The sequence below is a fragment of the Epinephelus moara genome, chromosome 10, assembly GCF_006386435.1.
Source record: "Epinephelus moara isolate mb chromosome 10, YSFRI_EMoa_1.0, whole genome shotgun sequence".
NCBI classification, from domain to species: Eukaryota; Metazoa; Chordata; class Actinopteri; order Perciformes; family Serranidae; genus Epinephelus; species Epinephelus moara.
In genome coordinates this window covers 30573813-30645162 of record NC_065515.1, presented here as the reverse complement: position 1 = coordinate 30645162, position 71350 = coordinate 30573813, and the positions used below count along the sequence as shown (strand labels likewise).

Genomic DNA, 71350 nt, shown 5'->3' with positions numbered 1-71350 from the left:
CTGTACTTAAGCACAACTTTGAGTGATTCAATTTTCTCCAACTTTTTACTTCATTATCTACATTTCAGAGGGAAATACTGTATTTTAAACACCACTATACATTTATCTGACAGCTGGAATTACTGGTTACTAAATTAAGAAATTAAGAGAAAACATTTGATAAGTTTATAGAATAAAAACTAAAACTACACAACAGTATGATTAAATGACCCAAATTAATCATTAATGCATCTACTCCATTTTATTTATTTATTATTATGGGTGCAACTTCCATTGAGACAGCGTAAGTAGCAGTCAGCACTGACTGCCTATGTTTGACCCATTGGCTAATCTTGGTGGCTAACCACCAGCAATGGCTCTTTTCGAAAGTAGTTAGCCTGTTTATGTTAGATATTTAAGTAATGTTAAATTAGCATTTTCTAATATGTCCTCATGGAGCTCTGGTACCTGTTGCACTGTCTGCAGCGCTAACATTACTACCAACCAGAGTAATCAAAATTTGAGGCTTCAACAAAAGTGTTGAACATGTAGCCAGAGCAAAAAGGGATTGTCTCTGGAACCAGCGGTACCATTTTCATTGCCTACCTACAGAGAGATATAGACTGCCATCCGTACTATATAATCTTAATACCAGATTAGATCCAGATTTTGAGAGGAAAGAAACACTATTTAGAATTTGCGGAAGAGAATGACACCTTGAATAACCAGTCTATCACTTAAGCAATATCATACAAGAGGGAGTGATGTTGTACTGTATATCGTCAGGGCTGTGATTCGGTCGTAGGCACGAGGCCGTGAATTACAGCCGTGACGATATACAGTACAACGTCACGACCTCGAGTGTGATATTGCTTTTATACAACAGTTAAACAACAGCTTAAACAGCAATGCTGAGTAAGGAAATGTTAACAAAAGGTGATGAAATAAATTATTTAAGTATGTTATGTAGCTCCACGAAAAAAAAAAACAGTTCCCCCAGTCTGTTGCCAGGCAACGAAGCACACACGCCATGAACTCACAAGCTTCTTTGTATTTACGTTGATCTGCAACTGTGTAACTTCGTCCAGTTCGGCTGATGAAACGTTGGCAAACCTGGATGTTGGCACAGCCGGATTCAGCTTCCACTCTCCCTCATCCTCATCAGTACCTCATCAGATGATCATTGACAATTCCTGACCGTGTTGGCTTAATTTTTGCTCCTCTCCAGTTTGTCGAGGTCGGCTGATGTTACCCAAACACACCTGGAGGTCTACACAGAGGAGTCCTGGCTTTCCTTTTCCTCGTCCTCTCCTGATGACCACTCATAATTTAATTCAAATGTAATTTTGGGGAAAATATCCATCTTCTTGGTGTAACGCTATAATGTCAGTTTGCGTCAATGTAGCGAGTGTGACAGTTGGTTAATTAACGGTTGTATTTATGGGCCTATTTATATATATACCTGTGAGCGGAGTGATTTTACTGTTACAAGTCCCAATGATGTTATACTCTATATCAGCACTCATGGAATGCCTCTCGTCCAATCAAATTACTCGGTCGGAACGAACTGTTGTATAATCTGCATTAGCACGTGATATTCCCGTCTTTCCCTGTTTGACTGCATTCACAACCCACATCAGAAAATTGTCCGTTATGAAATAAACTAAACAGCATAAATTGAATTATGGCTCGAGTAATCTAGGCTAATATTGTTTTACTGATTTGCTCTTTCATAAATAAGTTGTTTATTATACCACTACTTTATATTACTGATATTACTGTAGTCTGCCGCTAAATTTGGCATCATGTTTCACTCTGTGGAAATAGTAAAAATGTGTAAACTGTGTCATTAAGGCAGACAAGCAGAGCATTAGCTTCGAAAAATCACTTTTATTCACTTCACGTACTGAATTATGTTCAATGTGTGTTAATGTCTGTTTATGAATCATAAGAAATCATGATCTTTTAGAAGGAGTAGATGTTTACCATAAGCTAGCTTGGGCTCTGTTAAATTTAACAGTGAGAAATGGAGCAAGGCAAGCTAATGGCTAATGCACTTGGTTAAAAATGAAAACAGCAAATGATTTGAGATGGATGTCAAAGATGACAGAGGTATGACCATGTTATACCGTCAGAGGTGTAATAGATGGTATGTTCCACGTTTTATTTACCAATCCCTAGAAAAGAGGATTAGCTTGCCGTTATCACTGGAAAAAGACCGGTTCCGGTCCAGCGCCAGGTGTAGCACCCATAATTCATGCAAGGCATCATAGGGGCTGGGAATAAGGTGAATAAATATGATAAATATAACACTCTCAGTGGAAATTCTTCTGTGCTTTTACTTTTAATACCACTGTTTCTCTTACACTGTTCAGCTTGTTGGCAATGGGCCACTAGACCAGCACCTGCAAATGTGTGCTTACCTTTTTTCTGATCCAGACACGAGCTGAATTATCTGCAGAGGCCTCCCCCCTCCAAATCAAATGGATCAATTGATTAAAATCGGAACAAACACAGAATAAAGTAGTTTCATGTTACAAATCAGTGTTTCTCCTACGCTCTTGTAGTGGAGTTGCTGCTGACTACGGTGGCTCACACGAAAACATGAATGTCCCTATCTAGAGCCAGTGTTTGGTTTGTTTGTTCTGGGCTACTGTATACATGGTGGTGCAACATGGCGATCTCCTTGAAGATACCAATACATCTTCCACGTCTGCTCCATTTACGATAAATTCCTTTTGTAAAAAACTCTTACCAAGAGTATTTTAAAGAGGCTATATCAATCAGGGATGTAAAACTGAACAAGTGTACATAGTTTATGAAAAGTTTGAATGTCCAGTGTTTGGCCCACATAGTCAGTGTGTCAGTGAACATGACAAATAAGGAATGCCAGGAAAGGTAATGTTAAACAAAAGAGAGATACCTACACATTTCCCAGGTCATCATTACTGTAATAATCAAATCTAAAACAGTTTAGTTTTTGCACTGTTCACTTTACTGCAAAACTTTTGTATGTTTAAGAAGGATTTCAAGTAATGTAGGATAGGCTGTATATTTCAAACTAGCCCATGATTACTACCTAAAATAAAGGAATAATTGAAAAGAAAAAAGGTGTAGCATTGGGATTTTGGGGGATCCACGTTTTGCATCCAAATCATAAGAAAATAAACTCCTTAGACATGGTTTGGCATATCTGATTCCTCCAAGAAATCATATCACTAAATTGTTATGGCAAATATAAACCTGAATTTTGTTCAGAGGAAAAAATGTTTTGAGTGAATGAAATTCAAGTCACTGCAGACTTTTTCTGTATTAGTCAAGACCATGTTCGTTCTCTCACCTTAACTGTTAAGTGCTGAGAATGCCAAGGCATAACCATTAAAGTTAAATCATTCTGTAGTTGTTATGAGAGGATGTTGTATTGCAACATTGTATTATGTAGGTGAGAAACAAACGAAATGTATTGTCAGTGAACATTTTACTTCACCTTCATAGCAACTTGCCAGACATGTTAATTAACAACATTTTCCTCATTATGTGAATAAAACTGTAATCCAACACTACATCTTCAAAACAGATTTGCTGTTGCAAATTAGTTGTAGGCCTACATAACAGTTTTAAGGAGACAGCAATGTCTTGCCACAGTGATTGTTTCTGTGCCATATTAAAATAGTCCACTAAGATGTCGTCCTTTCCATTGCTTCATAATTTGCATGATAGAATGCTACTGACTTTCTCTTTTTAGAAACCACAATCATGCATGAAAGCACTACTCAATTTTCCTGGTATCTAATGTGACTGTTAAATTTTCTGATAAGTCCTGACAAGAACCACATCCTCTTCCAGAAAACAACAAAGACCTTTGACGGTAGAAGGCTTTGATGACTAAAATAAATTTCACCTAAATAAGAATTTCCTCATGTGGATAAAACTTCTTAGAAGTTTCATCATGCAATCCAAGAATGACAAATTACAACCACCAATCGCAGCCTAGTGAGGTCATACAGGGTGTGCATGTGTACAAATCCACGTACACCCTAAATACTCTAGAGACATGTTGACAATTAGTGAGTCCTATCTAGTAAGTAAGTACTCAAGTACTGTACTCAAGTACAAAGTCCAGTCACTTCAATATTTCCATTTTATGCAACTCCACTCTTGTCTGAAAGCTTTAACTACTTTTCAGATTACACCTTTTCATGCTCTTCCTGTCCAGTGAAAACCATGCATTGTCAAATTTTGCTGATCATTTCTTAAACTAAAGGCCTCTTGCATCAGCTATAAAAAATCATTGCCACAAGCTGAAACAGAGCTGTTTTCAGAGCTCAAGAAAAAGCTGATATTTTAGAGATAGCCTATGTGGCTCTCTCAGAAGAGTGATGCTACAACCATTTGATGATCTTGTAGAATATAATGCAGGGCCAAAATCACCCATTTAACATTGTTAACATTTTCAAACAAAAATCTCTAATCAGGAGTTGTGATGGATGAGTGCTATTTTAGAGTATATGACTGACACATTGGCACTATGACTTTTGTATGACAGTTTTTACAAATACTGTTTAACGACCTTTTCTATTTCATACTTACACTTTACAAAATCTATGAGCGTCAACAGTGATATTGCCTTCATAACAGTTAAATCACATTCAAGTTTTCCACTTTTTAATACATTTAAAATAATGAAATAGAGAGTACAGTACTTGACATTGATTGTTTACCAACAACAGCTCATGTTGCATTACTGAATGGGCTGACCAGACACAGGTCCAGGGGACCAAAGTGTCAGGGGGCCCCCTCGTCACCTGCAAAATGTCACTGAAATTAACACGTACTGACCAGGAACTGACTCAAAGAAACCATCAAGAGACACAAAACAATGATGAAGTGACATAAAACGACCAACAAAAAAAAAGAAAAAGAGACACAAATGACCACAAAGAAACATGTAACCACAAAAAGATGCATAACGACTACAAATAGATGCAGAACTACCAGAAAGTCAAATACCATCAACAAACACACATGTTTGGGTTAAGGCAACAAAAACACGTGGTTAGGTTTAGGGAAAAAAAAAAACAGGGTTTGGCTTTAGAATCTTACAGGACTCGAACAACACCCCTTCCAACCACCCCACTCAGACTTTCATCCCCTTAACTTTCGTCCTTGTCCTGCCACATTTCCCCCGACACCACCGGGCCCCAATAAACAATAATGGCAACCGGCCGCGTATTGTGGCGACGTTAAAGGACACCTCTTTTGGTTGGTTTCTGATGTCGCTAGTCACTGCCCAAGCCTCAGATTTCAACGACTTCGGAGTGAGACCGGGCTCCTAATATATATTATAATTACAGCCTAGATATGATACATTGTTGTAGATGAAACTTCCCAGAAGTATATAACAGGATTTAAAATGGGTGCAACCTTAAACATCTACAGCAGTAAAATACGACACACACATTAATGCAGCAGTGATATTAATCCAAAAGCATCATAAATAATAGTAAAATCCAAACAGGGAACATTGTCCTGCAGAATGAGTACTTTTACTGTTTTTCACAAACACGCACATTAACATATTTTCTTGCAATCATCTTACAAGACTTTGCTTCCACTTATGAGAGCTTGAAGAGACTGAATGTGACGGAAAGGGCTGCTAAATGTCCGCAAGACTAAAACACATACACACACATTCATCATCAAAGTTACATGCTGATTCTGGACACAAATTAAGCATTGATATGTTGAATGTGATCCCAATCAGTCTCTGGGTGTTCTAGGGCTGTCCTGCCAAATCCTGGATCCCTGTGGAGTCTGATTCCTGGAGCAAACACGTCACGTCATGTTATTTCATTTCAGTGGACTGGGAGAGATGCAATGAAAAACATGTGTTTTTTTCTTTGAAAGGGAAAAGTACTGGAAGGTTTTCTAGCCAGGAGTGCATCTACTGAATTGGTATAAATGTGAATCTCATGGCTGTCATTATAAGTTGTAGTCATTGCTTTTGTTTGCTGTCATTTACAATGCCAAAGTTTTTATTGCTGCTTGTTTGTTTGTTATGAGACAAATGTTTCCAAAGTATCATATCATATGTGGAATGCAGATAAGAATTAGTGAAAGGGCTGAGCAAATGTGACAGATATGCAAGGCGTGCCAAGGTGTGAGAGATTGAGACACCCTATTACTAACATGGGAACACTTTCAAGACACCAGATCAAATAACTGACATTTTACAAGTTAATTGTAATGCACTGTTAGTCACTATTAATGATGTGTGAGAAAGCAGAGGAACATCGATACCAAAGTCTGTGTGTGACAAGAAGTCAGACAGTGACAAATGACACCGGTAGCACTGATGAATGTGCTTTGGATGTGTGTGTGTGGGAGGGATTCTTCATCTTTTAACATTTTATTTTCTTCTTTTCTTACACGGGTAAATAAATAAATGAACAAATAAATCCTATATTTGGATCCCTATAAGATTCTGCAAGGGGCTTTCTAGTTCCGCAAAGAAGTGAATAACAAAAGTTGCATAATTTCCGATGAAAACAGAAGTGCAAGTCCTAGCATACGTTCTTACGTTTCAGTGGAAAAAAATCCTTTAATCCTTTAAAGGAAATGATGATTTATTATTATTCCATATACACACGAGCGATATTAGAGTTCAGAGTTTTTATATCAGCTAAAGTATTGTAATTCAAGTGAATAAGTATAAGAACTCAGGTAAAATAAATAAGCATGCCAATTAATGCAATACATATCAAATAAAATCCAGACCAGTAGGCAATAAAGCATCATCAAGCACATGTTAGGTACTTCTTAAAACCTTTATTAAAAAGAAATGGTTTAGAGGAGTTCTCTCTGCGGGCGGATCCCCAAAAATAAATTCTTACAATAATACAAGGGTTAATACAGGGTTATTGTTTGAAGAGAACACTGGCACTCACAGATAAATTTAAACAACCGGTTGACGCTCAGATTTCCCAGAATGTCACACTAATACTTTACAAATGTAACAGATGAATATGAGAGTGGTAGAAATCCTCTCATTTAACTCTCTGCAAGAAAATGTATCTCCCAAAAAGTCTATTAATCTTAACATACTATGAGCTATCATGAGACATGGACCACATCGAAGTAGTTCCTGTTGATGTCCCCCTTTAAAAAAATTCTGTTGAGTCAAACAGGGATGTTTTCCCGACATGTAACTGTGTAGGCTTCAGCAATCTGAATCAAGCAGGTATATTTTCAGACAAGTTACAAGTTATTTTAAAGTCAATGTTGTCTGTAAGCAAAAAGAGGAAATGTTGTGCTTGAAAGACTAACTACTTGATTTGTCTAAGTTGGACTGCTAAAGCCTCGTTTAAGGTTCAACTGAACATTAAAAACCATTCTTACACAGAACGAGTACTTGGTATTTTGTTGTCTATCATCTGCATCACAATTTCCCTTTCCCTATGTGGCCAATATCGACTGTAGGAATGATTATGGCAACGAATAACCCTTTTAATGTACACATTGCTGTGCCAGTAATGTTTTGTGACAGATTTAAAAAAAAATGTAAACCTATGAGTTCATAAAATCCCGACTGGGGCTGTAGTTATGATACTTACAACTCACGTGTTTCAGGTTTAAGTGATTGATTCTTATCAGGTTAAGTACAGATCCGAGAGTGGAGTTAGATAAACAAAGATCATCTCTAACATCTTTGGTATGTGATGTCATCAGATGCGTCTGCTTCTTCAGGCCCTCAGATGACCTTGTATGATGTATATCAGTGATGTGTCTGCACTGTTTCATACATGAGTAAGATGAGTAAGTGTGTGCTATGAGTGAGTATGTGTTGATGATATGAAATGACAGCATGTTCATGCGAACCCCGACAGTTTAACAGCTGTAGATGGAAAAGGCTTCTTACCCCCTGTGTGACCTTAAAAGGCTCTGTTACAGAGATACTTTAGGTAGTTTCTTTCTAAAGGACTCTTGTGATGTAGATGTTAATCAGAAATGGAAACAATCGGGTGCCAGGCACTCTCTTCGCTGAAAGTCACAGAGGCATGAGCATGAGGTTCAGGGCCTGGCAAGAGTGAAAGCAATAGAGCCAGATTTGTTCTTGCTTTCTTAGTTTATTTCCCACTTTCTGTCCTTCTTTCTTTCACTGGACTAAAATACATATGATGTTTCTTTCTCTTTATTAGCTTCTTTTAATTATTTCTTTTTGCCGTTTTTTGTTTCTTCTTTATTTTTCCTTTATTACCTATCTTGTATTTCATAGCACTGAATCAGTGTTTGCTCTTTTTTGAACATCAATTACTTCCTCACTTAAAGCTGGGGTATAGGAAGAAATCTGGAAAATTTGAAAATGCACCCTCCTCCTGCACCACCCAGTGCTGGGTGTCACAGCAGACCTGCCTGCTGTGACACGGCAGCACCAGGTTGAACTTTTGTAATGGCAGCAACAGAAAGTTTGCTGATCTGGCGAGGAGTTGGGGCTGTTCAGTCCCCCGGAGCTGGCGTTTGCACTGGCTGGATTTGGGTCGCTGCGGATGCTGACTGGGGGTCCCTCTTTGGAGCTGCTGCCTGCTCTCCTCCCGTTGAAGTGGTCTGTTGCACCAGGGAGTGAGGCAGAGGACACACTGTGACTCCAGGCTCTCACTAACGTTAGCTAAACATAATCTTGTAGCTGTGAACATTTGCCTGTGTTTTAGCAGGAGGCTAAACTATTTGCAACATTTTCTCTCCATTTCTGAATCACGTTGCCAATATTGACTGTGTTTTATTTCACGTGTTCTCAGACTCAATTTTAGACTCTCTTTTTGATAAGTCTGTCTTCCTTTTTTGGGTTGCTTTGCAGTATAGGTAGTTGTTGCCAATGCTGGAATAGCAGCTTTTTCTGCAGGATTCTGCCATTGAATCAGGCTTTCACCTAAAGGACGTGCATGCGCATCTGCATTTGTAGAACAGCCACTTGGAACGTCCTCTCTCTGAAATAGCCTGTGATCGGCCAAAGTCTCTTGTCACAGACTAGTTTTGCTAAGGCCTGAAAACAGAGCCAAGAGGAGGTGCAAAAGTCTAGTGTTCTCTCAGACTACTTGAATTATGGTATGCTCAGAGTTTATTATTGGATTTTTGCCTAATGATGCCAAAATACAAAGTGCCTTCCCCAGCTTTCGTGTTGATAAATGAGCGGTTTAAAAAAATAAATAAAAAATAACAATCAACCTGTACTGCCCTTGACTGAATTCTTTACAGTAATATTTAGAGGTTAGAATTAGTGGTACATTTCCATGATTTGGCAGATCAGAATCCAGTATGATATAATTTTCCGTTGCCAGGAATGAAGATGATTCATCAGGTCTTCTCTTTCTCTTACTTGCACAATGTTTCATTGTGTGTTTGGATTTACTTATTTTTTTTAGTCACCTGCCCTTCCCTTTCCTCCTTGCAGCGGCCTCTTTTAAATCCTATGGATTCACCTTAATTGCACATTGACTGTTAGGACCAGACTTTCTGACTTCTTTCTGCCCATTACAGGAATTTTTTAATGATCAGGTTCACAGTTAAAGTGGTGACTGGCCACAGAACAACTTCCGATACAGAGAAATACACTCAGACAACAAAAAATAAACTATTGATTCTAATAGGAATCTTGCTCGACCAACACCTCATAGGCCTTGGGCTTTTCTTTGCAACAGTCACAATGACTTAAACTATCACATGCTCATGACAGTATGAAAAAAATGTTATTAGTGTGCGTGTGCCAAGAGTCTAGTGAAACTGGCATCAATTTGAAAGTGACATCATTGAAAATGACAAATGGAGATCTTCCCTGAGGTGGAGTTGCCCTAACAGCAGCAAAACACTTCACATCATCATGGTAGAGAGACTCAGCGTTCAATGACAGGATAACACGTAAGCTTAACGAAACCTTCCACTATCATATGGGTGGATACAAGTTAGGCTAAATTGCAGCAGGCTGTAATAATCTCTTTTCCCTTAATTGCTTAAGCAATTTTCTTGAACACTGTTACAGTTCTCACCACATCATTTTCTTTTCTTTTTTTTTTTTTTTTACAAGACTTCATTTGTCCTGCAAAGAGTCATCCCTTATTGAAAACATTTAACTCACGTAGAGCTAAAATGATTGGTCGATTAATTGATTAGTCAATCAACAGACAATTGATTGGCAAACACACCAAATACTGTCTGGTTTAAGCTTCTCCAATGTGAGGATTGGCCACCTATTTTATGTCACTGTAAACTGAATATTTGGTTCTGAATTGTTGGTTGTACAAAGTACGTATGTTGAAGGTTTCACCTTGGGCTCTGGGAAGTTGTGGTGAGTATTTTTCAAATTTTTTGATATTTTTTAAACCAAAAGATTTGATTACATTTAATATTCCCTCAGTCCAGAGATGCTGTTGTGTGAAAAAAAATGTGCACAGCAACTACAAACATAACACACCCAAATCTCTGACCAAACTGTTGGCAGTTGAGTTGCGTTACGGGCAATGTAGGCTGCAGGTTTTGACAAGCAAGAAGAATGCATTAAAGGGGAACACCACCTAAATTAAGAATTTAAAAAATGGGGGCGCCCAGTGACTCAGTGGTTAGGGCGGACAGCATACAAAGGCACTGTCCTTGCGGCGGCGGCCATGGACTCGATTCCAGCCCATGGCCCTTTGCTGTATGTCATCCCCGTCATCCCCCCCCCCCCCCCCCCCACACACACACACACCCACATGCTTACCTCTGTCCTGTCAAATAAAGCCAAAAAATAACCTTAGGAAAAAAAAGACAAAAATGTTATGTTCATGGCTTAGGAGAGTTCAATTAATGTTCGTGAGCATGAGCTACTCTGTCTTATAGCCAGAAACCAGAGAAGTAACCCTTATAACCAAATTAGCTTTACTCTATTGTAGTGTTCTCATTTCTGAAACAAAAAAAAGGTACCCATATACTCAGAACATTCCCCTGGGTGCTCTCTGTGTCGTGTAAAATATCTTTCACCATTCATTGTCTATGGAGCAGCTTCAGACGCTGTACCCTACGATATCACAAATTAGAATTTTAGCACTCTAGTTTTTGGATTGGAGAGGAATGTACATGTTTACTAATATTTTTGGACTGTTAGCTCATAGGAATAACATGACTGAATTTTGAAAAAAATAGTGTAGTTTCTAGTAGTTTTTAAAAAAGGAGAGAAAAAATTATGTTGATGGTTCGGCTGTATTGATTCTGATCCTTTTCTTAAAGAGTACAATGCTAAATTGCTGGAGAATTCTTTTACCCCAGTGCGTCACTGGATTAGATATTTTGGGTTATACATTAGAATTATGTGTGAAAGCAACAACAAAAGGACACTGTAGATTTAAGAATGTAACATTTAAAACTTTGTTGTTAGAATCATGATTTCCTCTCATCAATTGTGCCAAAGCAACAGAGAAAAACTGTACTCATTTGCTGTGTTCACACTACAAGCAACACAGCAACGGGCTACAAGTCATTTTCAATAGGAACCAGTGACATGAAGCTACAAACGGACACTCGACACTTGGCCCTACAAATAAAAGTTGAGCTGGCCTCCACTTTTTTAGCACCCCAACAAGGCAGTGAAGCATCAAGAAATCATATGTTTTTGTTTCTAGCTGTGGAACAGTTTTATTTAGCTTAGTTAGCTGACATTATGTACGTTGCGGTGCACACAGGGATGTGAAATATGATGTTAAAATGGGACATTGATCAGAAGTATAGATATAACCAAATACAAACTCGAAATGGCATTCAGCTGAGTTGTTTTGTGCCAGGTAGCAGACACATACAAGCATGAATTTCGACAAATCCTTCTATGCAGCATTTGCAGCACTGGTTCAGCTGACCAGGAAACTCACAAAGTGAGCTCACAGGATGCTCTTCAGCAATCTGTGGTTTCTGATAAGCATTGCAACTCGTGGGAGAGAAATACAACAGTCAGAAAAAATATGAGTTGGATGGAGGAAGTAATTTCACATGAAGTGTGAAGAGAGAAGAGGAGGGAAAATAGAGCTGTTTATCAAGAATGGACAGACTCTCCATTCTTCCCACTGCAGGTCAAAATGATCACATTTCATCATATAAGATCATGAGGATTATTAAAAGCAGTAATGCAAAGCACCACTATGAGACAAAGCACAGAGCATCTTCTGAGCAAACATACCCTCTCAAACCCATACTGACATTAGATGAAGAGGGTTGGGGGGGTTCTGTCCCCCCTGGTAAAAATTAACAAATGGCCTACTGTATGTAAGGGACAATTAACTTCCAGTGGGTCCGTGCCAGTACTTCACATGCAGAGGTGACTGGCACCAGCTCCCAGTTGACCCCGGTTTCTGCCACCTGCAAGGTGTCACGTAACTCGGGTCAAGGATCACAGCCCCCATACGGGGTCTGGTTCCAGGGAACTCCAGAAGCAGTCAGAGGGAAAACACACACTGAAGTCTCCTGAACTACTTCCACACCAGGGCCCACCGCCTGCTCATGCTCATTACACCCACACAAAAAGAGATTTGCTCAATCTCATAGACCAGGACCTGAGCATGCCACACATTGATGCACAATGAAATAATAATACTCACCCTTGGGCAGCTGACAGTGGGTAAAACAAATAATGTGCACACACAATTAGGTCATTTTCATGCTGTGATGGGCCAAGTCCCTGTGACGGGGAGTCCTACGCCTGTTCCTTTGAAGTACAGGACAAAGATTATGCGACGGAGGAGGAACTGACAATTGGGTTCAGTTGGGATAACAACTGATGCACATGACTTAATTAATGTAATTTCCTTGCTTGTGTGTGTGGTTTTGTGTTTAAAGCTCGAATCGTCCGATCTGATGGGAGAGAGTAAATGTGCTCTCTGTATCGGTTGTGAGAAATGTGTGAATGGATGGGAAAATTTTGCTTGTCATTGTCTGTGTTTAGATGGGAGGATGCCCAGCGGCCTGACTCGCCGTTCTGTGCCGCCAGTCACGTCAACATTCCGTCCACCATGTTTGTTTTGGAATGGGTACCCTAGAACAATAACGTTAATCCTCTGTTGAGCTGCCATTCTTTACCGCTGAGGCAAGGTTTCCTCTACACTTCTGGACAAGGTGCTAATTTTCACACCTCATATACAGTAAAAAGGTATTTTTAGCCCTCCACATCTTTTCCCGGCAACACATGCTTTAAGTAATGGAAAGTTTTAGGGATGTGCTGCGCATAATACCACAGTCTCTTACCTCGTCACTTCCTCTTTGAAACACGCCTGTTGCGTGCGTTTTGTTAGTAATTTCAAATCAACACAAAGCAATATCAAAACAGAAGAAGTACACAGAAACTGTTGCTGGGAAGATATTGTACAGTAACAGCAGCATTACTCAAGGACACATTTTAACTTTGCCTCAGGAATAAGATCTGATAAAAAATATTTCCTATAATTAACAGACATACTGTACCAATAAAGGGGAAGGGAAGGTTACAGTGAGAAATTCCTGATCTGCCCCTCTTCAACTGATTTATCTCACCACAGCTTATCTGTGAAACAGAAGATCATACCACGCTGCAGCCTGCAGACCCCTCAAGCCTGACAAGTCTCTACATGTTATAAATGATGTGCTGAAAAGTGAAAGTTTAAGCAATCTAGGCTAAAATAATAAACCCTCAGCTCACTTAAAAGAATCTATTACGGTATTATTAGTGGATAGAGCAGGCGCCCCATGTACAAGGCTGTTGCCGCAGCGGCTTTGGTTCGTGTCCAGCCCGTGGCCCTTTGCTGCATGTCACTCCTTCTCTCTCTCCCCCTTTCACACTCAAATGTCCTGTCAATTAAAGGCTAAAATGCCCAGAAAAATATCTTTAAAAAAGAAAAACAATAATCTATTACTAATGATAATTTGATTCATGTTTATTTGTTCCTTTGTGCAGCATCATCAGTTGTCGATTTGCACTTTCCTGTAGAGTTTATTCGTACAGGAGGTGTTTAACTTGACAACACACATTTGCATTTACAGTAAATTAAGCAATAACATAACTAGTGCCAAAATAATAAAATGATCATAAAATGCGCCACTTAAAAACTCTTTATCCTGTGTTTACATCATAAATATATCACTGTAATTACAAATGATTTTAGAAAGGCTTTTTAATAACTTCTTGTTATTCCATTTCTTATAACAGAATCTACCTATGTATCATATCAAACACGTCACAATTCATTTTTTCCTGCTATTCATTTCCATTTTGTCGACAAACTGTTCTTAGGGCACACTTAAGCTTCTGTACACAGTGACTTACTGACACGTAAGGCTTTTCTTCTGTCTGAGGACAAGCTGGTCTGTATTCTTGTGACAAAATATTGTGATGCCCTTTTGTCTCTGTTACCATAGAAATGCACAAAACAAACTTGAAGGGGTGCAACTGATTTACGCGTCCGTCTTTCATCACACCTACATTAAAGTATTTGTGGAATGCGTAAGATTTAGCAAACTGTCTAAGTTCTTAACATCCGTGTGTCAAAGGAGAAGCAGTACTGTAACATCTGTCTCTTGCTGTTGCCATATCTCTAATTTAAGAAACATGATTGTCACAAAAAACCTTACTCTTACTTTTTCAAAATTGCATATATTCTGAACTGCTATGTGCTTTAGATTTATCTAGTACCTGGATTACACTGTTTCCTCAGAAAGACAAAACTTATTTGTTCCCACAGCATCATTCAGAGAGTGTGTGTAAGAGCTTTACATCAGAGTCACAAAGTGAAAATGACAACAATGTCAGCTGATTTCTGAGAAATGCCTTTTCTTCTGGCAGCATTTATTAGTGTCAACCTTACAAATCAATGGGCACTGAAAACAAAACTTACAAATATTCCTACTGTATACAGTACATGGTTATTTTAAACAGTACATGTTTGTTTAAAACAATATCTATAACATGACAATGCAATTCTAAACAACAGTGCAGCTTAGTTATTAATGTCATTTAAAATTTCCAAAGCCAATACACAGACTGAAGTAGAAAAGAAATCAGTAAAGCAATACTGAAATAGGAATGCACTCTAGTAACGTTAGATCAAGAGAGTCAACATCAGTCATTAGGTTCACCGTGAACAATGCTATACTGTATCTCTCTGTCTGTAGAACAGATCACTGCTGTCCTGGGACAGTCGCACAATTGCAAAATGAGAAGAGTAGCAGTTGATCCCAGGGAACATGTAACAGGAATGTAATGTGCACTACTATGTAGTTAAGACTGTAAACTAACCTTCAAGTATCAAGTTGCATTGTCTGAGGTCATAACTGTCACAATAACTTACTGTATGATACAATTAATCTCTTAATAAATAAACACAACCACAGACTTCTGTTCTTGATAAGTAAACAAAAATATACAAAATTACATATAAAAATTCTGTTTGCACTTCCTTGTTATATTATAAATAGAATACAATAAATACAAAAATAAATAAATAAATAAATAAACTAATATGAAAAAAAAAAAAGAGAAAAAACCTTATAGAATAAAAAATTAGAGCTCAGTAGTCCTTTTTTTCAAAATGACTGTGGGGTTGATATCATTGCCGCGTGAGTGGGATGTGCTTGAGTTGATGGTCATGGACCCCGTCTCTTTGACGTCAGGCACATGAAAGGAAGCCAGAGGGCAGGTGCCCCTCACGTTATTGCAGACGAGCTTCTGAAGAGAAGCGGTGTTGACAATTTCGAAGCCCACACTGCCTCCAAATGTGCTCGGCTTCCAGTACTCCGGGGAGCAGATGGGGTTTCCCATTAAGCCCTTGAGGGAGTATGGAGCCCCCATCTCCACCATGGTCTCCCCAAAGATGGCGTTGGGCCTGGGTTTCTCCACCAGCAGACCTGGGTACAGCTCCACAGCATCGACGTCTCCATAGAACTCCTCGAGCACTGCAGCCATTTCTTTCTCTCCTGAGTAGCACAAAGTAGGAAATAGTTGTAGTTAGTGTCTCCATCTGGCTTCTCTCACACACACAGCAGCTGCAAAGCTCGATGCTAGTCTAAATATGAGCCCAGTGTTTTGACTGATTCAAATCCAGCAAATAGTAGATAAAAATGATCTCCCTTCTTGTCCTTACTTCTATCTTTTTCATGTCTCTTACAAGCACGCACATGTTAATACATTTTTATGTCCTCATACATCACACTTAGTTTTTAATCAACATCAAATCTTCTTTTCTAGTGAAACTTAAATCTCCTCTGCAGCAGGAGGCCTTTCTCGTCTGTTTATGTCTTGCTCTCTGTGATGACAATCTGCTTACATTATCTCAAGATGAAATGCACATCTGGTTCTTACAGTCACGGAAATAAATTCCTAACCTCCAAAGCAGCTGGGGACTAAAGCTAGGTTCATTTCTTTAATAATAAGTAATGCATCACATGAGCTTTGATGTTAAGATTTGTAGCGTCTGGGCATGTTGTTCAAGCTCGCATTTAATTTGTGCAATCAGTTCACAACAATGCTATCAATAATGCAGTAATAATTTGGCCCGAGGCAACATTTCCTTTCACTTCAAGTTGATAATAACCTCTTTGATTATCTTCTGACGTCAGACTTTCCACCTGCAAGCATTAGGTTTTTTAACTTTGTCTCACCTGTCATGTCTTCAAAAGAGGTGTAGGGCTTCATGGAGAATCGTTTCCTGTAGGCGTTCAGAGACTGGTAGCGCATTTTTCTGCTGTTCTCAATGGACTTAATGGCCACGTACAGGATAGGTCCTGGGACATTTCGGCCACCAGCAACCTAAAAAGATGAATGAATGAGAAGTCAGTTAATCATCCTTAAAGCAACAGTGGTTTTAAAATCTAAAATCTAATTGCTGCTCAAAGAGTTCTTACCCGTCCAGCAATTTGCTTTGTAAATGACTCCACAAGGTTGTTGATGCCGTGCTCGGTCACCACAGAGGTGTTGAAGACAAACTCTTTATAGCTGTATTCTTTCTCTTCAATGTGGAAAGTATCAGGCATCAGAGGGTGCCAGTGATACAGGGTGTTGAACTCGGACGCAATGCGGTTCTGGTACTGGAAGCGCTGGCTGAACAGCAGCTCGGGGTCGAACTTGAGCTTGAAGTGATAGCCGCTCAGGTGCTGCACGTAGTCCTCGATTACAATCTTGATGGTCTCTCCTACAGGATAGAAGATTTTATATTTAATTAAATGCAGATATTTAAAACCATATTTCTTTTTGCTACTTTGCTGAGGAAACTTGAAACCTCTGGTGCGCATACACTGAGAATTAAGTTTTCAGTGAAGTTGGAAGACAAGTTGTGCAGCAGTTACACTTTTGAATACAAATATTTGCACATTCATAGATCTTGTGTTTTTTTGTTTAAATCCATATCATAATATTATTATTCAAGCAGTGTATTTTATATGCCTTGAAAAAATGTTTAAAGGGAATATTTAAATCAAAATCATAATTTGTAAACAAGCAGTTAAGTCTGGAAATAAAAACAAAACATTTCTTCTTTTTCTCATCTTTCAGTAAATCCTGTTTCTTACAGTAGAGTTCAAATGCTCTACTTTGTGCAACAGGGTTGCTGGTCGGTGACTGACGAAACAGACAGTTCAACTTCCGCTTTTCACATCTCCCACAGTCACTACATTAATGTTATGATGCATGCATCTCTTGCCTTTCTTGTTATTGTTTTGACTTTGTTTGTCCAGCAACATTACAGAAAATGTTTTCAAAAACTTTTGTACATGAACTCACCAATCAGAATGAGCCGGGTGGTCTGGAAGAGCCTGTCGTCGTCCCAGTCAGGGTGGACCTCCTTCAACACATCACACACCCGGTTGTGTTCCCGCAGCCAGATAGTGGCGTACATCATCAGACCTGGGACCAGGCCAAATGCCTCATGGCCCACAGCAAAACGGTCAGAGTCGGGAACATGAGGAGGGTAGTGCATGTCGACACCCACTTCCTTGACTGTTGGGGGATACACCTCCCCATCGACGATCTGCAGAGTTACGCAAGAGAGGAAGCAACTGTTAGACACTTGTGTGGTCTGAAGCACTCGGCTGTTTAAAGTACTGTCCATCTGTGTCTTCTCATACCTGATATTTAAGCTTGCCATCTTTGAAGAGTCTGAGCTTGTGCTGCCTCTCCAGGTTGTCCCCATAAATGTGGCCAAGGTCCACCTAAAAGCAAAAACAACACCATGATTAAAGTTTAGCCTTTCATAAATCTTTTTGTCTCTCTTTCCTGACTAAGATCCTATGAAATTTGAAATCTGCTGTACTTACCCCATGACCTTTAGCTACGGTGAAAGCAGGTCCTTTCTTCATATCAGATTTGAAGAACTGGTGGGTGAAATGCTGTGCAAAGAATGCAAACATCAGGCTGGTACCCTGTGGGTCGGGGATAAACTGTCTCCTCACCAGAAGCTTCTCAGCCAATATCTTAGCATCAGGTAGCTCCTTTTTACCTGGGGAAACAATTTAGGACATTACAGTAAGCATACAACATTACAATGCAGAGCCAAGAAACTTTAACGTTCACATGATTGAAATGTGATGATTTATTGTAGGAAAAGCTTTAACTGAGGTTCACTGTCATTGTAAATTCCTGAGACAAGTTCAATGTGGTTTTATGTTCTTTAGTTTTGGCTTGCTGGGGCAGGATCTGCTGTGTTCCCTCAGCACATTTCCACTCAGTCAGTCCAACAGAGAGGATCATTTCAAGTTTGAACACTTCCTGTGATGTAACGAGGCCAAGCTACTCTTGCTCAGTATTCAAGAATCTGAGAAAACTGGTTTTCCAAAGGCAGAGAGAGCGAGAGTGCGTACTCACCTGCTACTCCCATTGGGGTTGGGCAATCCTCTGCAACAGGCGGGAGGGTACGTGTGTAGTAGGAAAGGTTGGAATAAGCCTCCCAGCTTATGTAGCCGTAATCCGCATTGAAAGTTGGAGGACTATCGATGAAGTGGGATCGAGCTATAGAGAGGAAAAAGCATTTCATTATTAGTTTGAATGCCACAACTGCATCTTTACAAGCTGCTGTACGAATGATTCAATATGATATGAAATAAATCCATGTCCTCATTTTGCCCTCAGCTACAGACACTTACATGTCAGCACGTATCTCATGATGGCATCCCTGAGAAATGAGATGTTGTTGATGATGTTCCAGAAGCCCTTGAAGTGGGTGAGAAGGTAGTGGATGGTGTTGGGTGATGGCTTCAGGGAGATCTTGAGCCAGGTGAGGAATTCAGCTGTGAAAGTCAAAGGGGAAAGTTAATTATTGAACAAATCACTGCAACAAACACATCCAGGTTTTAACATTAACCTCATGTGAGCCATTCATACTTACGTGTTGTGCAGTTTTGTCCATGATACCCTGTACGTGTGCAGTCACACTCATAATTATCTGGTCCAAGTGCCGTACACACGCCTCTATTCTGGCACGGCACTGAGCAACATGGGTTACCTGCAGGGTACAATGTTGGGTGGTTACTGACAATTCACTTCAGATACTAACATAAATCTATTAGAGAAGCTTCAAATATCCTCCAAATACTAGAATACTCGTGTTAAAGCCTAATGTAATAAGCCTCTGAGCAATAAAGACAAACTTTAATGGTATTTTGTAACATTTTAGTGTTAAGCTTTAATATTTCTATACATATAACACATTGTGAGTGTTTAAAAATTATGTCTTAAATAAAGACTCACAAAGTATAAAATACAAAACTTTTAGACACCTAAAACCGAAATTTTAAGTTTGCCTGCCTCTGTTGAAGCAGCTTAATGTAATTTTCAGTGTCCTCTACTTACCCCCTTCGCAGACAAGAAAACCCAGTGCCACAAGGAAAACCGCAAATGTGAATCTGTTCATACTCCAAAGACTTTGTCGGATCTCGTTTCTCTCTCCTGCTCTCTTCTCTCGCTGTGGTATCGCTCCGAGGCTGAAACGTTGACTGTCCAAACCTGCGCGTCGCAGCACCTTTATACGCTTGTAAAGGGGGTGGTGTTATCTGTCTGCCATCATGAATAGTTGTAGGTTAATGAATGATACAGAGATGTGGCTATGAATTCATCGAGTAGTAGCCTAAGTAATATCCGAAATTTTTTTCTTACACAATCGTTATTTCTCTGTAATTTAAAGTGGGGGTATTGTGTGTGTTTATGGCACCGAGCTGATTTTACTGGCAACGCTTCCCTGCCCCCTTCTTTTTGCTCCTGTTTTTTTCCAAGTGGAATTATTTCAATAAAAAACATGAATATAAAACAAAAAAGTGTTTATATGTAAAGCTTTATTTCTTCCTATGAAAACGGCAAGTTGTAAAGAATGGGCTTTTACAGAAATGCATTTTGTTTTGTTTTTTTACATTTTAATGCATAAGTATCTGAAGTAGGCTACAGCAAGCAGACACTTTAATATTAAAGATATATTTCCTACAAATATCTCAGTTGTATAGACTACATGTCCACAAGATGACAACTGTAATTCAAAATAATAATCTGATGTTTAAATCATGGAGCAAATATATGAAAATAAAGATATGTTTAGTGAAGTATTTCTGCTATTAGATTCATTAATCAATCAATCAATCAATCAATCAATCAATTTTATTTATAAAGCCCAATATCACAAATCACAATTTGCCTCAGAGGGCTTGCATATGCCATCCCTCTGTCCTTTGGACCTTCGCAGCGGATGAGGAAAAACTCCCCAAAAAAACCCTTTAACGGGGCAAAAAATGGTAGAAACCTCAGGAAGAGCAACTGAGGAGGGATCCCTCCTCCAGGACAGACAGACGTGCAATACATGTCATACAGAACAGATCAATTCATGAGAATTTACCTGCTGGTGTATTTTCTGTAAGACATGAGGAGGTAATGAATGTAATATGATTGCATTTAAAATGACTGGCTGTTGGAGACCTGTAGAGGTTTGGGTCTGTCATGGCTTTAAGTCCGCTCAGGGCTCTTTTTCATTGTGTAAGAATTATTTCTATGTAATAACAGTGCTTCTTAAAAAATGATGGCAATACTGCATTGAGAAAAACATTTGATTGAATCATAATTGTGTCAAAGCCACAGGATATGCTAATCACTGTTTGGCTTCCAACAGTGTATAGAAATAACCAGCGGACTGATCTTTTTTGTTACTAATACCCTTCACTTTAGTGTCACCTCAGTGTCATGTTCTTAAGTAATTCACCAAAAATGTTTATTCTGCTGCCGCCGTGTGGACGTCGTCTCCAAATGCGCACTTGGTGACTTGGAGAGAAGTAACGAGCTGCAGCTTTCCCCGCTGAGTCAAAACCTGATAGTGCGCAATTTTCCGTGACTCTTTTCTGCTCGTCACGGCTTTTCAAAACTAACATTTTAAACCCACAGTTATTTTTAGTCATCTACGTCAAGTTTGTGTTTGTTCGATTTTCCCTCAACCTTCAGTCTTAAAACCTTAATTTGCGGTCCTCCTCACTGCTGTGCGTACTGCTCATCTGTCGAGAAGCACCGCCTTCTTCTCCTGCAGTGGTGGAACTATATTCTCGATCAGTATGACACATTTTTCAGGATTTGCGCGAAGGTAAGTTTCCAGTTTCCTTCCCTCTTCAGTCTAATGGCTTCTTTTTTAATGCTTGGACGGGAGTTTGGAGAGGAAGGTCAGTGCCAGCACCGGTGTTTTAACCAGCGTCTTCGAAAGCAGTTCCCTTTACGCAACTCTTTGAGGATAAGGAAATTAAAAACGCGCTCGTGTCAACACTTACAGAGAAACAACGCTTTGTTAATGTAATTGATTGCAAACTGTATTAAGCGCTTAATGTGGCGGATCAGAGTAAACAGGTGCCGTTAGTTGCCTCTTAAAAAGTGAAGGTTTTATCTTCGTAAATACATATCTTATTTCCAATGTTGACATCATTGCAAAAGAATAGCTTGCACTACCATCTCTGTTGTCTTACATTATCTGAGGCAAAAATCTATCGTTGCATTTTGCAAACTCACACAGTACTATCAGCACTTGTTAGATCTTGACCCTATTCTTCCTACTCAATGGGAATCAAGCAAAACCTGTTTACAGCGGCCTGGTAAACAGTTTTGTATGAAACCTGTAATTCAGATAAGGGTTACCCTGTAATGACTTTCCCCTCTATAATTTCTTTTGAGAAATGCACAGTGATTCATAGAGGTGATATTTCCGATCTTTACCTTTAATGCCACAGGTAGGACTGCACTTGCACAACAGGAGATCTACTGTATGCCTTTAAAACCTATTATTAACTACAGCTGTTTTGCATCGTGGCTGGTGGCTGTTTGTCTCTTTCACCTTTTGCGTCCTCGTATGAAAATGTAGTGCTGTGAAGCCTCTGGGTTTTTTGTTGGCACACACACAGGACTCAGCAGCCCGCATGCACTCATTGTACGCTGCAGAACAAGGGCAGAGTGAACTGGCACTTGCAAAAGTTGGACCACCGATGCAATCTACGTGACCAGTGCTGTGAACGCACAGACTCCCTACGTGCTCTCTGTCCCCTCAGTAATGATACGCTTTGGTGAACATCTGAGAAAGGGCTCGCTGACCTTGATATAGCACACACACACACACACACACACACACACACATACACACACATACACACACACACACAAACCCTGTATGCAAATTTCTTATCAACATACATGTTCAACAAGTGTAAAGAGAGAGCCTCATGTACACCCGCCTGTACCTCAGACTGTACAGTACGTTAAACTGTTATATATTATACACACAGCATCTCGGTTCAGTCATTTCACTCACATTTTGTATCACAGATGCATTTCTTTTTACCTCCATCTTCCTCTCTCACACCTTCTACATATGCATGTGGTGTACTTGCACTTGCGCACACATAACTGGTTGCTATTGGCCCAGTCCTCCTATCATGGGTTTGTGGCTCAGCTCACTTCCCCTTGCCACTGTTAAGATGGCTTCACTGATATTTCTTGTTGTTTTCTTTATTTAAACATCAACAGGTTCACAGTGAATGGCACATTTTACAGATGAAAAAGCCAATGACAACCCAAACAAGAAATGTACAAACACAATGCACTGAAAAGAAAACATCTGCCGTCTCCATGCCACCACACCACAGAGTTCATAAACAGTCAGGTCCTAAGTAAGTTGTAAAAAGACTCCAAACTTTATAAAACCGAAGTGGTCCCTCTCTGAAATAGAAGCTGAGAGCTTCAAGAGGCATGAACTCTAACACATTACTCATCCACTGTATGATGGTAGGGGGCTCCTCCGACTCCCGGTTTAATGAATTGCATCTTCTAGCACAGAAGAGGAAGATTTCTGGTGGATTTGGAGGAATATCTGGGGCATTATGAAGGAGAAATGTTCATTATTTGACCAATTATGTCAGTGATTCTTTTAGGAACATCTTTCTAGAATTTTGAATATACACTAAGGGTACTCAAGTGCCAATTGAGGGAGCCAGCATATGACTTAAGGGCCACACAGGAAAAGCACATCTGGGAGCTGTCCACCGAAATTGCTAACTTTAGCTAACAGCACTAGCATTTATGATAGCATGTAATTACAGCAGCACTTGTAAGGTGCTAGTAGTAGCTTTCTACAAGTTGTCACCCTGAACCTGACAGTCCCAGAGGAAAAGAAAATTCAAAATAAGATCTCTTCTTTGTCCAGCCTATTTCTCCTAGACATAACTGAGCTCATTATAACATCAATATGACATTTTGACAATTTTCTTTACTTCCACTTTCTTATAATTCCACCTCTTTACTCAGCCTGATTCCTATTTAAAATCTTAAAATGCTCTTTTCCCTCTCTTGCTGCACTAATAGATAGCAGTAAGATCCAAATGAAGACTTGACTGGCTTTGAATGAGCCTGCACTATTTCAGAATTTTGTCTCAGTAGTCAAATTCAAGTATCAGCTCTGTGTATTTTATCTGTTCTTAGAGTTGAGAAACCTCTGAGAGGCCTATGATCACAGCAGCTCCTGCTGATCTGTTCTTTTGCTCTGTATTTCTCCAAAGGAGGGGTGGTTAGGACAAACAGATCAGAATGAAGTAATCTTTATATTAGTTTAATCTTTCTTTTTGGGAATGCACAGTTTGATGCAGTCGCCTAGTCGAGTTTCAGGGGCCACGCAAAAAGTTTCTGAGTACCACCATTGACCCGCAGGCCACACTTTGAGCAACAGTGATATATACACATACTAGTAAATGATAAAAAGTTTGTTTTTTATTGTGTCTCATTAATATGCTGTATATGATTTATCTTTGTAGTTCCTTTGCTCTTTTTGTGGTAAAACAGCCAGAAAGGTTGAGGCACATATCATCCTGCTCTTTATCTTCAATTTTCAAAGTCATCCTCCCATTCTGGTTTAAGCTGTATTATCTTTCACTGTGGCTGAGGTTATGACAAGGTATCATCCTTCAAGTAGTTACAGCAATAAGCCTGATAGTTGATGTTGTGGTAACGTCATGGTGGTGTGATGTTATTGACACCCACGAGGAAATGTTTCCATGTAAATGTTGTCTGTCTGTTAAAGCTGTGCTCCTGCATTTGTCTGATAATGAAAGTTTTTGTTTCATCCCCCAGGTTCCAAATGCTCCAGTTCTTCACTGAGATGTTCTCCTGAGTTAAAGTTCACATCTAGACGAAGGCTTTCCTGAGAATTATTCACCTGACAGCTCACAATGGCTTCCAATATAATTGTGAGTACTGACATGTAGAGAAAACGGAGCAGTTTAAACAGATGAAGAGATTCTGGTGGTCACAATACGAAGCAAATTAATCCATAGCATGTCTTACCTTACTGGGTTTTTAGATTTACAGTAGAAAGAATTTCACACTTATTGCTTCAAAGCAAAAACTCACCGGCAAGATATTTGTCCTTATCACTTCAGCAGACAACAAGGGCTAATGTTGGCCGGTTTTAAACAGGCGAGATTAGCATGAGATAATCTGTGTGATGGCTGCGTTTACATGCCTGCAGGACAGGTTTACATCAGTTAAAAGTCTCACAACTCTCTCTGTGTTGAGACTTGTGGTTGGCTGAAATCAAATTCTCTCTCCTACATAACTTAGGATGTGCAACTGGCGGTCAGAAACAAGCAAGCTTTAAAGGCCACTTGTGTCCCCCATGAGTGGTCACACCTTAAAACTACAGTGAATATAAACAGATGTTGAGATTATTTGAGAATGACTGATAGTTCTGGCTGGTTGTAAGGCTGACACAAAAAACAACACAGAAAGAAAAATGCAAAACAACTTCTTAATCCAACATGTGGGTTCAGTGATGGATATCTATGAAGGACAAAGGAAACGTTGTTCGGAGATTAATGACCTCTGAAGATGCCTGTATTTTAACTCACGTACCTCATATTTTTCAACATTGGAGACTGAATACATTAGCACAAACTTCCAAGTGACCCATATACTCTATTTAGTACCCGTTTATAATACAGCATGTGATACGTAGTGTAATATTACTGCACAAATCAGATACCAATAACATGCTTGCTACTAGTGCTTAAATGCAGGTACAATGGAAGAAAACAAGGCTATGGGCAACAAGGAAGTAACAGTTGGGCATTCAAGAGGAAAGTATGTTTGTAAAGGCTAGTTACCTACAGGGCACAGTTGTAGGGAACAAACCTGCAGTTTGGGAAAAATGGTGTTAATGACACTCATATTCTGTGGGCGGCTGCAGCCCCGCCATGGGGACTTAGCTTGGGAACCAAAGGATAACCCGGTTCAAGTACCCATACTGACCAGGGGCAGAGTGTGGACTGGTAGATGGAGAGGTGCCAGTTCAATTCCTAGGCATTGCTGAGGTGTCCTTGAACCCCAAACTGCTTAGGGCACCTGTCCATGTGCAGGTCCGTCGCTCTGACATGGCTCCATTAATGCATGTGTATTGGTCCTGTTCGTGCATGTATGTGTGTGTTGGGCCTGTGTGTGTAATGTGTAAGGGAAATGCCTTCTTCTTCTTCTGCACAATATGCTACCAAATCTGTAGGGGCACAGTAAGGTAATGAAAGCGGCTATGGGGAAGTCTCTAATTGAAAAACACATAAAGTTTTTGAATTATGCTTCCAAAATGACCACAAACCATTGCTGAAGTACAGAAATATAGTTTTGTGTTAGGAAGCTCTGAGAAAAGGGGTATAAAACTTGGAATAATGAGGGACTTGTCAATTGTTTGTGGAGTACAGCAATGTCTTTGTTGTACAGTCTATGTTCTCTGGATTGACTACAGCGTATGTTGTAATGATCACCACTTGGGTTTCAACATAGTGATGTCACACTTCTGCTTTGGTGAATCGGAGCTTTAATACGCTTGTCTAAGCTGCTGTCACTAGTTTGTGTTATGAAGCTCATTTTGGATGATGAAACCTTCAATGTATTGCAACAACATTTGCCCACAGTAACACTACAGCTGAGGTATGGAGACTTTATCTAGTGTTCATCCATACTACAGTGTGCTGTTACATATAGTAATGGATAAGGTACAAAAACATATGCTCTTGCCGTTTTCTCACGACAGTTACCAGGTAAGGTTTCCACAACAGAGTAACATCTTGCTGTCATCTGACAAAAACTGCCATCACAAAGTGTTGTCCAGTTGTTACTCCCTTGTTCCTGACAGTCTTCCTCTTCCACTGTTCCTACATTTAAGTGCCACTAGGCACCAGTAAGTATTTTATTGGTGTGTAATTCTTACAACAAATTAAACTGTAAATCCCAGGTTGTGGTCCCACAAATGAGCATTTTGCTGTCCAAATGCAAGAAGAAAGTAATTATTGATGAGTGTGAACACAGCTGGAAGGTGAACCTACAGTAGAGAGCTAGAGGATTTCACAGCGGATGTGTCAACCTGCCAAGAAACCCAGCTGTTTCCACTGATTGACGTGTGACTCTTACATCATATTTCATCACTAGATTAATTGCGCACAATGGGTTACGCACCTACTTACCTCTGAGATTATTGTCTTTGTTATGATTGTGGCTGGACGGATTTTTCCACTTGAGACAATGAGCTGAGTAAATGTTGTGTTGCAGGTGGAGCAGCAGTTCTCTCACAAATTCACAGTGACAGTGGTTCGAGCCGAAAGTGTCACCAAGGGAGCGCTGGGGGACCTGTGTGAGTCCTAATGCATGTCATGGAATTCTAACATTGACACATATTTTTGAGGCAGAGAAAATTTTCCACCAAAATTAAGATCAATAAGAACTTTTCACACAAAAAAACAAAACAAGAAAATAACACGAGCATTATGCTGACATTGGTAAATGTGCCTGTGTGTGTCCATGTGTGTCTGTGCAGTGGACACCCCAGATCCCTATGTGGAGCTGTTTATCCCAACGGCCCCAGAGAGCAGAAAGAAGACCAAGCACATAGACAATGACATCAACCCAAAATGGAACGAGACCTTCCACTTCATATTAGACCCCAACCAGCACAACATCCTGGAGGTTAGACCTGCATTTTACTGTCCAGCACAGTCCACACCAGTAAACCATGACAAGCAGGGATGTAGTGGAGAGTAAAGCCAGAGTGTATCATTTTTAGCCTGATATGAAATAATATAAGATAAACAGTAACATGTTAGGATCTCTATGTTTTGTTTATATTGATCATTGTTTGAGATGTGTATAACTATTCAACTTGTGATATTTATTTCACTCAGTTAACATTAATGGACGCCAATTATGTGATGGATGAGACACTTGGGACGGCGACCTATGACATCACCAAGCTCAGCATTGGCCAGACAAAGATGGAGTCTTTCCTCATTGGCAAAGTAAGACCCTCAATCACAGCAGACTCTTTGGCAGATTCATCATTATAAGTTAATATTATGCAGGTGAGCATTGTTAAAACTTACAGGAGCTTTCTTTAAATATTAGTTAAGATCCCACCTTTTCATTGAATATGTGAAGAGGGAACACAAGGTAAATGTAATATTACATAAAATATAATATTACAGACTGAAGATAGTACTGCATGTGTACGGAGACTAGATTGTGCTAACAAAATAACTTTATTGATGATTAATTATTACTTGTATAGTTGTATATAAAAAATAAATAAATAATAAATAAAATCTCTGTGTGCTCAGCTGAGATCTGGTATTTTGCCTTTGACAGTTTAAACTGGATGGTATGTTAATCTAGAAAAAGAAAAGTGTGTTTTTCCAATGTGTTGTCTAAATGATGAAGTTCAGTTTTGTTTTCTACCATCCTTTTTATTGTTAACTGCACAAAGCTTTGTTTGGTAAGATAATAAATAGAAATTGATTTTGCAAATATGGAAGATTCACAAAGACTGAAATATCTGTTCACATTTGAAACAGACAAATAATTATTAGTGTTTTGAGAAGAAAGAGGGCTTTTTCTTAAAATAGTCTGTAAATGTCTGGTAGTTTCTCATGCAAGCAGTTTATTTTGGATGATTTTTTTTTGTTAATAATTTATTTGTGTTTCTTTTGTTATGTTTCTTTTTCTTTTCCACATTTTGTTTTGTGCAAGACTGGAAGATGGTTGTGAAACAGGGTCTTCTAGTCCCATGTGGGATGGGCTGAAAAAGGAACAACACCATGAAAATGAATGAATGAATCAATCAATCAATGAATAGCAGATTACAACTTAGTGAAATTTAAATTTCTGTTTAAATAATACAATGAGTCTGCAAATGATGCAAAAAAAAATTAGCAAAAATGTTTTAAATTAACCATTCTCTGTTTTTAGATTTTGCTTGTGACACTTTGTGTTTGCCTGTTTATTATGACCAACCACTATCAGCTGCTCCTTTACTGGACATTCATTCATTCATCTTCTAACCGCTTCATCCTCTTGAGGGTCGCGGGGGGGCTGGAGCCTATCCCAGCTGACATCGGGCGAGAGGCAGGGTACACCCTGGACAGGTCGCCAGACTATCGCAGGGCTGACACATAGAGACAAACAACCATTCACGCTCACATTCACACCTACGGACAATTTAGAGTTATCAATTAACCTAGTCCCCAATCTGCATGTTTTTGGACTGTGGGAGGAAGCCGGAGTGCCCGGAGAGAACCCACGCTGACACGGGGAGAACATGCAAACTCCACACAGAAGGGCTCCCACATCCGGGATCGAACCGGGAACCCTCTTGCTGTGAGGCGACAGTGCTAACCACCACATCACCGTGCCGCCCTCCTTTACTGGACAGTAACCACATATTTTATTGTTTTGGCAGGCAACCAAAGTGTACTTGGAGATGTCGCTGGAAATCTGGTATGTATTCCCTGCAAATTTAACCATCGTCTTAGTATATTTTTTTATTTAGTTTTACAGCAATACGTGTTTTAAGAGTTCACCTTGAACCTAAAGGTGCTTGTGTGAAAAGGCAATAAGGAATATATGAGGAAAGGTCTGTGTGAAAATTCCTCACAGGTTCAAGAATACACAGGAATGCACCCAGAGCGATGAGGAAACTAAAAATTGAACTTAAAGCAGTGTGACTCAGTAAAAACAAGATACTTGTGTAAGTTAATATAGGGTTAAGGTGCATCATAGTTCCCATGGCATCACTACATAGGGGGTAGTGGGAGGGTTTGGAAATGCTATACATGTTTTAAGGGTTTGTAATCATGAGAAGATGAGTAGTGAAGTGTGAGAGGTCAAGACTGTTTGTCTGTCGATGTGTATTTCACACCAAACAGCCCAGAGGCAGACCTTATCTGACTTCAAGATCGGTTTCGACATCATACTAAGTACACAGAGAGATGATATCCTCTACCTGCATCTCAGCAGAAAATGTTAATCAAGAGTTATCGCTTGTCTTCCCACTATCAGATCTAGTAAACCTTAGTTCTTTCATTTGTTGCTGCAGCACCAAACTGGATCTGCGGTTCAGCCTGGCCCTGTGTGACAAAGAGAAGCAGTTCAGACACACCCGCAGAGAGAGAGTGATGCTGGGCATCAAGAAGCTGCTAGACATGGAGAAGCCTCGTTTTCTCCCCAGTTCTCCGGCGGAGGTGAGAGACAAAGTCAAGTTTTAACATAAATTTAACAAGGAAACAAAACAGTTTTCAGCCATTTGGGTAAATCTGTGAGGTGAAAGCTTAATTTATTCAAGCACTTAATTTCACTTCCATTTGCACTTCACTATATATAATGCTCAGGTACCGAAATGTTCTTCATGTGTCATGAAAAATGAGATACTGCTATGCACTGACATGAAGACAGTCCCCTACTGTGGTTCTCATGATTGTATAGTTTTGTTTCAGCAAACTTTTCCTTCATTTCAACTGAGTTACTGATACTTAAGTTCAGACAGACAGTAATTCCAGACAGTGGTTCCAGCCCACAGCTACTTAGTCTCTCTTACTGCAACGCATTGTATATCTAACACACATTGTTTATTATGGCAGTGAATGAAGTTATCAGCGCTCTCCTTTTTGCTGCCACACCGCTTACCTGAAAGATATGCTGTCATTTGTTCCTACTGCTGGTATTAGAGGAGCATTTCCAAAGCCCCACCTCCACCTGAGCATCCACCTGTAGGCTCTGTATCTACATTGCCCAAGGGGGAAAGTTAATGTCATTAGTCCCCGCTCCCTGCTGTGCAAAGTTTTCTCATGGGGAACAATTAGGTCAGAGCCTAGATGCCACCTACGCTGTACATATTTTACACTTGCATAATAATACATTCCACAGTTAGCTGACGGAGCTATAGCTGCTGTGCAGTACATCAGTATATATATAGTAATAATCCTAGATGTAGGAAAAGTAAAAATAACAAAACTGTGATGCCTTTTTTAAATAACCTGCGTTCTTAAACATACAATAAGCCTCACAAACCTGCGAGTTCTGCTCCCCTGCTCTCTGCTCTTGTTTCATTTTCTCGCTTGTGTGGTTTTGGCTAGGCGCCCTTGGGGCTGGCTGTAATCTAAAGCCAAGCCTGCTCATGTCCTCAACATGTACCGGAAGCTCCAGAGGAATGAGATAACCAGCTTCTGCTTTCCACTATGCTACAGCATCCCTTTACTCCCTATCCAGGAAGACTCTCGTGGAGTTATATCTGTCAGAATATTCAGAATAACCTAAAGATAAACACAGGCTGCAGAAAGGAGGCAATGTTGCACAATGAGAATTGTGAAATAGCTGAAAATCTGAAGGCACAAATGAGAAAAATGTGTCAAAGACACATGGAGGCACAGGAGGGAAGTTACTCAACCTGAAAGAATGAGAATGAATGTGAGACTCATAGTCTAAGCTGTGTAGTATATAATTATGAGATTAGGTACGCTTTTGTCTTCTTCTCCTTCACGTTATGAATGTCCCTTTATGTGTGTGTGTGTGTGTGTGTGTGTGTGTGTGTGTTACAGGTGCCAGTCATAGCCATAGCGGGCTCAGGAGGCGGTTTCCGTGCCATGGTCGGCTTCTCAGGTGTGATGAAAGCCCTGTTTGAGTCTGGGGTCCTGGATTGTGCCACATATGTCGCCGGCCTCTCTGGATCCACATGGTCAGTTTTTATTTTATACACCTTCTCTTTCCCTGACCTTTATTACTACGAAATACACTTATTTCCTTTTTATCTTTCTGTGTGTTATTACTGCTGTGTTTCTTTCTTTCTGGCTCTCCCTCGGTGTTGTCTCCTCCCTTCTCTGGCAAACTTGCCTTCCTCTGCTGGTACGCCATCAAGTGAGCACCTCTGGGTTGTTTCAGTCTTCACCTTCATGTTTGTGGAGTGACTTATTGGATTTAACTTCCTTAACAGTGTTGTTCCTCCTTTGTAAATCGTGTAAAGAGCAGAGTGATATCTTTTAAGCATGTATTGACTTATTTGATAACATTTTTTACATTGCATTAAGATTTGTGCAATGCCTCAAACTTTTTTTTTCCTCTTTAACCCTACAGGTACATGTCTACTCTGTACTCACACCCAGACTTTCCAAATAAGGGCCCAAAGGACATCAACCCTGAACTGATGAAGAGAGTTAGCAGTAACCCACTGAAGCTGTTGCTGCCCCAACACATCACTAACTACATCCAGGCCCTCTGGTCCAAAAAGGCTTCAGGGCAGCCTGTTACCTTTACCGATATCTTCGGTATGCTCATAGGAGAGACGCTTGTACCTGCGGTAAGAACCACCTGACCGCGTGTGCTTGTTTTCGTTTTGATGGAATTCTTATTTCTCTGTCTCCATATTGATCAGCAGTGCATCAACCTCTTCGCCCCTCGAGTCTATGTTTCATTTCCTCTCTTTTCTTTTGAGCTGGCATCCCACCCACAACTTATTTTATTTTCATTTTGTGCTGTATCTTCCCCTCCCTTTGTATTTCTGCATATTTTTATTTTACTTCCTCATAATCATGACAAAGACAAGTCCTACTACAGGCAGAGTGTGAGTATAAAGGTCTCAAAGACTGTGTTCTCTCCCACCAGAGGATGGACATCAAACTGAGTGACATCCAGGAGAAAATAAACCAGGCTCAGAGTCCTCTTCCTCTGTTTACATGTCTGCATGTGAAGCCAGATGTTTCTGAGCTCATGTTTGCAGGTAAATATCTGTCCTTTTCTAAGTATCTGCATTTGTGTTATATGTTCAGTTGTGCTCCATGTCCCTCTGAGAACTACTTTGCATATGTAATGAGTAACTAGAGATGATCAGACGAGTTGGGCCACATGCAAAACAACCAAGCGGTGCTTATTTCCTTATAATGCTGCTCCGCTAGTACAGGGAGGATGTGTTATGACGGGGTGGGCTGTCATCCAATGACAGCTCTATGGTGGCAGATAGTAGCTGTGCTATATCGAGGAACTGAGCAGTGTGCATGAGGCCACGATAGACTCTTAGTCATGTTGCACAGTACTTCCTCATTGTTGATGCAGCCTGCTCAGAAACTGTCACACCATGCAGCAATGGAACAAGCATTTGAATAGAAAATACAGTAAGGAACCTCGGACAGATCAGTGAATATTCTCTATATGCTGGCTTCAAAGCCAGAAACTGAAGCATTACAGTAAGACTCAAGTGGGTGATGTCCTGTGGAGACACTTTCTTGAGCTCTTCTGTAAACAATTAATAGGTTACTGACGAATAGATAAAATCTTTGCATCATCACTCACTGGATAACATTACACACCTGACTTGTTCCTGTTGCTAACTTAAGGAAAAGTACGTTCCCCCCCAAAAAAATTGAACTGTACTTTTTTATGTCTAAGTTTTGCTGCTTCATTTCATGCTCAAAGAAGCACAACACAAAGAGTTTTAAACTTCAGTTGAGCTCATTCAAAAAAAGAAACAAAAAAAAAATGCACCAACTACTAATGAAGCTGAAGAGAACCATGTCACGAATCTAGAATTATATGTCAATTATTTTTTGTGAGTTCTCACCCTTACAGCTAAACTTAGAAAAACGACCTTTGAAGAGGAGACATTCAAACCATTAAAAGTATGACTGAAATAGACCAGGCTTGTTCTTCAATTTCTTTCTTGGCTCTCCTCTTACCTAAAATCACTGGTTTCTTTATGACCTGGCTCAATGGAAAATACCATGTTGTCAAAAGACATCTAAAGTAAAGTTAAGCTGTGAAATTATTTCACATTTAAGAGGCAATTATACTTTTAAAGGTTACAGAGGTTGAAGTATTTCTATTGTATGTGCGTGTGTCTGTGTGCATTTGTGCAACTGTTTGTGCTTGCATGCCTGCGTGTTTGTGTATGTGACAGCTGCTGTTGCTGCAAATGCATCATAATGACTGGTTTGTATAGACAGAAATGTAGTCGGGGCCAGAGTGACCCGGTTGTGACCTCAGTGACCCCTGTAGTACCTCCCACTCTGTTTACATATGTCGAACTTAAATATCAGTCAGGCACAGCACAAAAAACACACAGGTTAGGTTATATTGACTGACTGTATTGACTTCTCCTTCTTTGATTTACCACTGAAAACCGCAGGCACTATTTTCAATCCAGCTTCCTTTATTCAGATTTGAGCTACAAGAAATGCATTTTAGGGGCATGACATATTAAATTGAAAGTGGCCATCTCCTCAAAGGCTGCCATAACCCAGATTTGTTTTATATTCAGTGCTTCAGTGCGAGCATAACTTCTTAAACTTGTGCACTTATAAAGCAATGACTGCATTTACACATGCATTGTAATTCCAGTGTCTTCCCACTGAGCACATGTATTAGTCAGTGACAAGTACTTGATAACTGGTACTGGTACTTGATAAATGGTGATCATATTTGTCCCAAAAATGTGTTACATTTCCGTTACATTAACACTAAGGTTTCAACTTGCAGACTGGGTGGAGTTCAGCCCGTATGAAATTGGGATGGCAAAGTACGGCACCTTCATGACCCCCGACTTGTTTGGAAGCAAGTTCTTCATGGGAACTGTCGTCAAGAAATATGAAGAGAACCCTATTCATTTTCTGATGGGTGAGAACAGTGTTTTCATCTTAAACAGTCGGACCATTTTACAGTAGTAAACCCACTAACAGTATGTTTTCATTGTGTTAGGTGTGTGGGGCAGCGCCTTCTCCATTCTGTTCAACAGAGTGCTGGGAGTCAAAGACACAGCTGGTGGCAGCACCATGGAGGAGGAGTTAGGTAATCTTTCTGTGCTTCTCCTCTTTGTTTTTTGTCCTTAGCTGCACTGTTCTGATTTAAAGATGTGTAGCTGTAACTATTGTTTCTTTGCAGATTAAGTGCAAATCAGTTGATTTACTGGAACAGCACAGAAATCCAATAACTGACAAAACAATCTCACCACTAGGTCGATTCAGTTGCTGTGGAGTGGCTTTCCATTACATCACATGATCCTCAGTAGCAGATGGAGTTCACTCAGCTGTTATGGAACTTCAGATGTTCATATTTCCGTTTTCAGAGCACTTTAAAAGGATACTTTGCCAATTTTCAATCAGCTTTGTATCATGGCAGTGTGGGTAGTATGTGTAAATGAACTATAGTAAACTTTCCTCCATTTTACCAGTGCCCAGATGTCCCTGCTCATCTCCTCGCTCATATCACTAGCTCAAGGGCTTTTGCTCCAACTACAGATTGTACTTCCACATGCCCACTGGTACAGACACAAAGAATATAGAAGTGGATTGAGAGGAGACCTGCCCCTTTTTGTCGCACTCTCGGACCAAACTCAGATCAAACTGTAAAACTAGGCAGCACTGATCAAATATAAACCATGATGCTAGCACTGTATTACCTATCTCTCACCGAAAATGTCTTCAAAAACATATTTTAGTGCACAATTTATAACATTATTGATTCACAATGTTGCAGTCTTTTAGCACAATTTTACTAAGTGTACCATGTAAATAAAAAGACTATTTCAGACTCATAATTTATCCAAAATATACCATATATACTTGGACGTGCTGGGTATCATCCTTTTAGTATACATGACAATACATTATGACATTGTGGCTCTCGGAACTTCTTGAACATTATCTGGAATGTGTCCTTAGTCACGGTGTCTGTTTCCAGATAATGCCATTGTCTCTGGTCTGTATTAATCTAACTGATATAACTTCTATGGCACACCCTTTCACTGACACATGCAGGGCTATTGTTGTCTGTATTTTCTTTCATCTTCATCTCATGCCTGAATTATTTTCACACACCTGATTTAGATTGTGTAGCATGAATGTATTTGTAACAGTGGGAATTTATCAGCCTCTTGTGAAGATTCACACAGCTCATCGGATGTTTGATTTGGTTGAACGCATTTGTTTGGGGTGACCTTTACACAGTCATACACACTCTGACAGTGCATTGTTTGTGCAGACGTGTTAAAAACATCTCCACCCAGTTTGAGAATGCATTACTTTATCAGGTGTATTGCATTTATCTGAAGACTTAGATAATAGAAAGTCTATTTGATAATGTCACACAACTGAACAAAAACATTCTGACAGGTGCACTGTTGATATGTGGTGTAATAAGATTAACAAGCTGCTTTTAAAGTTGTAACCTGATGAGCGAAGCTGTCTTGTGTCTTACAGAGCAGATTAAACCACAGCACATCGTCGGAGAAGACATTCTGGACAATGACGACGAGCCACGTAAAGGTGAGCTAAGATATGCATGAATCATACGAGGAGTTTGCAAACAGGCACCTTATTGTGCAGCATGATTAAGTTTGCTATGGTGCAATAGATTTGCAACTTTAAATGGTGTCAATTAACATGTGAACACATTACTGGGGTTAGGGGAAAGTCAACACCCTAACACATTTTTTTAAGTTTCTGTGGTATTGTTGACTCAGCTACATCGGAGCAGTGACTGTTGTTTCTGTCAGGTCAAGAGGAAGTGCTGACACATTGAGCTTTCACCTACAATCTTTGTGTGTGTGTGTGTGTGTGTGTGTGTGTGTGTGTGTGTGTGTGATCCCATTAATAATAATGTGCAAGCCAAATTTCAGTAACTTAGATTTTCTTTGTACAAATGGCATGAAAAAACATATTTTTATAGTCTAGAACTGGTCATAAAATCACTTCTGGCTCTTTTTCTTGTTCTTGAAAAAAATACTTAATATAGCATCTTTAAAGTCACTGAATACTTGTTTTCATATGTTTGATATTCATTACTAAATACGCAACACTTTAACCTTCAATAAATTATTTTATTTTTATTATTACACTGTTTACACATCCAGCACTCAGAGCAAAATTATCATTCAAATTGGAGTTGTGTTTCTGGCCACCTGATGACCAATATTCACTCTCTTTTAGCTCTGTTTTTGGCCACCACCAGTGTTGGGTGGGTTCCTGTAATCACATTACATTTGTCAGTAATGCATTGGTGTAACGCGTTACTCTTCTAAATTTAGTGATCACATTACAGTTAATAATTAAAAGAATTATGTCAAAACTTGCGTAACCTTCTTCAGTTATCTCCATATGGGCGGATAGAAATACGCCATCCAGTGTGCCTGTGGAAAGGCTCTTCAGGCTGGACAGTCTTGTGCTGACTCCGAGGAGGAGCAGGCTGTCAAAAACAAAATTTGAAAGAGTCCTCTTCATGAGGTATAAACGCTGCTTTAGTGATTAACACGTCAAATGTTTACATGTAATGTAAAGCCAAGGTTTGGTGAGCATGCGATTTGTTTTAATGTGTTTTGCCCATTAAATGTCGTTTATATGCCCTTTAAACGTGTTTGAACGAGTTCTTTTTCCTTTTAAGTCTGTCATCATCAAATGCATGTCAGAAATCTTATTTTATTTAGGCCTATAGAGGTATTTAAGGCAATAAATGAAGTCTCTAACTGTGTGCGTTTACACTTTTTTTTACCACCACACCACTGAGCCACAGTTGCAGTAAGTTCCTTGCCACAGCATTTGATCTGACAGTGTTTTCTCTGTCATCATTTTGGTGCTCAGGTGGGACAGAGAGCCAGGAGGCAGAAGACGAGTACCATCGCACAGCTAAGGCTAGCTGGGGTGAACGAATGTTCACATCGCTCTTCAGTGACACATCCTTATTTAACACAAGAGAGGGCCGAGCTGGGAAGGTAATTGAATATGTTCACATGTTCAGCACGTCATACAAAACACTGCATGTGCTCTGGCTGCATTCTTGTTCAACTGTTTTCTCTCCGTAACCCGTCTCACCCTGTTGCCAGGTGCATAACTTCATGCTGGGCCTGAACCTGAACACCAGCATGCCGTTCTCTCCGACCACTGAGGTGTCGTGCCATGCTCCTACACCTGAGGAGGAGGTGGATGCTGTCACAGGTAAGAATGATACATGACACATCACACTGATGAGAGCGGTAAAAGTGAACCAAAACAGTAAAGTTGCAGGCAGGGAAACTGAATCAATGTACTGAAAGTAGAGCTGAGGGGACTGCAGAGATGGGTGTTAAATCTCTGGGTTCATCACTACAAATGACTACAAAATTACATGCAATCCCTTTAACCCATTATTATATAATATATCATTATATATATTATATAAAACTATTTATTAGTGCAGCTTTACTTAAAAAAAAGAGAGAGAGTAAGGCTTGGTATTGAAACACAGCTGTGGTCTGAAATTGTTTCAAATGATACCCAGCTCTACTTTCATTGTACATCACACTGGTTAGTTGACTCGGTCAACAAAATTTGGCTGCATTCAAAGAAAATTTCCCAATCCTGTTTCTGCATTGTTTATTTGACTTAATGTGTTTTTTCAGACCCAGATGAGTTTGATCGTATTTACGAGCCCCTGGATGTGAAGAGCAAGAAGATCCATGTAGTGGACAGCGGCCTGACCTACAACCTTCCGTACCCTCTCATCCTGCGGCAACAGCGCACGGTCAACTTAATCATCTCCTTCGACTTTTCTGCAAGACCCAGCGACTCCAGCCCTCCATTCAAGGTCAGAGTCTGAACTCTTTCTAGAGTCATGAATTGCCATAAATGATTTGTGAAACAGGGAATCATGATGAATCTTTTTTTTCTGATTTGGAAATGTGTACCACAGGAACTCCTTTTGGCAGAAAAGTGGGCTCGGATGAACAAGCTTCCATTCCCCAAGATCGACCCTAAAGTCTTTGACCGCGAGGGCCTGAAGGAATGCTACGTCTTCAAACCAAAAAAAGGCGAAAAGAACTGCCCGACTGTCATCCACTTTGTCCTGGTCAATATCAACTTCAGGAAATTCAAGGCACCTGGTAAGTATGTGCACATTTGGAGGTTTCCACAGCATGTGTGAGGAGGAAAATATGCCTCAGTTCTTTGTATTATTACAAAAATGTTGTTTTACCGTCATAGCATATGAGGCATCCCTTCCTTGAAATTGCACAATGTAATTTAACCATGTGTGTTCCGCCAAAAGTTGGGCCCCTTATCTGAGTGACCCCGATAAAACTTCCCCTGTTCAGGGTCAGTCTGGTTTTGTAGTAGAGATGATGCATCTCGCTTTAAACGTACCCGCAGTTTACTGAGTGTGAGTGTGTGTGCACACACACAGATGCGGGCCACAGTGTGTTCAGTGTTTTATGAGCTGCTCGGGTGAATTATGGTTCCTGAAGGAGCCAGGTGCCGGTAGGGAATCTCTCGCTCTAGTGGAAGAGCTCTATGTGTAAACAGACCATATATCATGAGCCATAGAAAATCACGCTATCTCTGCATCTCCACATCTCCACCTCATCTCCACCGCTGCCTCTTTACATTCACTACTTAGGTCATCAGCCCACATACTTCCACAGTCTGTTTATGGATGTTACATAAGCTTTTGGCACTCAACCCCCAAACGACATCCGGAATTTTTTTTTACCATAAATGGACTTCCCATTTGAAGGACAAACCGTTAAGGAGTTGGTTCACTCCTTAATGCATGCATTTTTTTCTTTAACTGTAACGTCTTCTTCTATGTGGTCTATCACCTTTTCTCCTGTAATAATACAATAAAACCAAAATCCGGATCAATGTTACATTTTTCCTCAAAAAGCACATGATAAATCGGGTGTGAGTGGAGCAGGATATTTTGAATACTGAGCAGTAATGTTCTTTCTTGACCTGAAAATTAGTTAATAGATGTACAAAATAATGGGCGGCACGGTGATGTGGTGGTTAGCGCTGTCGCCTCACAGCAAGAGGGTTGCCGGTTCGATCCCGGGTGTGGGAGCCCTTCTGTGCGGAGTTTGCATGTTCTCCCCGTGTCCGGGCACTCCGGCTTCCTCCCACAGTCTAAAGACATGCAGATTGGGGACTAGGTTAATTGATAGCTCTGAATTGTCCGTACGTGTGAATGTGATTGTGAATGGTTGTCTGTCTCTATGTGTCAGCCCTGCGATAGTCTGGCGACCTGTCCAGGGTGTACCCTGCCTCTCGCCCGATGTCAGCTGGGATAGGCTCCAGCCCCCCCCGCGACCCTCAAGAGGATGAAGCGGTTAGAAGATGAATGAATGAATGAATGTACAAAATAATACTGAGAAACTCCATATGTGATTGAAAGATCTAAAAAAAAACTACAATTGTAAATTAATCTTAAGAGTATTTGGTTAAACTATTTTTAAATCAATAGGCGAGTCAGACGTTTTTACTTACAGTGAATGAAAAATGTTTTTTAAAAATAATTTTCCAAACCTCTGAATCATTTGTTTTTGATTCTCTTATTTTCCAGTATTTTTTTTTGCACTATAACGTCACTTTTCGTTGCATGTCTTGTTTCTGGCTACAAATAAAGAAAAGAATTAATGTGAATATTGTTTTTCTTATTATTTATTTTTTTATTGCAGTATGGAGTTTGCACAGGAGCTTAAATCTAGTTTTTCCATGCTATTCATGTAGGCTTATAAGTTGAAAACCAAATAATTTAGTTGTTTTCAAGGTCAAAAATGATCTTTGAAATTCAACATTTAAATCACATGGAGGAGAGGCTTGGAAAAAATGAAATCAAAACATCTAAAATGCCTGTGAAGATCATGTGATGGGATCAAGGGCTCCAGAAAAACTAATAAACAGACCTTGAAGTGAGACTGTGCTGTTTCCAAGATCAGCTCAACATATTATATCTTTTGCCCCTAGTCTCAAGTCTGTTTTTTCCCAGTGGATCAGTTTTTGCAAATTTATTTCCTTACTTTCTCACTCATTAATCTACTTCCAGGTGTTCCCAGAGAGACAGAGGCGGAGAAGGAGTTGGCTGATTTTGACATCTTCGATGACCCTGAGTCACCATTCTCCACCTTTAACTTCCAGTACTCCAACGAGGCCTTCACCCGACTGCATGACCTCATGGAGTTCAACACTCTCAACAACCTGGAGGTCAGTTCTGTCCTTATAGTGGTGTCTGCAGTTTGTAAGACTCAAGGTCATCAGAGTGTTAAAAAGTGATTCAGGACTTTGGTACATCAGCTGATTGATTTGCATTAATGCCCTCGGTCATTCTTTGGTAATCCGCCTTAAATCAGTGTTGTCAGTGGGGAAGTTTTGAATTTTTGCCTTGTCATTACACAAATATCAGTTTGTTGTGCAACATTGAAAATTTCTAATCTCAAAGGCCTGTCTGAGACTGGATAGTACAGGTTTTGTCTAGTTCACACGCTTACTTTCACTCACTGTGTCTGAGTCACTTCCCTGCTGAGTAAGGACTCAGATGTGATGCAATTTATTTTCTGATTTCATCGGAAGGTCAGCTCATTCAGACACACCTAAACTGCAATGATGGATTTAAGTGCTGTTTGGCAGTGACGATGATGTAAAGAAAGACCTCTTCTTACAATAAACATAACTGATAGAACTGCCTGAGCTTTTGAAATATAGCTCAATGAATTTGAGGTAATGTTGGCATTTTGGATTTAACCCCTGTATTTTGTCCCCTGCAGGTGATTAAAGACGCCATCAAGGACTGCATCGTGTCCCTGAAGGAGGATCCCTCGTGCGTCTCTGTTCCCTTCTCCCTCAGTGCAATCCCGAAAAAGAAGTATCATAAAAGAGATTCTCGGGCAAAACCCTGGAGCCTCCTGGGAAATGATAACCAGTAGCCTGATGGAAGACTCTGGATAAAGCGGACTTTAGGGATTTTTTTTGTAGACTCTTAAAGTAAAGCATTTTCTTTTTGGAAAACGCCATCATGTTGATCTCTTTTCTGTATATTAATCATACTCTTAATTTTTAAAGAACCTTAATGTTTTACTGTTAAAAAAGCCTCTTGATTGCATTCACATACAACACAGTGAGAATTTTTCATCTGGCTCTATTTGCACGAGTGCGACTGCTGGGAAAAACTGTTGGTGTTCATTGACCACAAAGAGCTGATGTTCATAATTCTCTGCTGACCGTGAGAACGATGTTGAAAATCAACACTTACTAAACACTGCAGTGGGACTTGATTGTTACAGCAAACGTCTGGCTCCATCACAAACAACAGGATACTGTGATCCCATCTCTTGTTTTTCCATTAACTGAGAATCCCAAACTACGATATCTCTTAGTTCTTCACGAGTGATGATTGTCCTCGTGAGATCTACGTGTTCATTCACTTCTCTTAAATGCATAATGTGAGATTTCCAGTTACAACATTCCCAATTCATGTGGACACCTTTTGCTTTCAGTTCTTGCTGCATTTGCATCTTTCCTGTCACTATTTATGCTGCCATTTTAGAATTTTCCTTGGAGCTGTGTGAACGTGCTGTTAAGCCTCACCTGTACCTGTAAATGTTTATTAGCTGAACTCTTTCCATACTGACTACCGAGCATGCAAATTACTGTGTTTTTGTTTTTTTCTCCGGATTGGCTCGTCTAAACACGTAATCCTGTTTGAAAACGTGGAGCACGTAACCATTGCTTTTGTTTGATGGCAACTCCTAAACACGCCAAGTGCACCCCCTCTGGATACCTCAAACATCTCAATGATGCTTACCCACCTACATGGTAAGAGCACTCCCTGCTTCCCGGTAGGGAGTGTCTGATATTAAAGCCACCATTTTGGAAAAACAAAACCTGATGCCATAGAAACAGCCCTGCTTCTTCTCTCCTTCTTTCTTTCTCTTTATCTCTAGGTGTGTTGATTTTCCTGATCATGTTGTTTCAGGCTGCCTTTTAGATACCGCAACAGTTTGTTTTTCTCAAGCCATTTCCTCCTGCAGCAAACCCAACTCGCTACAGAACGCCCCAAATGCCCCACTGCGATAAAGTGGAGCGTGGGTCAGGTTGGGTGGAGGTGGTGAGTGTGATCAGGAGACCTGCTCGCCACTGAAAACGATGGCTCTCTGCAGCACACAGTGGAATTTTACACACTACACCTACACCTGCAGCAGTGGAGGCCTGGAATCTGACACACTACACCTATACCTGCAGGGGCCCAAAGGCTGCACACACAGCAGTGGAATTTTACACTGAAGCACTTCCAACCCCTCTATGCTCATGTTTCAGCCCCCGCTGTTTGGAAGAAAAACAAACAAACAAAAAAAGGCGTTCTGCAGTCATGCTTCAAGGATTCATGACCCACAAACTTTTGCTACTTGCCTTTGTGATGATATTTCAACAGATTTGTGTCTGTTTTTGCATGTTAACAGCAATGTCTTCTGTAAAGAAATGTTTATTCGCTCTCTTTTTTTTGACACCACTCTTTTATCTGTTACATAAAGAGCCGAAGTCATGATGTCACATCACTAGCCTCTGTTCTACAAGCCTCTGTAATTGTTTTTGTGTGTGGTTTAAGCTGGGGGACACACGCACACACACAAAACATGGCTGAGGTCAGAACAAAGAGGAGGAGAAGGGGGAAGGCAGCATGTAAAGCCTCTCATTAAGGCGAGGTGATTGCACCTTGGGAGGGCAGTTCCTTTCCAGGCAGGAGTGCTGGTCATGTCTTTTCTGCCTCAGGTCTGATCATGTCATCGCTGACCGTAACTCACTGCAGTGTCTCATTCAGCATTTCCTTCATGGGCCAAGAAATACTGAACTTAAACTGAAATTAAACAACTCACAGTTAACATGAAATACTTCCTAATTTTCTGATGTCAGACACCTCGTTTCCAGTCAGCTTTGTGGAGTGGATGGATTCTAGCATCTGGTTATGGTTTCCAATTAGTTATTTGAATTTAATTGCTATCTCTGCTTTCTTTTAACATGTTCACTCCACGCCTCTTTTGTGGAGTGATGACCTTTTAGCTCACAAAGGTTGGTTAATGGGAAATGGTGTTTGATCAAAGGTCACTAAAAAAGACACATATTAAGTGGCAATGTTAGATTGTTTTTCAAAATGTCAGTGGGATATTGAAGGAGGTCCACTTTAACCCTAGGCTAAGCTGGTTAGTTTAGGTCAGGTCAGCATAAAGCCTGGAAACAAGGGTAAACAGCTAGCTTGTCCATATAATATGTTGTGAGCTTTAGGGGTGCTGGTGGAAAGACCTTGTTGCCTTTGGACACACAGACTAGCTGTTTCCCCAAGTTTTCAGCCTTTAGCTAAGTGAACTGGCTGCTGGCTGTAGCTCTAAATGTAAAAGACAGGCATGAGAGTGGTACCAATTTTTACATGTAGTTGAATTTGCAAAAAAAGCAATAAGCACATTTTCTGAGATGTTTAAATACTCCTCTAAGTTTAGACTCAAAGCTTTTTTCTGAAACTCTGTGAGCATTCATGTTACACTTTATTCTTAGAAGTTTTCTATTTTTCATTGTAGCATAAGTTTAGTTAAGCATACACAAGCTGTAGCGATTTTTTTTTTTTTCTAACGTTATTTTTGTCATATTACATTTTCATGATCTTTGACAATGTTTACAAATGTGTAAGATGCTAAACGGTCAGTTCGAGGGAATCAAGATGTAACTGTTTGTATAATGACTGGCAAACACAATACATAATGTTTATGTGCATTGTGAATAAAAGGAAAAAGGACGATCATAAAAAAGAGAAATGGTCTTGCATGTAATGTTTTCTGTTCAAATATGTGACACCCTTCCTTCATCCGTGTGACCGCTCCTGAAATAACACAAGACAAATGTGCAGGGCTGCAGCTCCAGTCTGTTCTGCTTCCTTTTGTTTGGCTTATATATGTTTTAAAAAATTGGGGTCACAAGATCGGTCTGTATAGATAGATGAAAATAGGCTTTGGTCTGTGTTGGACTGTAACTCAAGGCAGAGATGTGGAATTCCAGTGTTTGTCTGTCTGACTAACATATTCAGACCCTCTGTGCTTTTAGCTTGCCACATGCATAAACATTTTAAAACAAAGCTCGTAAAGGAGCGGATTTCACTGGAAGAAAAACATTCTGATTTACTTATTACTCACTTATTCCTTATAAAATCATCCTACCGTTAAGTTACAGTACTTGTTGAGATCATGTTGATCTGACGCACATGTGAAATAAATTCAAATGAAATGACTTACATTTTATTATTTCACACATAACGATCACTTTATTGGAAACGAGGTCTTTAAGGTTTTCTTGGTTTGGGCACAAAATTGTAACAAAAAGCCTGCAGAATTTGGGGGTATGAAGTTTGAAAGGCGCAGATGTTTACCACGTAGATAGGGTCTAGAGATGCACTGATCCAGCTTTTTCAGTTTCGATATTGATCCCGATGCTGTGGCTTTGAGTATCCCGATCCGATACCATTGTTGACCTAAAAAGCTATATATCTTTACATGTAGAACAGAAAAGACTAGAGGCATCAGGCATTGATGACTACACAGTTCTTTCCGAAGATAAAATGAAGCAAGATGAAACAGATTAATGCAATGATGAGCTATTTATTTTGAACAGAAATAAACAATTGTGGAACAGCAGTTAAAATAGTGTGAAATACCTCCACACAGCAGATTCTGTCCTTCGCTCCATGACGTATGACGTAGCTCGTGTCGTAATAGATTTAAAGGGAAAGGATTGCCTCAGGTATAGGTTGCATTTTCCGATACCCGATCCATCTATTTTGATAATATCAGGGCACATATCAAAAATGGGAGGTTAAGGATCCAGCATTTTTGCTCAGATTTTCACTTATTTTTTAAATCTATCAGTAAAAACATTAGATTTTTTTTTTTTTTTACATTTAATCACTCATAATCTCAACATTATCATGATCCAAGTGGGTATTATTAGAGGGGCTGGTTCCCAAAAAACAAACAAACAAAAAACAAAAAAAAACTTGGAGGTGGTTTCTGGTTTTATTTGCATAAGATTGAGATAACTGGTTCCATCTGGATTTGTAAAGGTAATTTTCCAACACCGTGAGCACCATTAATGAAATTCATCTGTTCAAGGCTCTCAAATCAATAAGCAGCAATATATGGACACAAACACATTTATCACTCAGGTGGTTGTGATCTGCATGATTGAGAGTCAATCTACTGTCTGATACTCCCACAGAGGGGACGAAGCATGCCTTCATGTAAACAGCAAAACGGATAAAAGCATCCGTTTTAAGATAAATAGTATGCAGGTGCATATTAATGTAACACATCAAACATGTCATCAAATGTAAAGCATGAATCACATCCAGAAGACACATTTATCACAAAACTCTCACATATAGAAAGCAGTAATATATTTCATTCCCAAAAGAGTTTAAGCAGCAAAAACAAGTAACACCCTGGCAGCTGACCAGGATTTGCATAAAAAAGCCAACTCAGAGAATAAAAAAGGGAGGTTACATCAATATTATACACTATATTACATTATAACACTTGAGTGTGAGATTAAAACATATTACATTAAACATTAATAATGAAAAGTAGAGCAGCATAGAGTAGAGCAGGTTTTACGTTTGCCAAGAAATCAGAAGGTCAAAAGCATTTACATAGACTTATGTAAATGCTTAAACTACCCAACATGCTACACTGTAAATTTATAAGGGGACACTAACAATATATAATTTTCATGGCCAAGGAAAGTTCAGTCAATATTTGTGAACATGAGCTGCTCTCCCTCAAAGCGAGAAACCAGAGAGGTAAGTCTCAAACTTGTGATGTCATAGGATATAAAGTCTGGAGCTGCTCCATAGACAGTTAATGGGAGACTCATTTTGTGACCCCCTTTTTTAATAACCAAATGAGCTTTATTCTATTGTAATTTCCTCAGGTCTGAAACAGAAAATGTCCCCATATACTCAGAACATTCCCCTGCTGCTCCCAGTATCATCTATAACATCTTACCCCCATTCATCGTCAGTGGAGCAGCTCCAGACTTTATATGAGATAACATTGCAATTTGAGTTTTGGCACTTTGGGTTTCGGATTTGGGACAGAGTTGGACATGTTAACTAACATTTTTGGACTGTCTTAGATCATTGGAAAAACATGTATGGATTTAGAAAATGAGCATAGGTCCCCTGTAAAGGGGTGATTCACCAAATTAAAAGAAAAAAAATCTTTTGTTACTTCTTGTGGTATATATGTAACAGGGTCAATTAATCAGTTCATTTTTCAGCTTAAACTTATTGTATAATATGCCAATATATTCCTGTGTCACTTAATTTGTGTAGGGGCTCAAGTTATATGGTCGTAATTGACGGAGGGCTTTGTTTTTACCTCTTCCTGTCAGGTATGTTTTCTGTGATTTATTGCACTGACTTGAATATAACATGGCCGTCACCCCCTTTTTGCTGTTGTAGTTCATGGGAGAGGGGCTCCAGATATATTGACAGAAGATTTTGTTTTTACCTCTTACTGTCAGAATCGTCAGGAATAAACGGAGATCGCCTCCTAAGATATCCACTGTCGGGCCTCTTCATATTAACACAACGCAGACAACACTTGAGTCCACGGTTACATATAGCCATTGAAATAGTATTGTGGACATGGCAGAAATGTCAGAGACAGTATCCAAACCTGGACAAATGAAACCAAAACTATCTGCATAGGTAGAAACTAGTAGAGGCAAATGAGACTATGTGTTTTTCATTTGCTTGTTTTCTTGTAATTGTGGTGCACTGAACCTTTAAATGCACAATAAACGGTGCTGTAAAGACCTAAATCTCACAACTGGATATCTCAAAATCTGTGGAAATGAAACCCTGGGGATATCCATGCACGGGCATGTATGGATAGATTAATATGTCAGTAACTGTGTCCAAAATCACCTCTAGCTTTCCTCATAATTAGTCAGGAGCCTTATGTTGACTGATAATAAATCTCAAAGCCAAAAACACGCGCATCACCATTATGATAATCACAACATGCTCTAAACTTTAAGATGAATGGGATGTGCAACAAAACAACACACCAGGACCACTTTCACCTCCAGAGAGGAGGAAGCCACCCACAGTCTCTCCCAGCCTGAAGGCCTGCTCCAACACAGCACCCACTAATTCATTACATTCCCCAATTGAATCATCATCCAAGAGCAATATGCCCCTCATATGAAAGTACTAATTAAGTGCTTAGGATACTTTGCCATGGTGTTTGTCCTTTTCTCTGGCACGGAAGCACCTGGCCTGGCGCCCTGTAGATTTGACACTGAAATGTGGGGCACACACAGAGACTTTTTTTTTTAAGCTTCATCCCCCCCTGCAGTGCCTGTCTGTCTCAGAGCACGACAGGAGGTAAAAGCTGTCGGCCTTCATGTTAAAACTTTCCAGGGCTTGTTAATTTGCATGCTCACATGAAGGTCATGTATGTGCCTGTATCCTCGCCTTTTGATGTGTTGAGTCATTCACATAGCGCAGACAGGTTGGGGCGCTCCACAAAGCCCGAAATGAGGATACTCATGACCAATGCACGCAAGGGTGTATGTATGTGTGTGTGTGTGTGTGTGTGTGTGTGTGTGTGTGTGAGAGAGAGAGAGAGAGAGAGAGGGAGTGGAATGAAGATAGATAGAAGGAAAAGTACACGTTTTATGCATGAGTGTCTATTTAGAGCAGTCTACAGGGGAGCAGGAGAGTAGTGTGTGGGTGTGTGTGTGTGTGTGTGTGTGTGGGGGGGGGGGGGTCTATCAGAAAATCCTGCTATTCTGGTTGTGTCATTCAGCTTTACGTCTACATGCCCAGTGCAATGAGCAACACTTTCTCGCTCTCCTGATACACACCAATCACATTCCTGAGTCAAAAATGTCAGATATAGTTGTGTGTGTGTGTTTAAGGGAAGGAAATGGATTAACTGGTGTTATCTTTTCTTCTCCCGAGGCAAAAGGCCAGCAGTCTAGACAGCTCAGTGAGGAAATTAAAAATTCCAGTTCTAACAACAACAAAAAAAACCTTTATCAATGAAATGTAGCTGTGTCCAACTTTCTCAACTTCCCAGAAAAGGCCTGTGTGTTATGAACTATTTTTTCAGACCCACACACATATTGTGTGCCTGTTCCCCGTGGCAACATCACAGGACTCCCAGCCAGGACTCCTCTCGAGCTCTGATGAGTTTGGGGATGAAGAGATTGGAGGGCGCCAAAACTTTCACACATTTGTCTTGCAGGTTGACAATCACTGTGATTCAAATAAAGATGAGTGTGTAATTTGCGACATGGAAAGTGTGTCTTACTTCCTGCAAAGAGCAAAAATGCACCTTCATGTGACGCAGGGAAACCCTGACATCATAGGGCTGACATGGTGGTCTCCCATTAGTGACCGAGCTAAATAAACACTTCTGCCACAGCAGTGAAACACACACACACACACACACACACACACACACACACACACACACACACACACACACACACACACACACACACACACACACACNCACACACACACACACACACACACACACACACACACACACACACACACACACACACACACACATTAATGTTGGTTTTGAAAACCATCTGTTTAGATTCCAGCAGTTAAAAGTCAGCTTTAATCACAGGCCCTGTTGCATCATCATCCCAACAGACTAAAGCTCCCATAATCGTACTGTGTTACGCAGGTTTTTCAAACACTCACATTACCACTGTGTTTATGAGCATTGTTTAGTCTGTGACAAAAGACTTGTTTACTTGTTTACAGACCTTCTTTCATTTTTAGATTTCAAAGCAGTATATCTATGCAGTTATAGTGTATGTTTTTCCTTGTACACAAGTTTTTCTTTAGAAAGAGATCATAATGTGAGATCTACCTGTTTAAATGACTGTCTAATCAGCACCATAAAAAAGGATGGCTGTAGCATTTGCTGCCAAAACAATATTTGATATTCTGTAAATGGAGAGACAATTTTAAGTCAAACATGCTGTTGGAAACTGGTTTGAAACTTGAAAGAGATATTGATAGGCTCTTTGGATAATAATAATTATTTGCAGTGATACATTTTAGCACCATTTTGCTGAAGGCAGGGGAAAGTTGCTTGGTGCTAAATGTTTCATATGCATTTCTTCCCTTAGTAAAATGAAATAAAATAAAATAAAATAAAATAAAATAAAATAAAATAAAATAAAATAAAATAAAATAACATAACATAAAATAACATAAAATAAAATAAAATAAAATAAAATAAAATAAAATAAAATAAAATTAAATTAAATTAAATTAAATTAAATTAAATTAAATTAATAAAATAAAATAAAATAAGATAATTTTACATACAACTTTTGGACTCTGTTTAAATAGTTTTTAGCTGGTTGCACTATCTTGTAATAATAAGATGCATCATTGTATGCAAGTAAAATGACAATAAAAGTTGATCTAAAATCAGATTTCTCAATATATTTTGGTTAGTTGTATTTGTTTGTTTGTCTTAACTACAGTATGAGTCATTAGCTATGTTTACTATTTGTCTTGTTATTGTGTATGACTTTTGTTTTAAAAGGGAAACAACTTTGTTGAACATGGTGCAACAACAAACACAACAGATTATAGATCATAATGGACAACAATAACTGTCAGGACCCAGCTTGTAAAGGGAAAGGGAGGCAACATAAAACCAGATGTTTTCGGTATAAAGTTATATATTACCAAATGAAGTAAGAATTATTGTGACAAACAAAATATGAGGGAAACTACAACCAGAAAGGGCTTGTGGGTGCTATTCAACTAAAAGAAATAAATATAAAAACAGGAGTTGCTAATCTTATCTAATGAAATCAAAAGCGGACAAATAAAATCCTAACTATCCTGAATTATTTGATGGCAATGAAAACAAAAGGAATGCTGAAATGTCAGTGCAAGTCAGTTTGGAAAATCTTAAACCAAGCCCAGTCCCAAAATAGCAAAACTAGTGCCTCAGAATGACATTCTTGAGCAAATACAAATTTACCTATTAAAAAGCTCAATACACAATGGCAAGAGGTATAAAAATGCACTTATTAGCCACTTTATTAGGTACACCTTGCTCGCACCGGGTTGGACCTCTTTTTGCTTTCAGAACTGCCTGAATTCTTCGTAGCATAGACTCAACAAGGTGCTGGAAACATTCCTCAGATATTTTGGTCCATATTGACATAGCATCACACAGTTGCTGCAGATTTGTCAGCTGCACATCAATTATGCAAATCTCCCATTCCACCACATCCCAAAGATGCTCTATTGGATTGAGATCTGGTGACTGTGGAGGCCATTGGAGTACAGTGAACTCACTGTCATGTTAGAGAAACCAGTCTGAGATGATTTGAGCTTTGTGACATGGTGTGTTATCCTGCTGGAAGTAGCCATCAGAAGATGGGTACACTGTGGTCATAAAGGGATGGACACAGTCAGCAACAATACTCAGGTAGGCTGTGGTGTTTAAACCATGCTCAGTTGGTACTAAGGGGCCCAACGTGTGCCAAGAAAATATCCCCCATACCATTACACCACCACCAGCCTGAACCATTGATACAAGGCAGGATGGATAAATGCTTTCATGTTGTTTACACCAAATTCTGACCCTACCATCTGAATGTAGCAGCAGAAATCAAAATCTCATCAGACCAGGCAACGTTTTTCCAATTTTCTATTGTCCAACATTGGTGAGCTCATGCGAACTGTAGCCTCAGTTTCTTGATCTTAGCCATGGCACCTGGTGTGGTCTTCTGCTGCTGTAGCCCATCTGCTTCAAGGTTTGACATGTTGTTCATTCAGAGATGGTCTTCTGCATACCTTGGTTGCAATGAGTGGTTATTTGAGTTACTGTTGCCTTTCTATCACCTTGAACCAGTCTGGCCATTCTCCTCTGATCTCTGGAATCAACTAGGCATTTTCTCCCAGAGAACTGCAGCTCACTGGATATTTTCCCTTTTTCCAGCCTCTGTAAACCCTAGAGATGGGTATGCATGAAAATCCCAGTAGATCAGCAGTTTCTGAAATACTCAGACCAGCCCGTCTGGCACCAACAACCATGCCACGTTCAAAGTCACTTAAATCACATTTCTTCCCCATTCTGATGCTCAGTTTGAACTTCAGCAGGTTGTCTTGACCATGTCTACATGCCTAAATGTGTTGAGTTGTTGCCATGTGATTGGCTGATTAGCTATTTCCGTTACCAAGCAGTTTAACAGGTGTACCTAACAAAGTGGCTGGTGAGTGTATTTAACAAAGAAATGGTGTGTTTTACAGGCTTTTTTAGGGCACAAAATGTGCAGTTGAACAGGTATTGTGTACAATCTGCTGGTGCCACACACACACACAGCCCCGAGTGCTCTGATTACCACTGGCACCACTGTTGCCTTTACTTCCCACAACTTTTCTAGCTCTTCTTTCAGCCCTTGGTATTTTTCAAGCTTCTCCTGTTCCTTCTTCCTGATGTTGCTGTCACTCGAGATTGCAACGTCTATCACCACTGGCTTCCTCTGTTGTTTGTCGATCAACACGATGTCTGGTTGGTTCGCCATCAACAATTTGTCCGTCTGGATCCGAAAGTCCCTCAGGATCTTAGCTCGGTCATTCCCAATCACTTTAGGAAGTGTCGTCCATTCTGACCTTGGGATGTCCAAGGTCAGAATATACATATATATATAAATTGCCATTGCATATAGGCCTGTAATTACTACATTCCTGTTTAAAGTCAGTATATTTAATATGTTATAGTTTATCCCTATATTATAACTTGCACCATTGTATGTCTTCTTTTTGTGATTTTCTTTTTATACATATTTATTGTTAAAGGGAGCCTGAGATATGTTTTCTTTTCTCAAAGATGACTGCTTCTCTGTAATTGTTGTGCACAGGACAATAAATAGCTTGAAACGGCATTTCTTGTGTTTTGTCGCCCTCTTGCGGCCAATATGGGAAGTACATACAGTGCCTGCAGTTTCACATTTGGTCCACTAGGGGCGCTGTCGTGTATGCGGAAGCAAAAACCACCCAGAGGAAAAGGGAGGAAGTCAGGAAGCTGTCTGTCTGTGACAGCCGTATCAAAGAAAAGCACAGTAAAAAAAAAAGGCCGGACTTGAGCTTGAACTCTTGTCCTTTTCGGATAGAAATAGACTCCTAAACCCGCCACCGACATGTCGAAGAGCACCACGGCCGCCCGCTTCAGGCGAGTGGACGTGGACGAGTACGACGAGAACAAATTCGTGGACGAAGAGGACGGAGGAGAAAACCAGCTGGGTCCCGACGAGGCAGAGGTGGACTCCCTCATCAGACAATATCCTTCACATGATTAGCTAGCCTGTCTGTTAGCATACACGGTTTGCTACGAGAACAGGCACAGTCCGGTGTATGTGTGTGTGTGTATTTTGGGGTTCAGTTTATCAGCATATTTCCTCTCTGTCTGTATTAATGTTGTCTCTACATGGGCGTTTTGCAAGTAGGCCAGTCACTGTCCAGACTTGCCTGGCAGTCACATTCCAGGGATTTCTGCTCCAAGACAGAACAGGCTTGTATGTATGTGTATTAACTGCAACCCAGTGTGCATTTGCATCACTACAAGTTCTCAATTCAACCCTAGAAAGCCTTTATGGACTGCTGTGACCTTAAATATCTGTGCAGCTTCATTGTGTTTCAGTACGTTAGTTTGATGAGAGGAGTTTTGCAGAAGCATGAGGTTTAGCTCATGTGCCAAAATATCTGTTTTCTCGTTGATACAGCAGTTATATTTTGGGTGTGAGTCTGTGTATAGAGGCTTTGAGGTGCTTCTGTAAAGTCTGCAGCCAGCAGTTTCAGTCTTATAGGCCTTATAAGGCATAGAAGAGCCGCACTTCCTCATTGAATAAGACGGTTTCCTCCCACCTCATGCAACAGTGAAGGAGAAGTAAAGGTTCGCATTTTTTCAAGTCTGACACCAACCACACTTAAAATATGAACAGGAAAACCAGACTGACGTGCCTTTATGTACAGTCCCGTAGGGCACACTGCTCATACTGGTTTACACTGGCTGTGAAGAGCGTGAATTGCACTCTTTGTGTAACTAGTTAAGCAAAGACGGAAGTTAGTACTGAAAGGACTGCAACAGTGGAGTATCTTTTATTAGTCTAACTCAAGAGTACTGAACCCTTATGATACTTCCTGCTGAACATTTTAGCATGCACTTTTTTCCAGAACTGAGAGCTGTGGCTTTGCCATCAGCTACATTCAAGTTGCACTGAGACAGCATATCTTCACAGCCTGTGTTACAGTTATAGGGTTATCTTTTACAATGTAGATATGGATACGAGAGTATTGTTTCAAGACAGACTTGAAGGTGGTCATTTCTATCGTATTAAAGCACATTTCAAAGCAAGTGAACTCAGTGTGCTTTACATTAAAATGTGCAAACCCCCACCCACAGCCACGCTGCATACTTAAATCGCACAGACATGCACAGACACACACCTACAGTATCTAATCATAAACCTGAAGAAGCTAATGCTCATAAACACACACAATTGTGGTGGCTCAACACTGTGCTTGTTATGTCATATTTGGGCTTGTAGCCATTATTGTGATAAGGAGGTCTGTCCCTGCTGTGCTGTGTTGCATCCTTAACCCTCCCTGCACAGGAAATCTCATGGAGGCTTTACATGCAGTCCTGAAGAACCCGCCAATCAACACAAAGAACCAGAACGTCAAGGTGGGTTTGTTTTTCTTGGTCAATAAGGGCTTGAGCGTTTGCCACAATCTTGTTTCTGTCTGAGTCACTTTCTGTCTGAGTCACTTTGTGGGCTTTTTACACCCTTGAATGATTAAATTACTGAAGACATTTGTGAGAAGAGGTTACTTGAACATATTTAATGTAGAGATATTCTGTCGTGATACTCATATTGTAGCAGATCTTGTGTAGTTGTAGACCCATGGTTGTTTTAAACATGTCAGTATCTCCTGATGTAAGCGCATCATTCTGAAATGCATCTTAAATCTTGTGGCAGAGTGTTTACGAAGCAGCCAGTTTTGTTTTACTTCATTATGCAAAGGAATTATATAATATCCATCCATCCAAACAGCCTGAGATGTGGGTTGTGATTCAGAGGTCTGGAACAAGGCTAATAGTAACTCCTGTCTTCACACATCTCTCCTTTTCTTGTCAGGATCGTGCTGAGGGTTTGGTGCTGAAGGTGCTCAGCGCCTTTAAGAGCAGTGACATTGAGAAGGGGGTGCAGTCCCTCGACAAGAACGGCGTGGACCTGCTGATGAAATACATCTACAAAGGCTTCGAGAGGCCGTCAGAAAACAGCAGCGCGGTTCTCCTGCAGTGGCATGAAAAGGTGAATATTTACAGTTCATTCACATAATCTTCAATCAAACCTAAAACCGTTTTAGACAAATTATTAATTTGTAGATAAAACTGGATTGACTAGAGGGAGAAGCTGACATTTGAGATGAAGGTGGTAAGCAAGATATAAATGAAAGCACCTCCAGGGTAGCTCAAACATGAAGTCCATGACGTTGGCTTTACTTACGCTGGCCTTACACCAAATGACTTTTCAAGCGATTTCACTGTTGCAGACAAATTTCCAGTGTCGGGCAAAATCCTTAGAGTTTTATCTCAGTTGGTGTGCACTCCTATGGTCATTATTTGGTGTAAGATGGTCACAAAACTCGGTCTGAGCTGTCTCATGTTAGTCTTTTTTCTAACGTGACATTCTGACAAAATCAAACATGTTTAATATTATCGGACGTTTTTAGTCGTAGCTCATGCAAATAGTGAAGATAGCTGCACTCTTTCCAGAACCAAACAAGTAGCAGCAAACCTAAAGACAGTAAACGTGGAGGGTGTCGGTTCTCAGACTGTGAAAAAGAAGGAGGAGCTGTGGAGTGAACAAGAGTTGGAGATTAGTTTAGCATGTATCTGAGCCTTTAACTGGCACTTATTTTAGTGAGAAATCCTCTTTTTTTAAATTGGTTTGCCTCTCATTTCCATGGTCTCCTCCTGCTAAAAAAGCACTGCTAACCAACAGGAGCTGGTGGTGAGTTGAGGCGACAAAATCCAAAATTTAAAGTTTGTGTGCAAGTACAGTCTATCTTCATGGATTCTTTTGATGCCAAATTTACAAGAATACGCTTGACATATGCTGCCTTTTATCATGTGTTTTTAGAGTTATGTGTTTTTGCAGACATCTAAGGAATTGTTAATATGTCATACTACTTAAAGGGAGTTTGGTGCAACATTTCCCACCTGGAGCAAAATGGGAAATTTTCTTAAAATGAATCTAGTCTTAGTCTTGCAAATAGTGACCCTGCAAGATCCCCAGTCCTTTCAAAATCTTATAGTATGTGACTAAAAACAGACACTGTCTTTAGATGTGAAAGCGGGTCACACGTATTTTCAAAGTATTTTCAGTCTTCTAGTGTCTTATAGACATTAGATGTAGCTTTAGAAATACTTTTACATGGTAAAGAAGAGTAATCACTGTTTATAAATGGTGACATTGATGATGATGATGATCAAGAGTTCTCAAATAACATATTAGACTGAAACGGCTGGTTTGAGATGGCCTGAGTTTGGCCACAAGATGCCACAACTCTGAATACAAGATGAGCTGTTAGATTTCAACAGAGACTCAGTTTCAGCACTAAATAAAAAAGCCTAACCACATTTCTTCCTCTTGTATCTCCAGGCTCTGGCAGCTGGAGGAGTGGGCAGCATCGTCAGGGTACTAACAGCGAGGAAGACGGTCTAAAATAGGAGCGGAGGATCAGCTTGCTCCACATCACTGACAGATACAGGGGGGTTGCACTGTACTGTACTGTACTGTTCATGTAATCATAACAGATGGCATCGGGACTAAAAGGAAAAACAGATTTTTTTAACCCAATGTGATCCTGCTGCTGTTCAAGGCTAAACAAATCAAATCTGGGTCACATTCGGTTAAAAACGTGTCTTTTCTTTCTGTTCATGATCACAGCTGACTGAATCGTGTTCCTCACAGGGTGCTACAGATAACTTTGCATCTCATGTGTCTGTGCTGCTTCCCCGATCTGTTCACAGTATCGTCATTATTATCATGTCATTTCCATACAGTGTGAGCTCATTGTACACACCAGTGGTTCCCAACCTTGAGGAGATAAACCCAGAAAACACATATTCCTGCTACACAATTTACAACAGTCTCCTTCCTCCAATCTTTGCTTTTTACCTCTCTTATTGGTCACAAGCCAAAAAGGTTGGGAGCCACTGCTGTATCCACACAGTCACATAAACACACTTGTGCTCAATCACAGGCATATATCATTACTTGACAGACTTCCACACAAACACACAGAAGGTTTCAGCTTTGCTTCTCTCAGGAAAACTCTCTCAGTATTTGTTTTTTCATCATTCTCCTGTGTTATCTCTCCAGTGGAGACTTCCTGATGGAATAAAAGCCTGATTCTCTGTCAGTAAATCCTCTCATTGCCTCTCCCTGTAACACTAGCAGTGGGGGGCTCTTGAAAAGCACAGTCACAGATGGAGGGTGGTGGATATGCTCACGGGGGTCGCAATTTACCCTGTGGAGCGGGAGGAGGGTGGACGGAGGGGGTGGGGGGGTTGGTGTCATCCATCCATCCTTTCACGCTGCCTGCTGCCCCAGTTAAGGATTATTACCCACGATGCATCTCCACCACCACTCTTATTAATCCCATTTCATTGTTCCCCACGTCCCTCATGTGTCTGACTCTCTCATGCACCCTCTGCTACTGCGCAGGGCGTCATGCAGCTCTGCTGGTTCTGTTTATAGGAGCTGCATTTTTTTCTGTACTTTCAGGAAAATGGCACATCACCCTGAGCATCCTGTCTCAGATAGCTTTTTGTATTTAACAGGAAAAAAATAATCTAGGATTAAACATTTTCCTCTCGGTTTTGTTTTATAGTGATGATTTTTGCCTCAAGGCTGAATCTCTAAATGATGGAAATTAAAAACCGCTTTAAGGTTTGACAATGTCAGTGTTGCAGGAGAGACTAAGATAAAATCATGATTATTTTGTCTCTGGAAATGGCAAAGAAAGTTTATGTGATTTTAAAAAAATATATATATTGTTTGCATGATCCCACTTTTGAGAATATTTTCTCAAGCATTTCATACCTGTCTTTTCTACATGTCATGTGTTTCTTCTGGGTTTAAATTTCTGCTCATTTAAACATCCTCCACACATGGTGTTGTCTGGCAGTAGAAGTCACACTGTTACAACCATGTTTGCTTTTTAATTTCCACACATTTTCTAACATGAGGAGGGACACTGGAAATGTTTATCTGCCTTATCAGGTAGAAAACGTCTGTTGCCAAACAATTTATTTTGCTTTCATGGAAATATTGTAGCTCAAATTGATGGTTTTGTTGCCCCTGTGTATTAGAGAAGAATCTTTCAAAGTGGTGGAGTTGTAACTATAAACAGTATAAACAGCAAAGTGTGTTACGGTTAAAAAAGTTTCCGTTTTGAAAATACTACATAGTGATCAGGGAAATTCAGTTCCAGCATGTTTTGTTCCTGCTCATTTCCAGTCAGACACTGAGTGGAATTTCTCAATCAATGTTGCTTTTTCTAAAAACACACACGTCACAGTTGTGTTTTACTCACCGGTTGATATTTAGACATGGGTTATCATGTTTGAATACCGTCATCAGTGATGATACATCCAGACATTAGATTCCTTTTTCTAATGCAGTAACGTCTAGTTTTACATGAAAACAAGATTTCGTCTCCTGCTTCATGTATTTCTAGTCAGAGATGCTCTTCTAGACAAGATCGAGAAGACGAGGGAGCATACCAAACTGATGTACAAACTGCCTTACTCGATATTCCTTTTTTATGTTTGTGCTTTTTTGACAAAAAAATAAAGGTATGAATGCTGATCATAACTTTGTCACGACTTCATGTTTTACATGCACATACCAAGTTTTATGAATACAAGTTAGTGTCTTCATCACTGATAAAATTGGAGTTTTGGACTTAACATGCATTCAGAAAGTATGCAGGCCTTACATTTGTTCACATGGTTAAGTTGCAGCCTTGTGCTGTTTTTTATTCTTTAAGAAAATGTAGTAATATTTGCAATTCTTTTTAAAAGAAAACTTAAATATCACATTGACATAAGTAGTCTGCAGTCCTGATTTTCCTTTATGGGTATCTCTGTACTTTGCTTCATTCAGCTTTCCCCTTAACTCTGATCTCAAAACTGCGTGATGCTGCAACCACCATGCTTCACTGTTATTTTCTCACAGTCTTGAGAGTCCTTCAGGTGCTTTTTTGCAAACTCAGAGTGAGCTTCCTTGTATCTTTCCCTGAGGAGAGGCTTCTGGTTGGTCACTTTGTTATAAAGCCCAGATTGATGGTGTTACAGTGATGTTTGTCTGGAAATTTCCCCCATTTCTGACCATTGTGCTCTTGGTCACCTCTCCTACCAAGGCCCTTCTTTTCTGATTGTTCAGTTTGGCCACAGCCAGTTCTAGTAAAAGGTCCTGGTTGATACAAACTTCTTCCATTTAGGAATCATGGGGGCCATAGTGCTCTTGGAAACCTTCAATGTTGCCTACATTTTTTTGCTGCCTTTCTCAGATGTGTGCCTCAACACAAACCCGTTTCTGAGCTCTGCAGGCAGTTCCTTCAACATCAAGGCTTGATTTTTGCTCTGAAATGCATTGTCAGCAGTTAGAGTGTATGCAGACAGGTGTGTGCCTTCCCAAATCATGTCCAATTAATTTAATTGACCACAGGTGCACTCAAAGCAAGGTGTAGAAACATCTCAAAGACAATCAGGAGAAATGGAAGGCATCAGAGCAAAATGTATACAGGGAAATAGCAACGGATCTGCATAGTTATGTGAATGTGATTTTTTTTTTTAAATAAAATTGCAAACATTTGTAAAATCCTGTTTTTGCTTTGTCAATATGGAGAACTGACTGTAAATTATGAAGCAAAACATTGATAACGTTAACATGACAATGTATACCAATATTTGAAAAAAAGCAAAGTGAAAGTTATGAGTAAAAACCCTTTGTTTTAACTCCTACTCTCAAATTTAAGAATTCAAGTACATCCCAGATGGCTGCCGCACAGACAGAGGTGAGCACACACCTTCTGAGAGTGACTACAAAACATCATTGGTCAGATCAGAATAGGTTGGTTACACCACTTTTTTTTTTCTTGTTTTGCCTTTATCAGGGGTGCAAACAAGAATAAAGTTTATATTACTTTTCAACCACTTTTGCGCTTCTTCATATTCTGAATTTTGGTACTAGATTCTCCTTAAGATTTGCTTGTTTGTGTCTACCAGCTGTTTCCATTTCAGCCAATTTCCCATTATTTCATCACTATTTATATATAGACAAAATAAATATAGTAAGATTGTTGTTAATTAAACACGTGATTTGCTACTGGAGATAGTGAGACATTAACCCATATAAAACTCTTAAATATTACAATTAGAACTTGTTTGTTTTGCATAAACAATATGAGGATTAAAAACATGTCAGACACATTGACTATAAGCATGTCATCACTTGACCTTGATATAATCTACTCCCAGATGTGACTAATAAGGATCAGTGCTGTTTCATGTAGCAGCACTGCAGACATACATTATGCTTAATTTCAGCGTATATTCATTTATTACATTTTTATTACAAAATGGATACAATAAGTACAGTATGGCAATACATTATGAGAAAAAAACATATGTACAAGTCATAAAAATAAAATACATCTTGACATCAACTACAGGATGGAGCAGTATATGGCACATTGATGGTGTAATCAGTGTAATGATGAGACAGGGTTTTTATCTGATGCACTTGTGTGTGTATGATGGGCCGCTACCTGAGGATGCAGAGTACGTGACAGTCAAGTTTTCTAATTGCCAAAATGAGCACCATATCTGTGTAGTCACAACTCCACTGTGGTGACTGGTGACACAAGGACTAAACAAAGGTGGGAACTGTCCATTCTTTCTTGTTCAAGCACTTCCCAATAAGTTAATAATAGGTAGATGTAAATAAAAGGCTAGATAGGATTTCTGGAGCAGGGTTGAGTCCTACTTTCGGAGCCGGCAATGGACGGCTCTGAGGAGCAAAATCTTGTTGATCTTATAAATAAATCTGAAGGGACAGGGGGAAATAACAAGGAAAAGTATCAAACAATTCAAGGAAACAGTCCCGACAGACTGAGGTGAGGACTCCAGAGATTACAGCCAGTTCCATCCAAGCCACCCGTTAACCTCCAGTGGTCTGTATTGTATCCACTCTGAATCTACTTCCTCTCATCTTCAGGGCTGTATGCACTCACTGACCTCTCTCACACTGAACACACAGTCTTTTTCAGTTTGTTTACTGATGTGGTTACTTCTCCAAAAACCACACAAGACACAATTCATCACCTTTGTCTCGCATCATTTAAAGTGCTCTCAGTAGGGGTAGGCAGAGACGGCGATATAGACGATAAAGGTCGTCTGGTACTCGATGCCTCCATCTGCGCTGTAGGAGAGGGCACGGACCTTCATGCGGTACGTGCGGGGCTCTCGAAGGGCCAGAGTCGTAAACAGCACCCCCTTCAGGTTCTCGTCTCGCAGGGCAAAAGGTAACGTGACGTCCTCGTCCACCACTAGGAAGCTGGTCCTGGGGTGCATCACGCCGTCCTGAGTGTAGGCCACCAGTCTGATGAGGTCCTGGTTGGCTGCAATGCCAAAGGGAAGAGACAGTAGCTTGTACTCCAGGGCGTAAGGGCTCAGTGCACACTCCAGGTCGTTTGGCGGGCAGTTCTTCAGGCAAAACCTAAACACAGCATAAACAGCAGATTTCAGTGCACTGTGGGAAAGCAGAGAAATGATGAATACTATCTGAGCTAGATAAATAGATAGATTAACTTTATCATTTAAAGGGAAATTGCAACTATCTATTGTGCATAGTTAAGATTAATTTTTGAAGAAATTATATACAAACCAAAAATGCAGTTTACAAGCTTACTGGCACTGGAATATGTCTGAATAGTACTGTATTTATGTTTATATTCTTTGGCACATTTATCATGATGGATAAAGAGAAATGTTTGTTAACTATTTTCATGTGCACCATTTTCCATTCTGCTGGGGTGGCGACAAAAGTCCAAGCATCATTTGTCATTCAAATTACCTGCATGATATGGTACCACAATGACTATGTGAAGAATTTATTTATTTTTTTTTTGATGAACTGATCCTTTAAAGCAGGGGTCTTCAACGTTTTTTTGGCTCCTTGGCTCAAAGATATACAGAGCAGGGAGTCCCTGAGTTGCGTTTGAGATAATTCTCTGAATATTTTCAGGCCTCCTCTTGTCTGTTTTAACCTGTAGCTTATAAGTCAGCAGCAGCTGTAGCATGGCTAGCTGCATTAGCCTCACCCTCTGCACTTACGGTGGTGGTTTCTGTGGGGAACCATATTTCAGAGTCTCTTGCTCAAAAAGTTACAAAGTGATATATTGCAGCTCACAAGAACGTTCGGAATAATGATACAGATAATAGGCCAATATGTTTCAACAACGTAATGTAAATGTTAGCTAATCAATTCATCTTGTGGTTAGGGATGGGTGCCGCATAGTGATTAGTGCTAGCTATCTTACAAGATTGCACAAGGATTCATGGGTAACAGTTAACAATTATGTTGTGTACTGTAAATTAAATGTAAAATAAATTATCAAACAATAATTTGGCGGCCCTACTTAAGTCACTCTGAGGACTCCTAGGGGCCCCTTGTTGAAGATCCAGGCTTTAATATTTAAAATGATCCAAAAACACAAACTGCTCCATAATTGTAAATCTCCTAGATTGAACCTATATTTTATTTTGTTGTCATGTTTTATCTCTTGAAAGTGGAAACAGACAACTTCTCAGCTTTCCAAGTGGTATTACTTTCAGCACCACAGTCAACTCAGACAACCAGATCGCTTTGCATTTTCCTCTGAGCCTCGCAACTACCACAGTTTCCACAGTTCCTACTGTTGTTCCACCATCCACCATTTCCACCACTGTGGACAGTAACTGCAAAGAACACTGATACTCTTTGGTAGCTGGGGATAGCTACCAATCACTACTGGGTAAAACAAAACTGTTACCCTCTTCCTGTTGTAGTTGCGCAATGGTTGACACACTTCCTCTGTGCTATAAATTGAGCTTTCATTTTCCCAGGAGATCATACCCAGTGACAGACAGAATTGCATTGGGAAAGTGAAACTTATAGAAGCCAATCTAAACGCAGATGGTGTCATTATTCTACAGCCATTACATTGTGTGATCAACACTTATTTCATAAAGATAGGTTGAGTAAAGATAAGTAAAAAACTGTCTTTTTCCACTTTAATGGACAGATCCTAACTGAGTGTATTTCTGTGTAGGTTTACCCTGTGGCTGGATCCCTCTGGTAGTTTGGTGGACAGGGTGTGTCAATACACTGGTAACTGCCTCTCATGTTAAAGCACATCTGGTTTGCTCCACACTGGATGTTCTGCTCCAGGCACTCGTCAATATCTGCAGATGCACCAAACAGCTTATCATTATTACAGAACATGATCTGTTAAAAGAAAAATGATGGGTGATTGAAAGAAAGAGGTGGTAGCTGGTGTTTCTCACCTTGACATGTCTTGCCATTAGTCATGAGGCGGTAACCGGGGGGACAGAGACACCTGTGGCTCCCTGGTGTGTTCATACACTCATGCTGACAGGCGTCCCTCACCTCACACTCATTTATGTCTGTTGGTGTCCCACAAACACACACACACACACACACACACACACACACACACACACACACACGATGATACAGAGAAAATGAGAGCATAAACGATGCATTAAGATATATTTTTTAAGCTCACAGCAAGCAACAAAGCAAAAAAGAGTATCACTCCATCCTCTCCCTCATCTCAATCCTGCCTGTCCTCCATTGTTACCTAAGCAGGCACCACCTCTGGCCTCAAACCCCTGCTGACAAGCGAGGGAGCCCTGCTGTGAGGAGTGTTTGCGAATCTCTCTGCGGCTCCGGCTCCTGCTGCGCCCCCTTGTGGTGGCTGTGTAGGAGTGGTAGCTCTGAGAGGCCAAGTTGTGGTACAGTCGCTGGTAGGAGTTGCGGTCAGGAGAGGATTGTGATGTTTGGTAGCCGAATGAGTAACTTTCATAGCTGGGCAGACGCTCCAGACCAGCGCAGGATTTGCCATCCCCGAGCAGATAGCGCCCTGGCGGGCAGGTGCACTTGAAGCTGCCGGGCGTGTTGATGCACTGGTGGGCACAGGGCTGTGGAAGCCGCTCACACTCATTTATGTCTGCCCTCAGCACAAAGAAAGACCAGCAGCAGGAAAAAAACAAGAGGACAGAGTGAAAGGAAAGAAGGAGAGAAAAAGGTGCAAAAAGAATGCAGAGGTAATGTAGAAAGGTGATATTTAGAGGGATAAAAAAATAAACAAATGAGGTGGTGCAGGCCATGAAAATAGAGGAGGGAGATGAGAATGAGGGGGGGACAAAGGGTATATGTCAATTACCCCACTGTACAACAATACATTTTCATGTCCCTAAGACAGAAATGTATTGAGACTATAAATACATCTGTCAAATTTGAATGAGAGAACGAAATGATCCCCCATATCAAATAAAAGTAAGACTTTGAAGATAATAACTTCAAATTCAATTCTGAATCTAACATTTTATCTGAGGAAATGATATCAAATGTAATTCACATTTGATATCAGCTATAAAACCAACCATGTTAATGATGTCACGAGGGGAACGGTGAGTGTGAGCCATTACAAAGCAACTCCAGGAAATAGCCAGATCCAAACATATAGGAAACAGTTTGAAAATTGAAGGAAAGTGAAAGGAAACAGAGGGATAGACAGAGCTGTGAGGTCGTGGTGCTGGTCTTTTTATGGTTGATGTGTCAAAGGAGACATTTATTATCAGTTTCCCTTCCTCTGTAGTCTGTTCCTACCCTTTCTCTCCCCTAACTGACGGTGTAGGTGAGAGGATGTAGCATCAACATACCTGATACCATGCACTAAACCTTTGCAGGGTCTTTGCATTTAATGTTATGAGTTAGTCAGCAGCTTTAATCGCAGCAGTATGGAGATGTTAGCAAGCACTGGCACAATATAATGTCCGAGCTATGATGCAAGTGACAGCAGAGTTATTTTAGACTTCCACAGTAGTGAGTCACTGACAGACAGAGAAGTATACTGGCAGAAGCAAGCAAGCTGATGGAAAGCCTGAGGAGCGGTGCAAAAATGTTGCTTAACATGCTGTATGCATTGGCAAATATCCTCAGCTAAAAAGAATGACACACTGGCAAATGGCAAGTGTCACCTGCGTGATCAGTGCAAACAACGCTCTTTCAATGTCATAAAATATTGGATTATATTTTGTTATGTTTATGAGCGACATAAAGGATGTACGTACCAAGACAGGGACGACCCACTCCCTGAGATCTGTGGCCACGCGGACATGTGCAGTGGTAGCTGCCTCTGGTATTCTCGCAGATCTGATTGTATCTGCATTGATGAGTGCCATCTCTGCACTCATCAATGTCTACGGCACAAAGGATACAGAAGTAAATCACGGTGCAGAACTAGAATATCTTGCAGTCTGTACTTTAAAAGGACAGTTAAACCCCAAATCAAAATGTAATTTTTTCCCTTATGTGTAGTGCTGTTTATCAGTCTAGGTTGCTCTGGTGCGAGTTGTGGAGTGTTGGAGATATCGACTGTAAAGATGTCTGCCTTCTCTCAAATATAATGTAACTAGACGGCACCACAAGCCAAGTGCCATCTAGAGCTATTATATTTGAGAGAAGGCTGACATCTTCAACACTTGGCAACGCACATCAAAACAATCGTAATTAATAATCAGCGCTACAAGTAAGAGGAAAAATATGTATCTTTGATTTGTGGGTGAACTGGCCCTTTAGTGCTCTCTGGCTTAACAAGAAATACCGTGTGCTGGTAAACACTTACCTACACATGTCCCATTGGCACCTTTGGTCATACCATTGGGGCACAGGTCAATACAGGTGTAACCACCCCGTGTGTTTTTACACTGCTGGTCTGATCGACAAACCCTCTGCCTGCACTCGTTTATATCTGGGGTGATCAGAGAGAGAGGAGAAGTCAAATCCAGTTTCTTCAAGGAAATTATGTTGAATGACTCAAGCAATGACATTATATAAAACGTCCCCAAATAGCACCTTCAATTATGATTTATACAGATGAAGCATTATACAGAGAGGTGTAGCTGTCTCACCTATACAGCGTCGGTTCCTGAGTTGAAAGCCCGGCTCGCAGGCGCATCGGTAGCTGCCAATCGTGTTCAGACAGTGTTGATTGCACGGATTGGACTCCTGACACTCGTTCACATCTGAGCAAGAAAAAAAACACTTTCAAATCAGTACCACTCACAACAAATGTTCAGTTTATCATTAAAGCTTGTTAATGTACCTGTGCAGCTGAGACCATCGGCTGTTCTCCTGAAGCCGCGCCCGCAGCGCATGACGCATCTGTAAGAGCCGATAATGTTCTCACAATCCTGGCCATCGTGGCACACGTTCTCACCCAGCGAACACTCATCAATGTCTACGAGAATGAAGAGCATTGAATAATTTAAAACAATGACCTGTGAGTGTAATAATCATGCTGACAGCACTGATTCAGAAGGGAGTTGTATACCCTGACAGGTCCTGCCGTCAGCTGAGATGGTGAGGCCTCGGGGACAAGAGCAGTAGTATGTGCCCATGACGTTGTGGCAGGCATGAGAACAGGGGTTCCCAGCCTCACACTCGTTCTCATCTGCAGCACAGAAATGATACATTAACAACAATATTGCAACAGATTTAAGAATACAATGAGCAAGTTCTGCTAGGTATGTTTGGATAAGCTGTTAAATCATGTAAAGGTGCTTTAAAATATACTATTTGTCTTTAAAAAAAATCTTTTTAATTTTTAACATATCACTATTATTAACTAGCCATGGGCTGCTATGTTGTTTAACTGATTTTCAGAGTTAGGAACGGCGTAATATGTTGTGATGAACATTACCTGCACAGTAGGGCCCAGCAGACACCAGAGTGAATCCCTGAGGACACTGGTTACTGCGTTCTCCTGGAATCATGTAAACATTTCATCATTTAGTTTTGATTATATTTGAAACAATAACATGGATGGGGAAAAAAAAGATCCGATGTAAAATGTTGACTGGATGACTAAGCAACAACAGAGGAAAAATGGAGAACATAATATTAAGCTAGCAGCCTTTTTCATTCCATTTGTCGACCACGGTACAAATATTATTCCCTCATTCAGTCATTTTAAAGAGCAGTATTCTCACCCTTGGAGATACTAGCTTGGATGCTAAACTCCAGCATCTCCTCCAGGGGGTGGTAGTGAGCGCTGATGGCCGTGGCATGCAGCATCTCTACGAGGTAAGGCATCTTGCCCTTGGACAGGTCGTAGGAGATGGTGTGGTTCCAGGAGTAGGGCACGCTCTCCCTGTCGATGCTGAACATGCGGGTGGACAGAGCGTACAGCTGGCCTGGGCCTGTCTGGATGTAATCCTCCGTGTAGTCCTGAGTCGAATAAAGTGTGCAAGTGAGGCAGTGGAATCGATAACATAAATAATGGCTGAGTCACATCCAAGATCCAAGTATCCAAGAAAGCTATTCCTGTGAGCCAGCATGCACAATAGCAAGACGCCTGTGAATGCAGCCATCATTTATGTCCTTAATTACACCCGTGCTTTTCCTGCTATGATATGTCAAAATGTCATGCATGAAAAGGGTCTACACAGAATCACTGTCTTGCAAAGTCTCCCAGAAAGTTGCTTTCATGTTATTACAAATCATCTCAAGCTTTAGTTTCAAGCCTCTGCAACTTGATTTTTTTTTACTGTGCTGAACAATACACTTAAAATCAATTCAAATTTGCAAAATATGACATTAATTAGAGTTTCATACAAGATGTGATCTGGTCTAATCAAAGTATGATTATAAATCTACCAATAGGCCACAAAGTCTGCGTCTTTATTTACCTTGATGCTGATGTCAGCATGAGAGGGCAGCTGCAGGATGTGTCCGTTCACTACGATGTCCAGTAGCAACGCTCCATCTGAGTCCAGGCCTCTGGCAATGTGGGTCATCCTCAGGATCTCACCTACCAAGATCCAGTTACACATCAGATGTTTGTCAGGTTTCACCCTACTAGCAGTCACATCCAAAATCATCAGTCCACAACAAGCACCAGATTGAACCCACAATGTTTATTTGTACAAATTGCTCACATTGTAGTAATAATACAGACACAGTAAAGCATGTTTATTCTTACCTGTGGCAAACTCCACCTGTGTCTCTCTCCTGAAGATGCCTCCTGTTAGCGTGTAGCCGTTGACAGCCTCTCCTACTTCCTGTGCAGTTGTCCAGTAGACAGGGTTCAGGATTGAGATGAGCTTTCTCATTGCAGGACCTTGAAAGTAAAGGCAGAGTGAGAGTGTATTTTATCTAATATGAGATTTAATGAGAAAGTTAAAGAGAACAACTTCGGTGCAATAGTTGCATGTAGGCAACTATTTGGTGAAAATCACAGCTAAACATTTAAACATATGTAACTGTTGGAAAACTGACCTAATGTTCTTGGCACATTAGTAATAGTAGCCTTGATGATTTTGCTGCCAGACTTGCTGTCTGCGATGGTAGAATTGAGGATGGCGATGCCAAATTCAATATCATTGATGTTGCCTATGATGCTTCCTCTTGCCGTCTGGGGCCCACCTGGAAAAAACAGAGAGGGTATTTAAGAATGCCTTGATAGCTGTGCTCAACTGCACTCAATATACAACAAATATTTTCAAAAATGTCTCACCTGGGCAGGCCTGAGCGTTGCACCTGGACAGCTGAGAAGAATCTCCTGGACATGGCCGACCACCATTGACAGGAGATGGAGTGTTACAGAGACGGACACGTGTCCTCTCTCCGCCTCCACAGGAAGCGGAGCATTCTCCCCATGGCTGCCATGGACCCCAGTTACCATCAACTGCAAAGATATACCCAAAAACAAATAACATACAAATCATCAAAAACGGGACACACACGTCTTTTAGGGATATCTTGAAAAAATCATGAAATATACATTCCTCTGACAGTTTTAAGCACGCTGACTCACCAGGACAGTTGGCTGTGCCGCATCTCTGTATCTGCGTATCTGCACCTGCACATGCTCTCCCACCATTGGCAGGTCTGGGGTTGTCACATGTCCTGTAGCGCCTCATCTGACCTCCGTTACATGTCTTGCTGCAGCTGCCCCAGCTACTCCATGGACCCCAGTTACCAGTGACTGAGAGAAAGAAAGTCAAAATGTCAAAAACAGAATAGAAAAAGTGATAAGCCAGGTACATTACTGGCAAAAACCAAACATTTTTACAGATTAATATACAGAAAAATTTACAGATGTAGAGGATATTTGTTTTTTTCCTGTAAAGAAAAACAAGCTACATTTGTAAAATCTGACCTGTGAACGGAATAAAGTTAATATGACTCACTGGGGCAGGGGTCGCTGTTACAGAAGTCAATGTGCACGTCGTTGCCTTCACACTGCCTGCCACCATGCTGAGGGGCAGGGTTGGCACAGAGGCGTGTCCTCTGTCTGGTCCCGCCTCCACATGAAACACCGCAGGCTCCCCAGGTCACCCACGATGACCACTTCCCATCCACTACAGGGCACAAGAAAATAAGAAGCAGGAGCATCAGTAACTATGATCTCTTTCAATCTGATTCCATCATTTAGCACAATCCCTGAGCACTCACCAGGACAAGGTCTCTCCTTGCACACTTGTGTTTGGGTGTCAGTGCCCTCACACTGCGGCCCGTCAAATGCTGGAGGAGGGTTGTTGCACAGGCGGACTCTGGACTGCATACCCTTACCACAGGTCTCACTGCATGGGCTCCATGGTAGCCAAGACCCCCAGTTACCAGCCACTGCAGGAGTATAAACAGATAGTTAATACATACAGTCCTATAGTCACATATTTAGGCTCAGTGGTACAAAGAAACTAGTACATTACAATGCGTTATAGGCGGTTACACAACTGAGATAGGTAGCATTAAAAAATAATTGATTAAGAACTGATTAGTATTTGGAAGATGAGAAAAGATGATGATTTTATGTGTCTGTATAGACATGCATTTCTTCCAGTAGCACTTCCTGTGACCACCTTTTGGCATACTCACCTGGACAAGGTCTGACACTGCACATGATGACCTCCACTGCCTTTCCCTCACAGGGCCTGCCTCCATGCTGAGCTGGAGGGTTGCTGCAGGTCCGGACCCTGGTTCTGTTGCCCTGACCACAAGTACGAGAACACTCCTCCCAGACAGACCACTCTGACCAGTTACCATCCACTGTGGAGGGACAAAGGTACAGACTTTGGTACCACATATGCCTTTTGTCTTTTTTACAAGTACTGGTATTGAATCTTCAGATCTTTCAAAGCATTCTCACCTGGACAGGGCTTTCCCTGGCAACTACGTGTCTCTGTATCTAATCCTGCACAGTGACGCCCTCCATTGGCAGGTAGAGGATTGTTACACTGTCTCCGCCTCTTCTGGGATCCGACACCACAGGACACACTGCAAGGACCCCACTCTGCCCACTCTGAGTACCCCCCATGAACTAGAAAATAAGGGAAGCATGTTAACAAAGCATGTCTTTACCCATGTGGTCAATTTAGATGATTGTTTGTTTTTGCTTCCTTCTTTTGTTTTGCTCACCTCGTACAGTAAGAGTGACCCTGACCAGCACTGATCCCAACAAGTTTCTGGCTACACATTCATATTCAGCTGTGTCCTCCTTCTGGACACTGCTGATCCTCAGGGAACCGTTAGACAGGGTGGAGAAGCGGTCATTGCCCAGCAGAGGGCGCCCCTGGCGGGACCACTCTATCATAGGCGTAGGCTCACCCTCCGCCTGACAGTTGAGCACAACTGTGGTGCCGGCATCCACCACTGTCTCCACTGGCTCCACTATGATGGTGGGAGCACCTGGGAAAAAGTACAGGGGGATTCCACTGATTTCACAAATCAAAATCAGTTTACTGGACATGAGGAGCACCAACAACTGCTGATGATGTCACTACTTAGGTGCAATACTAAATCACTGGACTGCACTCTAGGTTATAATAACTTTATCATTTTTTCATGTAGAAAAGGTCAGATTTTATGCTAAATATGACTGACAGAAAATATAGACACTTACTCTGCAAAGTCAGTGTGACACTCCTTTCCACCACCCCAGCATCGTTTGTTGCCACACACATGTAGTTGCCTGCATCTTCACTCTGTAGAAAATGTAATAAAAACACATTTAGTTATCATAATCTCAAATAAGTTAAAACAAACGGCTGTCTAAAAATCTGCACAAACTTTTTTATCAACATTATGTACTGGGTTTTATAAATAAGAAATCTAAGCCTCATGTGTTTTCCTACCACTGTGCCATAGATGGCCAAAGAGCCGTTGTCCAGCTGACGGATGCGGTTGCTGATCTGGATGTTTATTCCATTTTTGCTCCACTGGATTGTGGGCAGGGGGTCTCCCCGAACCTCACAGTTCAGGATGGCATTACCACCCAGAGGTTCAATACGGTTGGAGTGAAGGTCCCCATCAATGATAGGAGGCTCTGGAGACA

At 40.5% G+C, this 71350-nt stretch overlaps 4 protein-coding genes across 5 annotated transcripts in view; 2 read left to right on the top strand and 2 right to left on the bottom strand.

The window, feature by feature from the left end:
• Window positions 1-14777: 14777 nt before the first annotated feature.
• Window positions 14778-19958, bottom strand: ptgs2b (prostaglandin-endoperoxide synthase 2b). Its single transcript, XM_050054451.1, has 10 exons — window positions 19802-19958; window positions 19338-19454; window positions 19096-19239; window positions 18818-18961; window positions 18271-18452; window positions 18082-18165; window positions 17738-17984; window positions 16864-17150; window positions 16621-16768; window positions 14778-15936 (listed from the first exon to the last, which is right to left on the bottom strand). The coding sequence occupies exons 1-10, from the start codon at window positions 19860-19862 to the stop codon at window positions 15524-15526; spliced, it is 1827 nt and encodes a 608-aa protein (XP_049910408.1). The 5' UTR covers window positions 19863-19958; the 3' UTR covers window positions 14778-15523.
• A 1222-nt stretch (window positions 19959-21180) lies between these two features.
• pla2g4ab (phospholipase A2, group IVAb (cytosolic, calcium-dependent)) lies at window positions 21181-44357 on the top strand. The gene is made up of 19 exons (XM_050054449.1): window positions 21181-21563; window positions 24584-24699; window positions 27050-27131; window positions 27315-27463; window positions 27679-27792; window positions 29229-29266; window positions 29865-30009; window positions 31363-31499; window positions 31895-32117; window positions 32423-32537; window positions 34289-34426; window positions 34508-34597; window positions 36007-36072; window positions 37384-37514; window positions 37626-37737; window positions 38181-38365; window positions 38471-38660; window positions 40598-40755; window positions 41316-44357. The coding sequence occupies exons 2-19, from the start codon at window positions 24682-24684 to the stop codon at window positions 41472-41474; spliced, it is 2250 nt and encodes a 749-aa protein (XP_049910406.1). The 5' UTR covers window positions 21181-21563; window positions 24584-24681; the 3' UTR covers window positions 41475-44357.
• Window positions 44358-52637: 8280 nt separating this feature from the next.
• On the top strand, window positions 52638-58536 carry arpc5b (actin related protein 2/3 complex, subunit 5B). Its single transcript, XM_050055030.1, has 4 exons — window positions 52638-52929; window positions 54261-54332; window positions 54787-54963; window positions 56317-58536. The coding sequence occupies exons 1-4, from the start codon at window positions 52789-52791 to the stop codon at window positions 56377-56379; spliced, it is 453 nt and encodes a 150-aa protein (XP_049910987.1). The 5' UTR covers window positions 52638-52788; the 3' UTR covers window positions 56380-58536.
• A 1317-nt stretch (window positions 58537-59853) lies between these two features.
• Window positions 59854-71350, bottom strand: part of hmcn1 (hemicentin 1) — a 99840-nt gene continuing 88343 nt past the window's right edge. The window contains exons 85-107 of one of the 2 annotated variants that reach the window (XM_050054963.1): window positions 71151-71341; window positions 70919-71000; window positions 70435-70704; window positions 70166-70336; window positions 69895-70065; window positions 69472-69642; window positions 69207-69377; window positions 68831-69001; window positions 68531-68701; window positions 68293-68439; window positions 67997-68134; window positions 67704-67825; window positions 67005-67242; window positions 66716-66778; window positions 66347-66466; window positions 66119-66253; window positions 65925-66038; window positions 65639-65764; window positions 65085-65213; window positions 63590-63958; window positions 63273-63392; window positions 63044-63170; window positions 59854-61443 (exon numbers count right to left, since the gene is read on the bottom strand). In XM_050054963.1, coding sequence (XP_049910920.1) covers window positions 61077-61443; window positions 63044-63170; window positions 63273-63392; window positions 63590-63958; window positions 65085-65213; window positions 65639-65764; window positions 65925-66038; window positions 66119-66253; window positions 66347-66466; window positions 66716-66778; window positions 67005-67242; window positions 67704-67825; window positions 67997-68134; window positions 68293-68439; window positions 68531-68701; window positions 68831-69001; window positions 69207-69377; window positions 69472-69642; window positions 69895-70065; window positions 70166-70336; window positions 70435-70704; window positions 70919-71000; window positions 71151-71341 — 3884 coding nt within the window. In that variant the 3' untranslated portion in view covers window positions 59854-61076. The remainder of the gene's footprint in view (window positions 61444-63043; window positions 63171-63272; window positions 63393-63589; window positions 63959-65084; window positions 65214-65638; window positions 65765-65924; window positions 66039-66118; window positions 66254-66346; window positions 66467-66715; window positions 66779-67004; window positions 67243-67703; window positions 67826-67996; window positions 68135-68292; window positions 68440-68530; window positions 68702-68830; window positions 69002-69206; window positions 69378-69471; window positions 69643-69894; window positions 70066-70165; window positions 70337-70434; window positions 70705-70918; window positions 71001-71150; window positions 71342-71350) is intronic. The other variant, XM_050054964.1, reaches the window with a different exon arrangement.

Bases quoted from the DNA above. Each gene is read 5' to 3' on its own strand.
- arpc5b (XM_050055030.1), top strand. From the start codon at position 52,789: ATGTCGAAGAGCACCACGGCCGCCCGCTTCAGGCGAGTGGACGTGGAC. The intron at 54,333-54,786 runs GTGGGTTTGTTT...TTTTCTTGTCAG, and splicing joins CAAAGAACCAGAACGTCAAG to GATCGTGCTGAGGGTTTGGT. The intron at 54,964-56,316 runs GTGAATATTTAC...TTGTATCTCCAG, and splicing joins TCCTGCAGTGGCATGAAAAG to GCTCTGGCAGCTGGAGGAGT.
- ptgs2b (XM_050054451.1), bottom strand. From the start codon at position 19,862: ATGAACAGATTCACATTTGCGGTTTTCCTTGTGGCACTGGGTTTTCTT. The intron at 16,769-16,863 runs GTAAGAACTCTT...TCATCTTTTTAG, and splicing joins CAAAGCAAATTGCTGGACGG to GTTGCTGGTGGCCGAAATGT. The intron at 15,937-16,620 runs GTGAGACAAAGT...TGTGCTACTCAG, and splicing joins CTCTTTTGAAGACATGACAG to GAGAGAAAGAAATGGCTGCA.
- pla2g4ab (XM_050054449.1), top strand. The intron at 27,793-29,228 runs GTAAGACCCTCA...TTGTTTTGGCAG, and splicing joins AGTCTTTCCTCATTGGCAAA to GCAACCAAAGTGTACTTGGA. The intron at 29,267-29,864 runs GTATGTATTCCC...TTGTTGCTGCAG, and splicing joins GAGATGTCGCTGGAAATCTG to CACCAAACTGGATCTGCGGT.